The sequence below is a fragment of the Triticum dicoccoides genome, chromosome 3A, assembly GCF_002162155.2.
Source record: "Triticum dicoccoides isolate Atlit2015 ecotype Zavitan chromosome 3A, WEW_v2.0, whole genome shotgun sequence".
Taxonomy (NCBI): Eukaryota; Viridiplantae; Streptophyta; class Magnoliopsida; order Poales; family Poaceae; genus Triticum; species Triticum dicoccoides.
Genome location: NC_041384.1, coordinates 387,541,392 through 387,613,480, shown reverse-complemented (window position 1 = coordinate 387,613,480; position 72,089 = coordinate 387,541,392).

Sequence of the window (72,089 nt, the reverse complement as noted above, 5' to 3'; positions counted from 1 at the left end):
CACCCACCCAACCCAGGCTTTCAGAACAGGACTTCATCTCATGCTCAAAGATCAAGTGCTCCGTATCACCGTCCGCTCTCGGAGGTCACGTGCAACAAGTGTCAGCAGAAGGTTCACTATGCCAACAAATGCTTCAATCAGAGGCATCTTCCTCCTCCTCCTGTGAGGTCTGCTAGCACCGCAGTGGTCAAGCATAACCCCAAGTCTGCAAAGGTCAACTTGATGAACGCGGCTCAGGCAGAGGACTCGTCAGATGTGATCATGGGTAACCTTCCTGTTAACGATATTCCTGCAAGAGTTCTTTTTGACACTGATGCATCGCATTGTTTCATTTCAAGGCCATTTGCATCTAAGCATGAGTTGCCTTTCCAAGATTTACCTAGACAGTTATCAGTTGTTTCTCCGAGTAAATTCATGAACGCAAGCTCTATGGTCCCGGATGTTACTATCACGTTGGGCGACTATAAGTTTCTGTCCTCTCCAGTGGTCCTTGGTAACTCGGATATTGATCTTATTCTCGGAATGGACTGGCTTTCTAAGCACAAGGCTCAGCTTGATTGTGCTGCTAGGCAGATTCAATTGACACATTCGTCTGAGGATGTAATCGTCTTTGCCACTCGTGATGATACCATTCGACTATTTTCTCTCAACGAGAAGGGCGAGTTGGATGCCATATCTCAGATTCCAGTCATTTGCGAATATCAAGACGTCTTTCTCGAAGAGCTTCCAGGAATGCCTCCGCAACGGCCAGTTGAATTCATCATTGATCTTGAGCCTGGCACGGAACCTGTTTGCAAACGTCCTTACAAGCTTGGACCTGAAGAGTTGAAGGAGCTGAAGAAGCAACTCGATATTCAACAGCGTATGGGTCTCATCCGACCAAGTTCTTCTCCATGGGGCTGTGGTGTTCTTTTTGTCAAGAAGAAGGATGGAACGGACTGACTTTGTGTCGACTACCGTCCATTGACCAAGAAGACCATAAAGAACAAGTACCCACTTCCCAACATCAATGAGCTTTTCGAACAACTCAAAGGTGCTCAAGTATTCTCCAAGCTTGACCTTCGTATGGGCTATCATCAGATTCACATTCTGAAGAGGATATCCCCAAGACAGCATTCAGAACAAGCTATGGTTCATATGAATACACTGTCATGTCTTTCGGCCTTGTCAATGCACCTCCAACTTTCTCTCGCATGATAAGCTCTATCTTCAACGCCTACACAAATGACTTCATCTTGGTCTACCTCGATGACATTTTGGTCTTTTCCAAGAACAAGGAGGATCATGCCAAGCACTTGAGATTGGTGCTGGATAAACTCAGAGAACATCAGTTCTATGTGAAGTTTTCAAACTGTGAGTTTTGGCTCGATGTGGTTCTCTACCTTGGGCATATCATCTCCGCCAAGGGCATAGCTGTTAATCCTGAGAAAGTGTCTGCAATTGTGAATTGGGAACCGCCTCAAAATGTGAAGCAACTCCGCAGCTTCCTTGGGCTCGCAAGCTATTGTCGAAGGTTCATTGAGAACTTCTCTAAGATCGCGAAGCCTCTTTCCAACCTCCTCCAGAAGCATGTGAAGTACGTCTGGTTGCCTGAATGTGACATCGCTTTCAACACCCTGAAAGAGAAGTTAGTCACTACTCCAGTTTTGACTCCTCCTGATGAATCCAAACCATTCGAGGTCTTCTGTGATGCTTCCCTTCAAGGTCTCGGTGCAGTGTTGATGCAAGAGAAGAAAGTTGTGGCCTATACCTCTCGCCAGTTAAATCCCAATGAAAATAATTACCCCACTCATGACCTCGAGTTGGCGGCAGTTGTCCATGCTCTTTTAACATGGAGACATCTCTTATTGGGAAGAAAAGTGGACATCTTCACTGATCATAAGAGTCTCAAGTACATCTTCACTTAGCCCAACCTCAACCTTAGGCAGACTCGTTGGGTCAAAATGATTCAAGAGTATAATCCGAGTATTGAATATACTCCAGGCAAGGCCAATGTAATTGCTGATGCATTGAACATGAAGGCGTACTACAATAGTTTGATTCTCAAGCCCTACCAACCAGAGCTTTGTGAAGCTTTCCGAAAACTTAATCTTCAAGTTGTTCCTCAAGGATTCCTTGCCAACCTCCAAGTCTCTCCTACTTTGGAAGATCAGATTCGTGAGGCTCAGCTTCTTGATGCTATGGTGAAGAAGGTGAAGATTGGGATTGCCAAGAGCCAACCCAAGTACAAGTGCTATCATCTTGATGACAAGGATACTCTTTTCTTCGAGGATCGAATTGTTGTTCCTAAAGGTGACCTTCGTAAAGTCATTATGAACGAAGCTCACAATTCACTCCTCTCTATTCACCCTGTAAGTACAAAGATGTACCATGACCTCAAGCAATCGTATTGGTGGACTCGAATGAAGCGCAAGATTGCTCAGTTCGTGAATGAATGTGATGTCTGCAGAAGAGTGAAAGCAGAACACCAATGACCAGCTGGTCTCCTCCAACCTCTTGCCATTCCAGAATGGAAGTTTGACCATATTGAGATGGACTTCGTGACTGGATTTCCTAAGTCCAAGCGTGGCAATGATGCTATCTTCGTTGTCATCGACAAGCTCACCGAAGTGGCTCATTTTCTTCCTATCAAAGAATCTATCACAACAGCTCAGTTGGCAGAGCTATATACCTCCAAGATTGTCTCTCTGAACGGCATTCCGTGGTTGATATCTTCAGATTGTGGAAGTATCTTCACTTCTAAGTTCTGGGATTCTTTTCAGAAGGCCATGGGCACCAACATTCGCTTCAGCACAACTTTTCATCCTCAAACCAGTGGCCAAGTCGAGCGAGTCAATCAAATTCTTGAAGATATGCTCAGGGCATGTGTCATTTCTTTCGGTATGAAGTGGGAAGATTGTCTTCCATATGCTGAGTTCTCCTACAACAACAGCTTCCAAGCGAGTTTGGGAAAGGCCCCATTCGAGATTCTCTATGGCAGGAAGTGCCGTACTCCTCTTAACTGGTCAGAGACTGGTGAACGCCAACTTCTTGGCAATGACTTGATCATAGAGGCTGAAGAAATGTGCAAAGTCATTCGTGAAAATCTCAAAGCCGCGCAATCGCGCCAGAAGAGTTACTAAGATAGCAAGCATCGTGACTTGGCTTTCGAGATCGGAGACCATGTCTACCTCCGCGTCTCTCCAATGAAAGGTACTCGTCGCTTCAGTATCAAAGGGAAGCTTGCCCCTAGATACGTGGGTCCTTTCAAGATCATCGGCAAAAGAGGCGATCTCGCCTATCAACTTGAGCTTCCATCCAACTTTGCAAACGTGCACGACATGTTTCATGTGTCTCAGCTTCGCAAGTGTTTCAAGACTCCTAACCACACCATCAACTTTGAAGAGATTGATCTCCAAGAAGACATGTCTTATCATGAGCATCCCGTTGCTATTCTTGAAGAAACTAAGCGCAAGACTCGCAACAAGTCTAGCAAATTCCTGAAAGTGAAGTGGTCACATCATTCCGACCGTGAAGCCACCTGAGAATGCGAGGACCACCTCCATTCCGAATATCCGGAGTTTTTCCAGTCCTAGATCTCGGGATGAGATCCTTTTGTAGTGGTGGAGAGTTGTAACGCCCCATATGTAACTTGCCATATTTGTATTCCAACTCTTGCCATTTTCGGCACTAAGTTATGATATTTCCTCGTTGTCGGGTTTTTTTCTTCGTGTTGCCTTTGTCTTTGTCATGCATCTCATATCATGTCATCATGTGCATCGCATTTGCATACGTGTTCGTCTCATGCATCCGAGCATTTTCCCCGTTGTCCGTTTTGCATTCCGGCGCTCCTATGTCCTCCGGTGTCCCCTTTTACCTCTTTTCGTGTGCGGGTGTTAAACGTTCTTGGATTGGACCGAGACTTGCCAAGCGGCCTTGTTTTACTACCGGTAGACCGCCCGTCAAGTTTCGTGCCATTTGGACTTTGTTTGATACTCCAACGGTTAACCGAGGAACCGAAAAGGCCCCGTGTGTGTTGCAGCCCAACACCTCTCCAAAGTGGCCCAAAACCCACCTAAACCCTCTCCATCGTCTCGGTTGTTCGATCACGATTGCATGGCCGCAAACCATGCTCAATTTGGAGCCTCCTAGCTCCTCCTATGTATAAATAGGTCCTCCCACTCCAAATCCCGGGTCATTTCAACCCTAAACCTAGTCTCCTTCCACCTCCAGCCGCCGGACGCGTCCGACCGGGCCGGACACGTCCGCCCCGCTCCCCCCGTCCAACCACCACTTGCCACGTGTCCCGCGGGAGCCCCACATCACCGCCCGACCGTGCCAGCCCGCCAGGCCCAGCGCCGGCCCCCGCAGCCCGCTCCACGCCCGCCGCCGCCCGCTTCCCCGGCTCGCCCGCGCGCCGCCCAGCCGACTCCGCCCCGTCGCCGCACTGTTCGCCGCGCCGCCACGCTCCGCCTCGACGCCGGCGGCCACCTCCTCGCCGCACCGCCGACTACTGCGCGCCGCCCGGAGTTCCCCTCGTCGCCCCGCCGCCTCTTCTCGCCGACGCCGCCCGGATCCGGCCGGCTCCGCCCACCCCGGCCTCCTTCGGTCACTTCTCCGGCGGAGATCCGGCGAGATCTGCCGCCGCCTCGAAGTCTGTGCCTGATCTGGATCGGCTACAGTAAACCCTAGGGTTGACTTCGTCCCAGTTTTCCATTATTTTTAGCATACTTCATCATGTCATAACTATGCATCCGTGGCTCCGTTTTGGGCGTGTAGCATATCAAATTGTTCGTCTCGACGAGTACTTCATTTCATTCCATTGCACCATGTTCATTTGAGTTCATCTTGATGCCCTAAATGCTGTTGCAAGAGTGCTATGCAATGTTAGTTTCAGATCCTTATCAGTAATTGGACATTTGTCATTTTTACCATGATTAATGTGTGCCTCCTATGAACTTGAGCCCTACATGTGTTTTGAAGTATGCCATGCCATCTTTACAGGGGTGTATGCCATGTATTTTTGTGATCTTTGTGGTGACTAGCACAAGTATGCAAAGTAGCTCTCGTGATGTTGCTGATTTCAGGGACTTCGAAATCTTCTAAGTTTTTTCCCTGATTATATTTTTATGCCATGTATTCATGTTGCTACAGAGTGATCCATGCCTCATTTGAGCATGTTCAGTAAGGATCATTTTGAGATATTGTTGTGCTCTATCCATCCATGTCTTTGTTTGCAATTATGGAGCATCCTAGCATGACTCAATCGAGCTCTACTTTTTCTATAAAATGTTCCTGGCAGATTGTTTACATGTTAAGCAATTTTGCCGAGGTTGTTATAGTTGATCCGTGCATGCTATGAGGTTGTTCTTGCCATGTTTAGCTTCTATGCCATGTCTACTTGCTGGGTGTATGCTTAGTTTATCATGCAATGCCTTGTGGTGAGTGCATCGAGCTCGTAAACATGCCTACATGAATCTGTTTTGCCATGTTCCAGTTTTTTGCAACTCTGAATCTGTTAACGAAAGTTGCTATGTTCACATGGTTGCCATTGTATTTTGTGATCCCTTTTGGCTTATGGTCAATAAGGGACTTTTGTTTTATGCTTTGAGTAGCTTCATGCCATGCCTTACTTTGCCATGATATGTTCCTGTAGCATGTTGTTATCTTGCTCTAAACATTGCTTCCTGATTTAAATTCCTGACATGTTATTTTCACTAAGTTTGTAACCTGATATCTTTTGCACTTTTGCCATGCTTGTTTGAACCTGCTATTGAGTGAATTAGCCGTAGCTCAGTGTTCATCTTTTGTCAAGCATCTTGAGTGGATCCCTGCCATGTGCTTTGTTGCTATGTTAGAGTGCAGTAGCTTGTTGTTCTTGATGCATTTAGATGGCCTCGTGCTGTTAATCGCAGATCGGTGCCATATTTGTTTTGCTTGCCATTTGCAAACCGTGCATCCGATTCCGGTGATCTTTATATCGATTTCGACCGAAATCAACTCCTCTTTCCAGTGGCACTCTTGGTTTTCCAAGTTGAGGCCAGGTTCAAACTTTCCTTTTTGAAGCATGCATATGCATCGCATATCACATCCCGCATATCATGACATGTTTTGCATCATGATGTTTGTGCATTGCACGTGGTTGATTGTGGTTCCCTTTGCTTGTGTTCTTGCTTGGGTAGAGCTGGGAGACGAGTATGTGATCGAGGAACCAGTTGAGTATGCTTACGAGGATCAAGCTAACGTCAACTCGGAGAACTTTGCAGGCAAGATGACCATACCCTCGAAATCACTTCTATCTTCGCTTGCTAGATGCTCGCTCTTTTGCTATGCCTATGCTATGATACCTACCACTTGCTTATCATGCCTCCCATATTGCCATGTCAAACCTCTAACCCACCTTGTCCTAACAAACCGTTGTTTGGCTATGTTACCGCTTCGCTCAGCCCCTCTTATAGCGTTGCTAGTTGCAGGTGAAGATTGGAGTTTGTTCCTTGTTGGAACATGTTTATTGTTGGGATATCATTATTATATCTTGTCTATTTTAATGCATCTATATACTTGGTAAGGGTGGAAGGCTCGGCCTTATTCCTGGTGTTTTGTTCCACTCTTGCCGCCCTAGTTTCCGTCATACCGGTGTTATGTTCCTTGATTTTGCGTTCGTTACACGGTTGGGTTATAATGGGAACTCCTTAACAGTTCGCCTTGAATAAAACTCCTCCAGCAAGGCCCAACCTTGGTTTTACCATTTGCCACCTAGCCTTTTTCCCTTGGGTTTCGCGGACTCAAGGGTCATCTTTATTTTAACCCCTCCCCCCGGGCCAGTGCTTCTCTAAGTGTTGGTCCAACCTGAGCGATGTCCGGCGCCTCCTGGGCAACAAGGGTCTATGCCAACCCGACGTCTGGCTCATCCGGTGTGCCCTAAGAACGGGATATGTGCAGCTCCTATTGGGATTTGTCGGCACATTCGGGTGGCTTTGCTAGTTTAGTTTTACCATTGTCGAGATGTCTTGTAACCGGGATTCCGAGTCTGATCGGATTGTCTTGGGAGAAGGAATATCCTTCGTTGACCGTGAGAGCTTGTGATGGGCTAAGTTGGGACACACCTGCAGGGATTTGAACTTTCAAAAGCTGTCGGGGATATACCCCGCGGTGTAACCCGGCTGGATGTATGACCCGGATGGATCTTGGCGACTCACTGGAGACCCGCCCGGAGCTTGGCGACTCACGGGTAACCCGCCCGATCTTGGCGGCTCATTAGTGACCCGGTGGGTGTTTCAGATGGATGACAAGGCCCAAAGCCCAGAAGACCAGCTCATGTTATGGTGGGCCGGCTTAAGAGGAAAGGCATAAGGAATATTCTCCTACAAAGGAAGCAAGACTAGGACTCCACTTGTAATAGAGTAATCCTAATCCTACTAGGACTAGTCATGTAACCCGCCCCTTCAACATATATAAGGAGGGGCAGGGCTCCCCAAAGAGGGACAAGCAATAAGAAACAATCTCTAGGGTTAGACACAAAGAGCCGGCTTATGCGGTGACTCTCTCATGAGTATAATGAGATCTAGCCACAAACAACATGTAGGGCTATTACCGGATGATGTTTCCCGGGGCCCGAAGCTGTCTAAATCCTTGTCTTGTGTTGCGTCTCTTGATTCCGCTCAACCCCTCTCAAGCTACTACAAAGATGCGTTGGCCTCACGATTAAGTCCTCACACTAGGACATCTGCCGTGACAATTCCACGACAGTTGGCGCCCACCGTGGGGCCTGCTTACGGTGGTGTTGAGTTCTTGGAGGGATCGCTCCCAAGGATCGAGAAGTCCGCGCTGGTTAGATGGAAGAAGAACCGTCACGAAACAATTACAGGGGATAACCTTGAACAAGGCCGGCGATTTCATTGGTTGATAATTAGAATCTTTATTGACTTTGGAAGCTGGCAGTACAAGTTTGAAGTTCCAAAGAAAATTTGGGCTTGGTGTTCTGTGCGCCATCAACGCGATGTGTGTTGCCGAGGCAGACAAAGGACCTACTGGAGCCGTTGTACACCACGTCATATCAGTCCGTGTCAACTTGCACTACCACTGGTAAACTAATCTGCTAGATAAAAAAGAAAAAAGGGGATCGAATCCATAGTCTGATTCTGACACACGGAACCTGCCGGTTCCCTTGTTATGTGTTGAGCCAGCTTTTGGTAAGCAATCAAGTAAAATCAATACTTCTGTCACGGAAAAGGAAAACGACTCAGACTCCGTCATTGCTGCTTACGAGAACTTGCCGCAAGCCGCCGTACTGACCCGCCTCAGACGCCTCCTCTGCCGACTGCGCGTCAGCCGCGTCTGTTGACCCGCCAAAGTTTGCACCAACATCTGTCTGCAACAGGAGACACGGGAGACGTGTAGCCTAAAAGTGTTTGGTTACAAAGCGCCACCCGATGGATGCGCGCGTCGCTCGCCCGCCATGTTACAAACATCCACCCTGAATATCCATTAGCAAAAGTGGTGTGGAGTTTTGAAAACATCAAGGGAAGGGTCCAACGTGAAGATGCGATAGCTTGTTCCCATGATAGTGCTAGCACTACTAAATCCATGTAACTACAGAGTACTATTGGAACATCAGATCAGACGTATATATATGGAATAAAAATAAGGAGGGCAATGAGTCATCATGGCAGTCATGAAGGCCACATGGGGTGCTACTCCTCAGTCAGTTAGACGTACATATAGGCGGGTTATTTTTCGTCAGACTACATCCAACATTTGCGGTGCCTCGTTTTGTTGTTGAGCCGTCGTGAGCGTTGTTTCTGCTGCATTGAGCCGCCTCTGCTGTAACTGAGCCGCCGGGACCGCATTGAGCCGCTCCTGTTGTGTTGAGCCGCCGGGGCCATGCTAAGCCGCCTCTGTCGCATTGAACGAATCATCCATTGTCCGAACAAATCAGGTGATATCCATCTAAGTTTATTTTATTGGTTTTCATCAAAGAACAATCACTTTGGTCTGTATATTTATATGCGCAGCAAAGGAGGTGCCATGTTGGGCCTATGAAGTGTACGCCAGCACCATCACGCACCGGCGTCTGCGCCCGCTTACTGATGGAACAGGTGTGCGCAAGTCGCTGCCCGTGCAACTTAATCTACGTCAACCTGCCGGAACCGCGTTGAAGCTGCCCTTGCCGCTTTAAGCCGCTGGGGTTATATTAAAGTCGTCGGTCTACCTGAGCCGCCGAAATTATATTAAGTCACCGGTCTGCCTGAGCCGTCGGGACTATAATGAGTCGCCGGTCTTCCTGAGCCACCTCTCTCGCGATAAACGGATCATCCGTCGTCCAAACAAATCAGGTGTTATCCATCCAAGTTTGATTTATTAGCGCATGTTTTTTGTCAAAGAACAAGTTTATCTTTGCCTTGGTCTGCAATATTGTTTATGCAGGGCAATTATTTATGACAAAAAGTGATATTATACCACGGAGGTGGAGGCACGCCAACATCTTCTGGCATAGGTGGTCGTCATTACTCAACGGACTCCCGCACCGGCTTACAACGTCGTGGCCGTCTCTCGCGGCCGCACCGGTTTGCAACGCCGCGGTCGACTCTCCCGTCCACACTGGTTTAAAACACCGCGGCTGACAGATCTGTCAGCACCCGCGGCCGACTCGGTCGTGATTGATTCCAGTTTCACCATGGTGATCATCAACTCCGCGGTCATAACTACAGACCTGCTGCATCAGGTGAAATCCATCCAGTATATTTTTATATTATATATTGCTTTTTTCTTAAAAAGAGCAATTGCTCTGGCTTGCAAGTTCTTCAATGCAGGACAAGTTATATCACTGAGCTGTTGAATGACTGTAGCGACCCGCCCTGAATGGATCAAGTCTCTGTGCTTAAGTGTCATCCCTGGATCGGTATGCTGACACACACAGTACTCGAGGATTTATAACAGAGGTAAATCACATGTAAAAGTAACGCAAATACTATTACCTCAATCCAAATAGCGGAAGTAACAAGGTTGTGGATTCCCATCAACACCAACGGCAAAGTTGAGTGTAGAAATCGTAACCCTAACGTATCACTTATTCGTTGTAAGATAATCCTGCAACATGAGATGTGATGAACAATGGCTATCACTACATGCATATTAGGCTAGTGGAAAAGCTCTATGGTTATATGGATTCTGCGAAAAGGCAATTTTTCCCTACTGCAAAGGAATAATTTTTATTTAACTATCCTGGTGGTTGTTGAACATTGAGAATGGTTGACAGCATTCTCAATCCCAATTAAGTAACATCATTAAACCCAACAAAATTAATTTAAAGTAACGTGATGAGATTCACATGAAAATCCAAGTACTAGATACTCAAGATGTCCATAACCGGGGACACGGCTAACCATGATTAGTTTATACACTCTGCAGAGGTTTGCGCACTTTTCCCCACAAGACTCGATCGCCTCCGTTTGGTTTCTCGCACTACATGGTGTTTGAGAAACGGATGACCGAGAGATAGTCTTTCAGAAGTGCTAGCACCTTACAATCGGGTAGACCGTTACACCTACTTTCCCCTACATCTGCTAGTCTACCACTGTAAGAGTTCGCACAACTTAATCAACTATGCTAGAACCCATAATAGCTTGTGGTTGCACACGGAAGTTTCTAGCATGAATAATCTCATGATCCCTTTGAGCCTGGGTGGCGGTCCATAAAAAACGGGCAATCCTAGAATACCCAGGTGCCCAGACAGGCAATCGCTGGAATACCCAGGTGCCTCAATCCACCCAGATGTGTGTTAAAGTTGCCACCTTAAGTAAACCATTAATTAACAATCTCACATCTATCATGAAATACTCTCAAACCCAATCCACGTCTACGAGCATAGCATGGCAATATAAGCATAATGTAATAGTAACTCCCAAGGTTTGAATGCAGGGCAATAGGTTCCTACCTCATCAACTACTTCCCAATACCCACATGTTATCAATCCTACTCATGCAATGTTTGAGGGTTGAAACTAATGCATAAAAACTAGGTATGAAAAGGGATATGATCAAAGTGTGAACTTGCCTGCAATGTTGATGAAGATGATTCGCACTCAAAACTATTGATAGTTCTACTCGTCACACTCGGGTCAATCTATCGTGGGCAAGCAGTAGTAACCACACATAAGCAATCACTCAAAAGATCAGAAAGATCAAAGAAGACGATTCAGAAAACATCAAAACCAAGCAAATAAATCTTGCAACATAAAACAATTTCTGACAGTACCAAAATTATGTGAATTTGGCCTTATCAGAAAGTTTAGGTCAAGATCTTTAATTTGCAAAAAGAATCAACTCAAACGGAGTTATGAAACTCAAGTTATGAACAAACAAAGTTTGAATTTAAATCTGGCCTAATTCAAATTTTAAAATTCCAAAAACATTTTAAAGTTGTTTTACTGGATAGAGGAGATCATAACGAAGAAGTGGGCGTTGGTTTCGTCCAATTCCGACTAGCGAGCAAAAAGTAGTGATTGTTTTGAGATCAGGGACTAAATTGTAAATAAAACATCTACGAAGAAGTCCCTGTCTAAAACTAACAGAAAAAGGAAAAGACTAAAAGGCGAACGTTCGTTTTCTAAACCTAACCAGCAAATGTTCTCTAAATAGATCTATCTAAAAGAAAACAGTTCGGTTTTAAATGAAAACTGGACCGAAAAAAAACCAGGATGAACCAGCGGGTCGGCGGTTACCGGCGGTTTTATTCGCGGTTCTCGGATGTTCGTCGGCGGTGACGGCAGATCAGGCGGCAACGACGTTCTCCGGTGGCAGTGAGCGGTGGCGCGGCAGCAGGCAGCAGCGGGCGGCGGTGGTGCGGGCAAGGCGGCGGCGCTGGTGGAGAGCTTTGGGTGGAGGCGAGGCGCGGCTGTGGCTTGCAGCAGCGGGCGACGGCGGCGCAGACCCCGGCGGCGGCGACGCGGTGGTTTGCGGCACGGGCAATGGCTTGGCGGCGGGAAGAGAGAGGCGGGGCCCGGGGCCGCGCTATTTAAGGGGAGGAGAGGAGGTGGCATGGAGGAGGGGCAAGGGGAGGCGTGCCCAACCGGGAATCGGCGGCGGCGGAGTCGGCCACGCTCGGGACTTCGTCCCAAGCTCGGAGACGGAGGCGGTTGGCGAGCTGGGCTGGGGCTGGCTGAGGAGCTGGGCCGGCCCAGTCGGCGGGGATTCTATTTTTTTATTTTTTTTAACAAAGATTTTCGAGACAACAAACATAAATAAAACAAAATAACTAATAATTTTATATAGGCATATAATATATCAAAAATTTCAGAAAAACATTTTCTACAAGTTGAACATTTTTCTAGAGTCAAATAAAATTCACACAAATTCAGATAATTCAAAGAGTGCTACTAGTCTAATAAAATCTAGTAAAAATCATTTTAAAAATCCCAAAATGAATGCAAATGTATTTCTCTCCAATTTTCTGTTGTAAGGAATCATGTTACCCTAATTTCCATATATTTTATTTTTGGAGAAAAATAATTTGAATAAAACTCAAATAACCAAATTGAAAAAATAATTTCAACTGGATTTTAAATTTGAGTTTCTTTGAAACTCCCAAATCATATTTCATATGATTTGAAGAAGTCATTTTATCTTCTCTCGTGAAATTCATTGAGTTGCATAAAGTTTCAGAATTGGAAATGTTTTCAAATAAAATTCAATTATTTTCAACTCCCAAACCACCCTTAGAAGCATTGATACGGTTCCATCCAAACTCATATACTCCATGCTTATTCTTGACAGTATCGGTCTTCTCAGATTCTCGGGAAAGTTCCTTCTCTGGGCTCTTCCGGTAGTGGCATAACCTTTACCACAATTCTTCTGTATCCTTTCTTCTTGGTAAGGTTATTCCGAGACTGGGTCTTCTGAGCTGACGGGTCTGGCGCCAATGCTAAACAACTTTCAATATCTCATGGTGGTCAACAATTTATGGTTTCTCCTGCAGGAAATGGGTCTGGGTTGATCCTCACCGTATAACCTACGATTGGCAACAGCTGCCTTGTACAAGGGAAAATGATTATACCATTCTAAGGTTTAAACAAGGCTTAATATCGTCGTCTCTCTACTATAGGTAAGTCACTTAGATTTACCATCCCATATAGCAAGGCGAATAATAAGAGTAAGTCGGTATGGTGATCAATCCATCCCGCACCCAAATCATTACCCTGTATACGGTTTAGTGAATCTCGCATTCTAACACTCGGTCATCCTCACAAGCATTGCAGAATTTCTCTTGTCAACGAACCAAGTTCGGATAAATCCATTGATTCTAAAAGCCAAACAAGCATCTATCGTTCCTTCACAACTCAGGTTTGCGTAAACTCCTATAAGATCGTCTATTGATAAAAAGCATATCTTCTTCCAGGGTTTTTCCTTCAGCAAGAATGTGATTGCTTCTTGGCAGGTCCTGGGGCTAAGGATGGCAATGGGTCGGGTTTGGAACGGGTTGAACAATATCAAATCCATATCCATATCCATGAAGGCAGTCCCAGCCCATCCATGAAATATCCATGGGCGAAAAATTGTGACCATGTCCAAATCCGATGGATATCCATACCCATTGGATATCCATCGGGTCCTCTCAAGACCTATACATAAGACATAACTCATTGCACAATGTGCACTCTGCATTGGCGTGCTCACTCCCTGCCATGCAGTCATAGCCCTTGCATTGTCCCACTGTTGCGGCCATGCATCAATGCGTGTGTGGAAAAGCGAAGACGGAGGGGTCAAGGAGATATGGAGTTGGGTTGTCGCAGGCCAGTAGTGGCTGCTGCAGCGATCCACCTTACGTGGGGGTAGCGGCTGGCAGCGGTGGCCACCTCTAGGGCTATGAGAGGAGTAACTCAAGTAGATGGCACCGATTCTCAACAACAAGTAATTTAATGAGTGTAGATAATAGGATGAGAAGGTGTGTTGGAGTATGTTATGGTGGGGATTGTGTAATTTCTTTTGGATGTTTTAGATAAAGGATAAAATTATAGTGGGACATGTGAATATGGGGTAGGGGTTGCAGAATATTGCTCGTTATGTCAGACGATTGGGTCGGGTTTGGATATATCCATGGGTACAAGATAATGTCCATGTCCTATCCACGAGTAATCGGGTCGGGTTTGGGTGCTGCCCATGGGCACAAAAGCATATCCAAACACTATCCATTCGGGTTGGATATCCATGGGTATCCATGTCCATGGATAAAATTGCCATCCTTAATGGTGACAACTTTTTGTCAATCCCATAGAGATAATTTAATTCGAGACTAGCAAATACAGTTAAGTTTAAACTGTTTCCTTTGATGAAATTCTAATGTTTTTCCAAACAAAGTATGATGAACTTAAAATCCATAATATGAAGCTATGTCTGCTGCATCAGTACATTTGATGCTTAGGGACTAATTCTTTATATTTCCTGATGTATTAGTGGAGATCGAGGAGAGAGCAAGCCGTTGCAGAGGAGAGGGGATACGAGGGTGGGCGGAGGTCAGGCATTGCTAACAGATTTGCGGCGGAGTGGGAGAGGTGACGCCGGCCGGCCGGCGCCTCACACCGGCTCCTGTTTGGCAGTGGCAAAGAGAAGGGTGCCGAGGATGTGTTGCTCTATGCATGGCTGTCGAAGTACATCATCGTTATGACGTGTATGGTTTTTCTATTTTCAGCCCTACTGCTCCAGAGCCCAAATCCCATGACCATGCCGCCACCTCTCCTTCGTTGAATGAAGGGAGTCTGGTTGCTAAAAAGTGAGTTTTCTTAATCAATATGTATGGCCCCTCTGCACATGCCGTTTCTTCGTATTTAAGAGGCCCTCAAGCTTTGTCAGTTTTCTGATAGATATGGAATTTTAATTTTATAGTCCCAACAACGGTGGGTACTGATGGAGCTATCTATTATTTATTGTCAATCTGTAATACTTTTGTTAGCTTCTAGCATGTCGTTGCTCTACCAGAGTGCAATTTTCTCTGCGCGGCATACACTAGTTACCATTAATTGATATGTTTGTTGAAGTTCTATTGCAAGTTAAATAAATGTGTAGTGTGGCATACTGATTATTATAGTTTCATAATGTCAGGCGCCGATGGCTTTACAGATATGTAAATAAAATACCTTTAAGTAAAACTAAGCATTTAATTATTATTCTGTTATGTTATTGATTTCACCGGCTTTATGTCGGCTGATTAGTTCTGAAGGATTCCACATCGGCTAATTTAGATCATGTTACTAGAGTATTAGAAGAAGTTCCTGATATATGTATTAGAGCATTTGCTGAGATTTGATGCAAACTATTGATGACCAGGCATTATACTGTGCATAAGCACAATTTTTAAGTTTTTCTTTTTATTGTTGCAGCAGATTTTCTATAGCAATAGCCAAATAGTGTGACATAACACTATCCATTTTCACAGGCCATAACACATCTTTACATGTAAGTTTGTTCTCTAGATGGTTCTCTTTCCAAGATTTTCATATCATATTTGTCGTCGGATCTGACTGCTTTATCATATTTTCCTGGTGTGGACGATGTTATAGTGAGCTACCATCACTTCTCATTACTGACTGTAATCAATATATATGTGTTTATGCCATAAAAGATGGATATTTGTCGAAGCCATTGTCGTGTCATGTAATTACTTGCAGATCAACTATATACTTTTGTTTGGATTGTAAAGTGGAAACTATAAAACCCTACAACTCATGTGTGATTGTCATTTGATTATTTACTTCCTCAAGTAGTATGGATATGGTGCTGCCAGGATATTAAGTATATTCATGAAGTTGTATAAACCACGTTCTGTTATGCATATTTACTTTCCAGTTTTAGGACTGAAATCCATCCATTGTAATTAATTTGGTTGTATGGGCATATTTACTTTCCAGTTTTAGGACTGAAATCCATCCATTGTAATGAATTTGGTTGTATGGGCATTACCTATTTGACTTAGGCTTGCTTCATCACATATAGACTGCTTTTCTTTTCCCCATTGCTTGTATGGCCTAAAACTATCATGTATATGAGGCAAGTTATTAGCGATGTTTCAGATTTTCTTACTTGCAATACTGTGCTTGCCTATTCAGGTGTTCCAAGACCCAAATCATCGGAAAAACAACACATATAACACTTTTTCCTTTTGAACTTTGGTTACCCTTATACAAGCCCCCGTTCATTTTGTTTATATAGTGGTTAGAATAGTAACCATATGTGCTTGCTCAACATTGATAAATGGAATATTTTCAAAGCACGTATGGTGTGTTCGCAATTTGGCGCAACGGGAGATTACTGAAAAATACTCATTTTTTCAACATGACATGGTCTTGAAATGGGACTCTACTACCAAATTAAAATTGTAGGTATATCTCATTGTAGATGACAAGTCTCTATTTTTATTAAAGGGGGTTAAATTTGTTATCATATATGCTTGCCCGCTACTAAAACAACTAAAACATGGAATTTCTTTTTGTTCGAAGTAAAATCTGAGAGCGATCAAAAGAGAAGCAAATGAATCGAATTGTGTTCTTTATTCCATTGACAATCAACTATTTATACAAGGTGAAACGTCGCCTCTACAAACCGACATAGGAGGCAGCGTTTCGGGAGCAACCGTCGGGGACGGTTATACAATCGTGGGAGCGTTGTGACGGTTGCCAAATCAACCGCACACAACATTACATAGGGAGGATTACATAATTAATTAAGGAAACTAATTAAATCCTAACACTCCCCCTAATCCTTCCTTGTAGTTGCGATTGAACATCCTTGGAATAGTCTTCTCCAAAAACCCTGTGGAAAAAAAATTGAGGAGTAGTGTAGGATATGTTGGTAAAACTCCTTCAAACCCTGTGGGAAAATAAGGAGAAAATGATCCAACATATAATGATTATTGCCTCTGTTAACTCGATATGAAGTATATCCATAGAATTTAGAGGGCAATAAATATGTCGTGTATACTTCCCTAAAAGCCCCAGTGGGGAAAACAGAAAGTATGACATATGATCTTATGTTGATATTACCTCATTAAAAACCTTTATGAGAACCTATAAAGTAAACTCATGAAGGGAAAAAGAGTATAATATGATGCATTGAACAGAACAATTCAGGAAGATACTCCCCCTGATTCTTGCAAAATTTGAAGTCGTCACCTACCAATTCCATGAACAAATTTCTGGAACATAGAAGTTGGTAGAGACCCGATGAACAAATCACTCGCATGATTTGACTTGCAAGATATGCAATATAGTAATATTGCTTATTATGTAACCTGTTTGCATCCAGGAAACACAAGAAACATTATCATTGAGATAATGGTTGGTGGATGTAGCCATGACGTATGTTTCAAAGACTCTTCATGAGAGGGCTACCACACCTAGTAGGAACACTAAGCTTGTCTACGATCTGACATTGTAGGGATCTGATCGATGTATCCAATGATATCGGTGTTCACATTTCTGTGAAACTGAAAAACCAGGACAAGATGTTTCATGCCTTGGAGATATCGAAAGATATTCTTGAGTACCAACCAATTGTGTTTGGTGGATCCAATGGCATTATGGAACATTGAGTCCGAATATCTCATTTCCATCATCTCTTGGTCTAAATAAATCTTTCTCTACGTCTAGAGAATGAACTACCATGAGAGTTATGATGGATAAGATTTGTCCACAATGAATTTCTCCAATATATTATGGATATAGACAACATAGTATACCATAATGTATTAATGAAGGTGCTCAGTTTGTAGTAACGAGCGGTATTTTGGTTTACCAAATCCTTCATTTTAAACTCCGTCATTTAGATTTACATGTATCATCATTGCAGACTCATAAATATGGATAATCATCATTGTAGGAGTAATCCTTGTGTATAAGGATCTCACTACGTAAGTTGTACTGACAACAATAAGTTGTATGGTGACTTACTGTTTTTACACAATGTATGTTGCATTTTGTATTTCGATTCAGATTTGAGATTCCATCGGGAATCAATCCTATATGTCTGAATCTAGTGATCCACATGGATATGTAATCACTACATCTATCAACTGCATAGATAGATGATTTTGTACTGCCAATGATATAAGTTATCGGAAAGAGATTCCACCTCTGGAGAATAGTTGGGTATCTGCGTGAAACCTTATGCTACAATACTTGCTCTTTGTTTCACCACCTCGTTGTTCTCAATTCTATTTCCAGAAGAAAACTGGTGTAGGTATTGCTTATGAATACCTCCCATTATTGAGCAAGATCATTTCTACCTAGATTATACCCTTTGCTTGAGTTCAGTCCGAGTGTTGTTCACACTTTGCCATGGCCATGGTCTTTGGATCTGAATCATTTGAAAGTTTTTGCAATCTAGTTGAGAAATGTATGTCGACTATTGTAGACTTTTGGTTATATGTTTCTCCAAAATCTATATGTCAATATAGAGTTGATGGAAATATCGTTACCCATGGTGACTGCTCGCGATTTCCCAATGCGGCTGAGTCGGGTATTCCGATGACCCGGTCATTGTGTGCACTATGACCTGGGTTGGTGGAGGTTTCCCATCCACTGGGTGTATACTGCCCATTAGGTGTATGCCAACGTGAAGTTGACTTGCATTTACTGATTCACAGGCCTTGATATCCTTGCTTGCGAGAAGCTGAATCCTGATGTACTTCTGTCATACATCTCCTCATGTTGCTTTGAATGGGGAGTGGAGTGGATTTTGTTGGTACCTCCACTCTTTCAGGCGTACTTTTGCAGGATTGTAGGATTGTGTGAGACCTTTATAGTCAGTAAATGAATCTGGCAGGTTATTTGCAATGTATTGCAAATCTTCTGAACGCATGGTTCAGATCTTTGAGTACGTGGATCTGAGGCAGAAATGTGTTGAACATTCCACTAATTTCCTGGCATTCTTTATGGTACTTGAATTCTCCCCCTAATGCCTGGAAATGTTCCTCATTGAATCAACATAATGGCCTTGAATAACTCCCCATGTGAGGGGCTTGAGGTATTGACGGTAATACAGTTATTCCTCACATAGGTCCCAACTATATGTTGAGGGGCCAATGATGTATGCTGGGTGGTGATATCGGTATGCAACCGAATTACCGCAGATAGGAAATACTTGATAGATTTCCACGTATCAAAGACAGAGGGGAATAATATTATGCAGTTTGGTCATGAGCGTGTAAAACTACATGACTCCAACGTAAAGTTGGTAAGTTGCAATTTCAAAGTAAAGATCATGTAATGAGCTCAATTCTTTGGATGGGATTCTACCAAACCATTTTGAGTCTAGACATTAGGACAAATTGCTAAACTTCAATCTAGGGCCATAGAGAAGGCACTCAAGGAGAATTCTGCAATGTTATCCATTTGATTTGCTTGATATCGATGTCAGGATAATGAGCCGATGGTTTTGTGTGAATAAAGCACACACTTAAGACCATCATATAGATATGTCTTTGAGAACCATGGAATACCTGAATAGTCTACTCAATGGTTTGTGAAGAGTCACTTACCTCGACTTGATGCATTCAAGGAGTCTAAGTGGTTCAGCATAGACTTTAAGGTGTGCGAGCCTTAAAATTAGCTTCCCTGTGTCACTTGTAGTGCACATAAAATCCAAATGGTGTTAGAATTTAGCATCATAGTAATCATAAACTATTGGAATTGCTGATAGTTTCGGTTTCAACCCAATGTCTCGATGACCAAGGTGAGTATGCCAAGTTTTTCATGTACAAGACATTTTGGAAAACTATCTTGGGTGCAACATGTGCTACGGGTTTTGTAGTATGTGTAGTACAATCCAGATGATACATAGAGAATGCGCTTGCCATATCTGTTGCATATGTAAAGAGAATGTATTTCTCTTTCTTGTCAACATAAGTTTCGCTATGGAAACCATTTTGACGAATATCTCTATAGCTTAGGGTACGAGTTAAACTTGGGAAGCAATGAAGCATCCCAACGTTACTCGAGTACCCACCAAGATAGTAAATATGACTCGAGTTGAGCCAACAAATACCTCATCGCATCTAGCGATTTTAAAATATCTCCTTTCTCTCAATGAGAGTGGAAACACTGGACTTCCCTGAGTATAGAGTTTGTGGTGCATATGTCCACAAGGCACATATCATTTTTCATCGGATTGACTCCCGTAGAAATCTATATATAGACATGAAGATTCTCAATATGAAAATCACTGTAAAATATATAGAATATATACAAATGTATTTGTATCAAAGTGCTGATACAATATATTGTGATATACAATATATGATGAGAACAATACTTATGTTGTTGTCACAACATCGTAAATGGACATTAATTATATTGACTACTCAGGAGATTGAAAGACTATTCATAGTCTCCAAACATGTCGGTTGAGGCATATCAACCATCACATTCTCCGTGCCCATAGGGTCTCATCACAGCTGGTGATGTCGGATTGAAGGTTGAAGTAAGATTCAAACCTTTGCCCTTGAGGTTCATTGTATCCCAGGAATTGCTGATATAGAATAACCAGATGCTGAGATCTGAATCTAATGCCTTATCATATATAAGACACAATTTTTCTGTTAGTGCTGTTATCCTGACCAGAGGTGAATCCAGGACTGCACACATTATACCACGAGACACAAGAGCAATCAAGATGTCCATGGCCCAGATAGGGCGGTGGTTGCCATTGAGGGCGAATGCCTCAAACTCTACAGCCATATGTTACCTCTATGGGTAAACCAGAGATAATTAATTTACAGTCAGTAAATTAAAGACCATCATGGTTAGTGTTGTAATGAACTTAGCAAAATCAAAGGAAATTTCAAGAAGTTGGCTTGAAACCTTAGTGTGAATCTCAAATTGTTAAGTATGGCATGTTGTAGATAATCTCCAAAAGAAATTTTAGAGTAGATCTAGCCGTATTAGCGGAGTATAAGATACTCACACTTCGAATGCCTTATGTCATAACTTAATTAAAATGCATGGGAGAGCACATTGGCAATCATAATGTCAAAATGACAAAATGTAGGCATAAACAGTAGGTGTAGATAAATCTACACTCTACCTCATGATCCCAAAACATCAATTTGAGGAAATCACTTTGAATTTTGCATTGTAAATTTGCAAGAGATTTAAAATCTCAATTGCAAACGGTGAATGTAATAAATCTCTAACATGTGCACACACGGAAATATATTACGTCACACATTTTCAGTGATACACATAGTACTTGAACTGAAAAATAGTACTGAAAGACTTGTACTGTAATCAATAGTGTCTACAACAGAAAGTAAATTACTGCTAGAACTACTGTTAACAGACTAATTTGCTAATAAGCTGAACTAGTACTGACGAAGCAATAAAGTAAGTTGCTAGTTAAATAGACATGAAAGTATGCTTGTGTGCCGCATGCACATGGCACGTATGCAGTCTGTCCGGTGAGTCAATGAGATAAGGAGAGAGAGGAAACAAGTAGTCTCTCGATCCCCAAATCCTCCACCGAAGCAGCGGAGACCACCATGCGACTTCCTCCAGTACCACTACAGCAGAGCTCACCAACGGCGAGCAGTGTTCCGGCCGCCCTCTTCCTCGTCAGGGATCCACCAGGGAGCAGGGTCTCCTGGGCGACGCCGTTGGAGGCGCCGTTCGCGAGCCCGACGACCAGGCTCCAGGTGCCAGCGCGGTGGCCGCGGCTGCTCGTTGGCGATTCTGCCGGCGGGCTGGTTAGCGGGAGGCTGATGGCCAAAAGGCGGCGGCGAGCGCCTGCGTGTGGTGAAGGAGGTGGCGTGTCCGGAGTTGGGGACGGCAGGCGGAGCACATCGGCATCGGCGCGCGGCGAAGACGGAGGCGCGGCCAGGGCACTCGTCATGCTCCTCACGCCGGAGCCGAAGGTGAACATGGAGGCCCCGGTCGGCGTGGATACATGGGCGAGGGCATCGCCTTCAATCTCAACAACCGCAGGGGTCTAAGGCAGAAGGCGCGGCGCCATGGCGTTAGCGTCGGCGACCGCGGCGCTGGTCAAGCCAAAACCGAAAACGGATGTGGGCGACTGCCCAACAGCGTCCACGCCGGCGGCGGAGCCGTACTCGTGCAAGGGGCAGATAACCCACCCATGCGCAGAGCACCAAAACGCCGGTGGTGGCGCGGCCTGTGCCGGGCCGGCATACCGTGGCTGCGCGCACGGTAGCCTCCGGTGCCATGGCAGCGGCCAATGAAGTGGCCTAGCCCGTACCGCCGACCGTCAAAACACCGGCGTTCACCAAAACCGTGATGGTGGTGGTGTGCTATGAAGTGGCGGCGACGGCCGTCGTTCCGCAGCAGGCGGTGAAGGAACATCGGTACGCGAGGCATCTCACCTTTTCCTTGTTCATGTCCTCCTTCTCAGTTCCTCTCCTCCGTCGCTCTCGGCAGAGGCAGTGCTGATAACGTGTTCTAAGTAAAATCTGAGAGCGATCGAAAGATAAGCAAATAAATTGAACTATGTTCTTTATTCCATTGACAATCAACTATTTATACAAGGTGAAACGTCGCCTCTACAAACCGACATAGGAGGCAGCGTTTCGGGAGCAACCATCGGGGATGGTTATACAATCGTGGGAGCGTCATGACGGTTGCCAAATCAACCGCACACAACATTACATAGGGAGGATTACATAATTAATTAAGGAAACTAATTAAATCCTAACACTTTTCATGCTGAACATGGATTAAGTGGGTCTTTGCGCCATTTGTTACCCAGCTGACGAACCGAGAAAGAAAGGCCGCTTCTTATTCAGCTCCTCACAGGCCACATGCATCGCTCTACGTGGGTTGGGCTAAATAATATATGGGCTATCCTAATACCTCTTGATCCCTATATCACCGTATATGCACAACAAAGACATGTTTTTTTTCTTAGGTTTCTTATCTTTTCTCCTCTTTTTTTAGGAAAAATATGCATGGCTAGGTTTCTCATCATGATAACCATGTTTCCAAACTTTACTCTCTCATCATAGTGCCCATATTTTCAAACTGAGATATTGATATTATGTAAAGTTTCCCTTTTCCCAGACTATTATTTAACAAAGTAATAAACATGTTTAAAAAATAGCATGGTTTAGTTGAAGGTTCTTGCAGCATGAAACTATTTTCATCGACAACATGTCTGCAACAGGTCTCTGCGCCATTTGGCGCAACGGGTCAACTAGTGATAATAAAAGCTTAGATATCGCCCTTGAACAAGCAAGTAGGGGATGTGTTGAAAATAACATACCTCGTTAGGGAGGTGATTTATGTCGTGACAACGGTCCGAATCTGTGGCCGGCGGTATCTCGTTGCCCTTGAAGAGCAACTTCCAGGCATCTTCGTGAGCTGTTTCGAAGAGCCTTTCCAAGGTGTGGTGCTTTTTCGGGTTGAAATCCCATAGAGGGCGGCTTCGGCTCTGGCAGGGGAGGATCCGACGCACCAGCATTACTTGAATTATGCCGACGAGCTTGATGTCCCTATTGATCATGCTTTGAATGCGCGTTTGTAGCGCAATCAGCTCGTCTGACGAACACCGGTTCGGGCTCTTCTTGACCCAGGAGGTAAGTCACACAGGAGCGCCGAAGTTGAATCGGCAGCCGCGACCCAGATGGCGCCTCGGGGTTCGGTGATGTAGAATCATTGTTTCTGCCATTCCTTGACAGACTCCACAAATGTGCCTTTTGGCCAATAAACATTGGTGAGCTTGCTCACCATGGCACCCCGGCACTCTGCGTGTTGTCCGTCCACCACCTTGGGCTGCAAGTTAAAGGTTTTGAGCCATAGCCCAAAGTGGGGGTGGATGCGGAGGAAGGCCTCGCACACAATGATAAACACCGAGATATTGAGGAAGGAGTTTGGGGATAGATCGTGCAAGTCTATCCCGTAATAGAACATTATCCCGCAGACGGAGGGGTGGAGTGGAAACCCTAGACTGTGGAGGAAATGGGGGAGGAACACTATCCTCTCGTCAGGCTTCGGTGTGGGAATAATTTGTCCTTGGGATGGAAGAAAGTGGGCTATTTCCTTCGCTAGGTACCCAGCCGCCCGAAGTGCAGCGATGTCCTCCTCCTTGACGGAGGAGGCCATCCACTTGCCTTGACCTCCAGATCCGTACATGGTGGAGTGCTTTCTCGAGTGGGAAATAGATGGTAACTTGGGTGCTGGAGCTCAAGGGTGGAAAGGCAGAAGAAGAGAGAAGGCGCGGGGGAAGAAAGGGGAATCTTATCTTCTTATAAGGGCAGTGAATATTGAACGCCACCCCACTCACCTCAAAATTCGCCTGCTCCCGAGATCTGTGTAAATGGCACGGTTGGTTTACCCACGCCCGTATTGATGAGAATCCCATAATAAGGGGACACGATCTCTGCTTCGACAAGACATGCCAATGGCAAGCTGCATCTCGAAACGTGGATCGGCAGGCAAAAAACGGTTCGAAATTATGACCGGGTGGACGTGATGTCATGTTGTAAAAATTGTCAGTGGATTGGACTCGTGTATTATTATATTCTCTCTACGGTTGTGTGTGGTGTGTGTTATAGGTCCAGACACGATCAATTCGTCCGAAGACTATTCTAGAGTTCGGAAGGAGGAACCCGTCTTGCAATGCCAAAGACAGCACTACGCGCCGGATACCTTGTCATTGAAGCCAGGTTCAGGGGCTACTGAGGGAGTCCTAGACTAAGGGGTCCTCGGCCATCCGACCTTTTAACCATGGGCCGGACTAATGGGCTGTGAAGATACAAAGACCGAAGACTGCACCCAAGTCCGGAGGGGACTCTCCTTGGCGTGGAAGGCAAGCTTGATGACCGGATATGTAGATTCCCTTCTTTGTAACCGACCTTGTGTAACCCTAGATCCTCCCGGTGTCTATATAAACTGGAGGACTTAGTCCGGATAGGAGAATCATCATCATAGCCATACAAGCTAGACCTCTAGGGTTTAGTCATTATGATCTCGAGGTAGATCAACTCTTGTAACACTCATATTCATCAATATCAATCAAAGAGGACGTAGGGTATTACCTCCATAAGAGAGGGCCCGAACCTGGGTAAACATCGTGTCCCTTGTCTCCTGTTAGTCTGTTACCATCGACCTTAGACACACAGTTCGGGACCCACTACCTGAGATCCGCCAGTTTTGACACCGACAACGACAGAAAGAAACTCTATAGGAATTGATCTTCTCGAAGATCGAGCTACTCACGATCAACTCACATAATGAGATGCTGGAACATCTCTTGAGCTGAGACACAAAACACACATCAAGGGGGGTGGAAAGAAATAGATGACGAAGGTTCAATTTGGCAAGCAACAATTCCACGCTTAAGTAAGATGGTGAATGAGTGTCAAAGTAGCAAGGTGTTAAATTGCCATGATTCCATAACGGGCACCTTGGGGAAGGTGACTCACAGAATTATTACCTTAAGTGCCAAAAGAATTACTTTTGATACAAAGATCATTGAAACTCTTCATACCAGGCTAAGGCAATTCACAAATGATCGTTTGAAGGAGTTCGAAGAAATTGCATACTCAGTTGGTAAGGAAACTAGAGTTATAAGACAACTCGGAAAACGAAAGGCACATTCCGATTGATACTGAGGATATAACCTAGTGTATGAGCATGCTCTCAAGAACTTGAGCATTTCCATATTCATCAGGGATTTACCAACATCTGTGCCAACGATTTTGGTGTCACCTCATACTATCATGATGGATAAAGATGGAGTATGCGGATGCAAAGGAAGAAATCATTGTCTTAGATTTTACCTTAGCAATGCAAAGGGTACATAATCTGGATGATCGACCGAGAGACATTTAGCACTCCGCTTCTAATATTCTCCTTGATGTACTAGCGTAACCAATTATAGGTACTGTTTGGTATCTAGAACATCAAGTAAAGGTCGGACATCGGGAACACAAAGGATCCATAGGAACAACTTCTAGAATAAGTCACATGGAATCCTCATGGAGAAGATGGTCAAATTGCTCAATCAAGATACTATGATAATAGATCTTCCGGCTAGGTGTGTAGGCTAAAACGTCAACCTTGCCGGAACCTACATCGTTGATCTTGGGAAAACTCCAACCATCATACCTACCTGATATTCAGATCTGGTTGGTAACAGGATATTCCAGGCTCATCGTGTCTAAAAAAAGAATATTTGCAACACAAATCAACGAGATGACGTTGCGAGATTCTTGGGAAATGAACTATGATAGCAAGCTCCAAAACATGAGCTGGATTGTAAGATACACGTGAAAACACTATCCAAGACAAGTGTGACCACATAGAAGTCTTACAGCAAAACACCACCGAGTTCTGATTGGAAACCATCATCGAGGATATCGAAGTCCTTACATAAGTCCCAATTGGCTCTTAAGAAGGAACTTCTTCTCCTTGAATAAATCAATCAGTGGCTTGGTGTGATAGGGAATACATATGGAATGAAGAGGATCACTCTATCAGACCATAGAATACTTCGCACATGCATGACTGACTTGGGATGATTCCAAAGGAAGCAAAAACAATCTTTCTCGAATCCATGGCGGCAACTTGCACCAAATGCACGTGAACTATAGGAAGTAACTACTCTCATTAAAACATGTGCTTCATGAATGGAACACGGTGAAAATGCTTATACAAGTTTCCAACACTAGCTTAATGTTCATAACAAATCATGGGGATGATAGGATGTTACCGATGGGCTCAACAACAATTCATCAAAATTTCCATGAAGGTAAATTCCATGATTATGTGAACAAGGTGATAGCATTGGTCAGACCAAAAGATATAATGGTGCATGCTCGAGGAACAACCACGAGTAAGACAACATTACAAAAACGTTGGTTCTGATTTTGATTTGATGATAGCCCGACCTCAAACCAAAGATTCGATAAGACAATAGATCCAACAACTGTACGCGATCGGTGAAGACATCATCTTTCTTCAACACACATACACAAAACATATCCCTTTGGAATGAACTAAGTTAGGCAAAGCTTTTATCTTTCAACTCTCCAAGTTGTTGCTTAGCTTAACCAACCAGTTCAGGGGTGCCCAACACAAATTTTTGGAGAATCACTACTGCAGGATGCTGCTAACGCGACACTACTGTTGGGGAACGTAGCAATTCAAATTTTTTCCTACGATCACGCAAGATCTATCTAGGAGATGCATATCAACGAGACGGGGAGAGTGTGTCCATGTACCCTCGTAGACCGAAAGCGGAAGCATTATGTTAACGCGGTTGATGTAGTCGAATGTCTTCATGATCCAACCGATCCAAGTACGGAACGCACGACACCTCCGTGTTCAGCACATGTTCAGCTCGATGATGTCCCTCGAACTCTTGATCCAGTAGAGGGTCGTGGGAGAGTTCTGTCAGCACGATGGCGTGATGACGGTGATGGTGATGTGATCTGCGCAGGGCTTCGCCCAAGCACTACGACGCTATGACCGGAGGAGTAAACTGTGGAGGAGGGCACCTCACATGGCTAAGAAAACAACTATTGTGCCTTTGGGGTGCCCCCTGCCCACGTATATAAAGGAAGTGAGGAGGAGGTGGCCGGCCCAAGAGGGCGCGCGCCAAGGGGGGAGTCCTACTTGGACTCCCAGTCCAAGTAGGATGCGCCCCTTCCTTCCAACGGAGAGGGGAAAGGGGGAGAGGGATAAGGAAAGGGGGGTTGCGCCCCCACCCCTTGTCCAATTCAGATTGGGCTTGGGGAGCACCTCCTGTGGCAGCCTCCCTCTCTCCACTATGGCCCAATAGGCCCATTAGCTTTCCCGAGGGATTCCGGTAGCCTCCTGGTACTCCAAAAAATCCCCGAACCTTATCGAAACCATTCCGGTGTCAGTATATAACCTTCCAATATATCAATCTTCACCTCTCAACCATTTCGAGACTCCTCGTCATGACCGTGTTCTCATCTGGGACTTCGAACAAACTTCGGTCACCAAAACACATAACTCATAATACAAATCGTCATTGAACGTTAAGCGTGCGGACCCTACGGGTTCGAGAACTATGTAGACATGACCGAGACACATCTCCGGTCGATAACCAATAGCGGAACCTGGATGCTCATATTGGCTCCTACATATTCTACGAAGATCTTTATCGGTCAAACCGCATAACAACACACGTTTTTCCCTTTGTCATCGGTATGGTACTTGCCCGAGATTCGATCATCGGTATCATCATACCTAGTTCAATCTTGTTACCAGCAAGTCTCTTTACTCGTTCTGTAATGCATCATCCTGCAACTAACTCATTAGTCACATTGCTTGCAAGGCTTATAGTGATGTGCATTACCGAGAAGGCCCAGAGATACCTCTCCGATTCACGGAGTGACAAATCCTAATCTAGATCTATGCCAACCCAACAAACACCTTTGGAGACACCTATAGAGCATCTTTATAATCACCAGTTATGTTGTGAAGTTTGATATCACACAAGGTGTTCTTCCGGTATTTGGGAGTTGCATAATCTCATAGTCAGAGGAATATGTATAAGTCATGAAGAAAGCAATAGCAATAAAACTAAACGATCATAATGCTAAGCTAATGGATGGGTCTTGTCCATCACATCATTCTCTAATGATGTGATCCCGTTCATCAAATGACAACACATGTCTATGGTCAGTAAACTTAACCATCTTTGATTAATGAGCTAGTCAAGTAGAGGCATACTAGGGACACTCTGTTTTGTCTATGTATTCACGCATGTACTGAGTTTCCAGTTAATACAATTCTAGCATGAATAAAAAACATTTATCATGATATAAGGAAATATAAATAACAACTTTATTATTGCCTCCAGGGCATATTTCCTTCAGTCTCCCACTTGCACTATAGTCAATAATCTAGATTACATAGTAATGATTCTAACACCCATGGAGTCTTGGTGTTGATCATGTTTTGCTCGTGGAAGAGGCTTAGTCAATGGGTCTGCAACATTCTGATCCCTATGTATTTTGCAAATCTCTATGTCTCCCTCCTTGACTTGATCGCGGATGGAATTGAAGCATCTCTTGATGTGTTTGGTTCTCTTGTGAAATCTGGATTCGTTTGCCAAGGATATTGCTCTAGTATTGTCACAAAAGATTTTCATTGGACCCGATGCACTAGGTATTACACCTAGATCAGATATGAACTCCTTCATCCAGACTCCTTCATTTGCTGCTTCTGAAGCAGCTATGTACTCTGCTTCACACATAGATCCTGCCACGACGCTCTGCTTGGAACTGCACCAACTGACAGCTCACCATTCAATATAAATATGTATCCGGTTTGTGACTTAGAGTCATCCGGATCAGTGTCAAAGCTTGCATCGACGTAACCATTTACGACGAGCTCTTTGTCACCTCCATAAATGAGAAACATATCCTTAGTCCTTTTGAGGTATTTCAGGATGTTCTTGACCACTGTCTAGTGATCCACTCCTGGATTACTTTGGTACCTCCCTGCTAAACCTATAGCAAGGCATAAATCAGGTCTGGTACACAACATTGCATACATGATAGAACCTATGGCTGAGGAATAGAGAATGACTTTCATTTTCTCTCTATCTTCTGCAGTGGTCGGGCATCGAGTCTGACTCAATTTCACACCTTGTAACACAGGCAAGAACCCTTTCTTTGACTGATCCATTTTGAACTTCTTCAATACTTTATCAAGGTATGTGCTTTGTAAAAGTCCAATTAAGCATCTTGATCTATCTCTATAGATCTTGATGCCCAATATATAAGCAGCTTCACTGAGGTCTTTCATTGAAAAATTCTTATTCAAGTATCCTTTTATGCTATACAGAAATTTTGTATTATTTCCAATCAACAATATGTCATCCACATATAATATTAGAAATGCTACAGAGCTCCCGCTCACTTTCTTGTAAATACAGGCTTCTCCAAAAGTCTGTATAAAACCGTATGCTATGATCACACTATCAAAGCGTATATTCCAACTCTGAGATGCTTGCACCAGTCCATAAATGGATCGCTGAAGCTTGCACACTTTGTTAGCACCTTTAGGATCGACAAAACCTTCTGGTTGCATCATATACAACTCTTCTTTAAGAAATCCATTAAGGAATGCAGTTTTGACATCCATTTGCCAAATTTCATAATCATAAAATGCGGCAATTGCTAACATGATTCGGACAGACTTAATCATTGCTATGGTGAGACGGTCTCATTGTATTGAACTCCTTGAACTTGTCGAAAACCTTTCACAACTAGTCGAGCTTTATAGACAGTAACATTATCGTCAGAGTCAGTCTTCTTCTTGAAGATCCATTTATTCTCTATGGCTTCCGATCATCGGGCAAGTCAACCAAAGTCCACACTTTGTTCTCATACATGGATCCCATCTCAGATTTCATGGCCTCAAGCCATTTCGCGGAATCCAGGCTCATCATCGCTTCCTCATAGTTTGTAGGTTCGTCATGGTCTAGTAACATGACTTCCAGAGCAGGATTACCATACCACTCTGGTGCAGAACGTACTCTGGTTGACCTCCGAGTTTTGGTAGTAACTTGATCTGAAGTTTCATGATCATCATCATTAGCTTCCTCACTAATTTGTGTAGGAATCATTGGAACTGATTTCTATGATGAACTACTTTGCAACTCTGGAGAAGTACAATCACCTCATCAAGTTCTACTTTCCTCCCACTCACTTCTTTCGAGAGAAACCCCTTCTCTAGAAAGGATCCATTCTTAGCAACGAATATCTTGCCTTTGGATCTGTGATAGAAGGTATACCCAACAGTCTCCTTTCGCTATCCTATGAAGATGCATTTCTCCGGTTTGGGTTCGAGCTTATCAGGTTGAAGCTTTTTCACATAAGCATCGCAGCCCCAAAATTTAAGAAATGACAACTTAGGTTTCATGCTAAACCACAGTTCATATGGTGTCATCTCAACAGATTTATATGGTGCCCTATTTAATGTGAATGTAGCTGTCTCTAAAGCATAACCCCAAAACGATAGTGGTAAATCGGTAAGAGACGTCATAGATCGCACCATATCTAATAAAGTACGGTTACGATGTTCGGACACACCATTACGCTGTGGTGTTCCAGGTGGCGTGAGTTGCGAAACTATTCCACATTGTTTCAAATGAAGACCAAACTCATAACTCAAATATTCACCTCCACGATCAGATCGTAGAAATTTTATTTTCTTGTTACGATGATTTTCCACTTCACTCTGAAATTCTTTGAACTTTTCAAATGTTTTAGACTTATGTTTTATTAAGTAGATATACCCATATCTGCTCAAATATTCTGTGAAGGTCAGAGAATAACGATACCCGCTGCAAGCCTCAACACTCATCGGACCGCATACATCAGTATGTATTATTTCCAATAAGTCAGTTGCTCGCTCCATTGTTCCAGAGAACAGAGTCTTAGTCATCTTGCCCATGAGGCATGGTTCGCAAGCATCAAGTGATTCCAAAAGCCCATCAGCATGGAGTTTCTTCATGTGGTTTACACCAATATGACCTAAATGACAGTGCCACAAATAAGTTGCACTATCATTATTAACTCTACATCTTTTGGCTTCAATATTATGAATATGTGTATCATTACAGTCGAGATTCAACAAAAATAGACCGCTCATCAAGGGTGCATGACCATAAAAGATATTACTCATATAAATAGAACAACCATTATTCTTCGATTTAAATGAATAACCGTCTCGCATCAAACAAGATCCAGATATAATGTTCATGCTCAACGCTGGTACCAAATAACAATTATTTAGGTCTAAAACAAATCCCGATGGTAGATGTAGAGGTAGCGTGCCGACGGCGATCACATCGACTTTGGAACCATTTACCACGCACATCATCACCTTGTCCTTAGCCAATCTTCTTTTAATTTGTAGCCCCTGTTTCAGGTTGCAAATATGAGCAACAGAACCAGTATCAAATACCCAGGCGCTACTACGAGCATTAGTAAGGTACACATCAATAACATGTATATCAAATATACCTTTCACTTTGCCATCCTTCTTATCTGCCAAATATTTGGGGCAGTTCCGCTTCCATTGACTAGTCCCTTTGCAGTAGAAGCACTTAGTTTCAGGCTTAGGTCCAGACTTGGGCTTCTCCCCTTCAGCAGCAATTTGCCTGCTGTTCCTCTTGAAGTCCCCCTTCTTCCCTTTGCCCTTTTTCTTGAAACTAGTGGTCTTTTTAACCATCAACACTTGATGCTCCGTCTTGATTTCTACCTCCACAACCTTTAGCATCGCGAAGAGCTCGGGAATCGTCTTGTTCATCCCTTGCATATTATAGTTCATCACGAAGCCTTTATAGCTTGGTGGGAGTGATTGAAGAACTCTGTCAATGACACTATCATCCGGAAGATTAACTCCCAGCCGAGTCAAGTGGTTATGGTACCCAGACATTCTGAGTATGTGTTCACTGACAGAACTATTCTCCTCCATTTTGCAGCTGTAGAACTTGTTGGAGACTTCATATCTCTCAACTCGGGCATTTGCTTGAAATATTAACTTCAACTCCTGGAACATCTCATATGCTCCATGATGTTCAAAACGTCTTTGAAGTCCGATTCTAAGTCGTAAAGTATGGCACACCGAACTATTGAGTAGTCATCAGCTTTGCTCTGCCAGACGTTCATAACATCCGGAGTTGCTCCTGCAGCGGGTCTTGCACCTAGTGGTGCTTCCAGGAAGTAATTCTTCTATGCAGCAATGAGGATAATCCTCAAGTTACGGACCTAGTTCATGTAGTTGCTACCATCATATTTCAACTTAGCTTTCTCTAGGAATGCATTAAAATTCAAGGGAACGGTAGCACAGGCCATTGATCTACAACAACATAGATATGCAAAAAAAACTACCAGGTACTAAGTTCATGATAAATTAAAGTTCAGTTAATCATATTACTAAAGAACTCCCACTTAGATAGACATCCCTCTAGTCATCTAAATGATCACGTGATCCATATCAACTAAACCATGTCCGATCATCACGTGAGATAGAGTAGTTTTCAATGGTGAGCATCACTATGTTGATCATATCTACTATATGATTCACGTTTGACCTTCTGGTCTCAGTGTTCCGAGGCCATATCTGCATATGCTAGGCTGGTCAAGTTTAACCCGAGTATACTGCACGTGCAAAACTGGCTTGCACCCATTGTATGTGAACGTAGAGCTTATCACACCCGATCATCACGTGGTGTCTCGGCACGACAAACTGTAGCAACGGTGCATACTCAGGGAGAACACTTATACCTTGAAATTTAGTGAGGGGTCATCTTATAATGCTACCGCCATACTAAGCAAAATAAGATGCATAAAAGATAAACATCACATGCAATCAAAATATGTGACATGATATGGCCATCATCATCTTGTGCCTTTGATCTCCATCTCCAAAGCACCGTCAAGATCTCCATCATCACCGGCTTGACATCTTGATCTCCATCGTAGCATCGTTGTCGTCTCGCCAACTATTGGTTCTACGACTATCGGTACCGCTTAGTGATAAATTAAAGTAATTACATGGCGATTGCATTTAATACAATAAAGCGACAACCATAAGGCTCCTGCCAGTTGGCGGTAACTTTTTACAAAACATGATCATCTCATACAACAATTTATATCTCATCACGTCTTGACCATATCACATCACAACATGCCGTGCAAAAACAAGTTAGACGTCTTCTACTTTGTTGTTGCAAGTTTTACGTGGCTGCTACGGGCTTCTAGCAAGAACCGTTCTAGATTGATAGATTGAACGCCAAATAAAATAAATAAGAATAAATTGCGGGAAGATATTTTTGTATTTTTGGTTTAATAGATCTAAAAATAAAAGCAAAGGAAAACTAGATCGCAAAGGCAAATAATATGATAAAGAGACCCGTGGGCCGTAGGTTTCACTAGTGGCTTCTCTCGAGAAAAAATAGCAAACGGTGGGGTAAACAAATTACTGTTGGGCAATTGATAGAACTTCAAATAATCATGACGATATCTAGGCAAGGATCATTACATAGGCATCACGTCCAAGATTAGTAGACCGACTCCTGCCTGCATCTACTACTATTACTCCACACATCGACAACTATCCAGCATGCATCTAGTGTATTAAGTTCATGGGGAAACGAAGTAATGCAATAAGAATGATGACATGATGTAGACAAGATCTATCTATGTAGAGATAGACCCCATCGTTTTATCCTTAGTAGCAATGATACATACGTGTCGGTTCCCCTTCTGTCACTGGGATCAAGCAATGTAAGATCGAACCCACTACAAAGCACCTCTTCCCATTGCAAGATAAATAGGTCAAGTTGGCCAAACAAAACACAAATATCGGAGAAGAAATATGAGGCTATAAGCAATCATGCATATAAGAGATCAAAGAAACTCAAATAACTTTCATGGATATAAAAAGATAGATCTGATCATAAAGTCAAAGTTCATCTGATCCCAACAAACACACTGCAAAACGAGTTACATCATATGGATCTCCAAGAGACCATTGTATTGAGAATCAAACGAGAGAGAGGAAGCCATCCAGCTACTAACTACGGACCCGAAGGTCTGCAAAGAACTACTCACGCATCATCGGAGAGGCACCAACGGAAGTGGTGAACCCCTCTGTGATGGTGTCTAGATTGGATCTGGCGGTTCTGGACTCTGTGGCGGCAGGAATTGATTTTCATCGACTCCCCTAGGGTTTCTGGAATATTGGGGTATTTATAGAGCAAAGAGGCAGTCCAGGGGGGCACCCGAGGTGGGCACAACCCACCAGGGCGCGCCTGGGCCTCCTGGCGCGCCCTGGTGGGTTGTGCTCCCCTTGGAGCACCCCCAGGCGCTGCCTTGGCCCATTAGGTGTCTTCTGATCCATCAAAAATCTTCGTAAAGTTTCATTGCATTTGGACTCCATTTGGTATTGATTTCCTGCGATGTAAAAAACATGCAGAAAACAACAACTGGCACTTGGCACTATGTCAATAGGTTAGTACCAAAAAATGATATAAAATGGCTTTAAAATGATTATAAAGCATCCAAGATTGATAATATAACAGCATGGAACAATCAAAAATTATAGATACATTGGAGGCATCAGCATCCCCAAGCTTAACTCCTGCTCGTCCACGAGTAGGTAAGTGATAAAAACAATTTTTTGATGTGGAATGCTGCCTAACATGTCATCTCATATTCTTTTCTTTATAGCATGGACATTTGGACTTTTATATTTTTCAAAGCAATAGTCTAGTTTTGACATGATAACTTAAATACTCAAGCATACCAAGAAGCAACCATCTCTTTCAAAATATCAATGCTAAAATAAGATATCCCTAGCCCATTATGCTCAATCATCGATCCATTCATGAAACACACTCGAATATTAACTACACCCAATGCTCAAGTACGATCACAGTGCCTCCTAGTTGGTGCTTTTATAAGAGAAGATGGAGACTCAAATTCAAAAACTAGAAATTGCATAAAGTAAAAGAAAGGCCCTTCATGGAGGGAAGTAGGGATTTGTAGAGGTGCCATGATGCCCCCAAATTTGACCGTACACTAATCATACACGCAAATGTGTACGATCAAGATCAAGGACTCACGGGAAGATATCACAACACAACTCTAGACACAATTTAAAATAATAAAAGCTTTGTATTACAAGCCAGGGGCCTCGAGGGCTCTAATACAAGTGCTCAAACATAAACAAGTCAGCAGAACCAACAATGTCTGAGTAGAGACATAAGTTAAACAAGGTGCCATAAGATGGCTAGCACAAACTGGGATACAGATCGAAAGAGTCACATGCCTCTTACCTGGGATCCTCCTAACTACTCCTCAAAGCCAAACTTCACGTAGAAACATCATTGGGGTCCTTTGGCTCCTGGACTCCATCATCTGGTTGCGACATCGGAGAAAAATGGAAAAGAGGGAGCAAAGCAACCGTGAGTACTCATCCAAAGTACTCGCAAGCAAGGATCTACACTACATATGCATAGGTATCAATGAAATGGGTAGTATATGTGGACTGAACTGCATAATGCTAGAATAAGAGGGGGAGAGCTGGTCCTATCGAAAACTACGCTTTTGGCTGCCTCCATCTTGAAGCATGTAGGAGAGAGAGTAGAAAGTGTAGCATCAAGTAGCAATGCATAGCATAATCCTACCCGGCGATCCTCCCCTCATCGCCCTGTGGGAAAGCGATCACCGGGTTGTCTCTAGAGCTTGTAAGAGGTCTGTTTTATTAAGTATCCAGTTCTAGTTGTCATATGGTTAGAATACAACTCCAGGTCGTCCTTTTACCGAGGGACACGACCATTCGAATAGATAAACTTCCCTGCTGGGGTGCACCACATTACTCAACACGCTCGACCCCTTTGGCCGGGCACACTTTCCTGGGTCATGCCCAGCCTCGGAAGATCAGCACGATGCAGCCCTATCAAGGCACAATAGAGAGGTCTGCACGTTGGTCTAAATCCTAAGCGCGCAGGGGTCTGGGCCTATCACACGTTGAGTACGCGGCCGGTGAGCAGACCTAGCAATCTCCATTACAAAGGAAGTTGCGTTATGCGGTCCAACCCGGCGCGCCACTCAGTCGCTGACGTCAAGAAGGCTTCAGCTGATACCACGACGTCGAGTGCCCATAATTGTTCCCGCATAGTTGGTTAGTGCGTATAGGCCAGTGGCCAGACTCAGATCAAATATCCAGATCTCGTTAAGCTTGTTATTTGAAGTATCTGCGGACGCCGACCAGGGACCAGGCCCACCTGTCTCCTAGGTGGTCGCAACCTGTCCTATCGCTCTGCCACAAAGTAACCATCAGGGGGCTGTCGGGAACCTAGGCCCATCACTACCTGGATAGAACCACCTGCCCCTTCAGCCCCCATCTCCGAATTACCAACATAATCATGTAATAGTATAGTATATACCTGTGATCACCTCCAGAGTGATCACGACACGATAGTATAGCATGGTAGACGGAGAAGAGTGTAAGGCCACTAATGATAAACTAGCAACATATACTAAGCATTTGGGATTGCAGGTAAAGGTATCAACAGTAGTAACCAGGATAGGCTATGCATCAGTATAGGATCAAACCGATGAAACAATAACACTACTCTAATGCAAGTAGTAGAGGGTGTAAGTGCATCTAGTGCCCCTTAGTGATTTGGTGCATTGAAGACTTATAGGTTAAGGGACTAATGTGTTTGTGAGTGTACACGGGACTATAAGTCTATGAGGAGTTTGATATTTATAAATAAAGTCGACCCGTAAAAATGAATGTCTTCAACTGAAGACTTTGGATTTCTAAAGACTTTCTGAAGACTTTGAAAGTGAAGAAATTGGTGTGACCATGAAGACTTGATATTCATATGAGGAACATGAAGCATGAAGACTTTTGTTTTAGTAGTTTCATTTTCTCTTTCTTGAGTCATAGGAAACACCGTACTGTTAAAGGGGGTCGAGGTAAAACTAAGGAAAGGTTTCCAGGTGATGCTCAACTCAAAATCCTACACCTACCAATCCCTTCGAGTGAAGCCATTGGAAGTCTCATACAGTTCGATCAATTTCTTCAGTGACAGAGACGAAGTTCTTCTGGTCTCTGAGGAATTTGTTCTGACTGAGGAGTTAGGAGTTTGCCAGTGCAGATTGCCTACAAGTGAGGAACATGATAGCCCTGAGGAATTTGAACCTCAAATTTCTGACCGTTGCTGTGCTATGCGCCGGCTGTCCCAAAATATCTACTCACCTAACGGTCATATCATTGAAGGGCATTCATGTCTTATCATGTTGGCCTACTCCCGAGGCTACAACTAGCTACCCCCTACAACCACTATCTGGTTGGCTACTCCGCGAGAAACTGACACTTGTCATTGAGAGCATCCCATCCTCTGAGGACTTTGAGCGAAAATCATCAAGTGAGGAAAAACCCAAAACCCCAAACCAAACACCTACAAACCCAAAGTGATTGAGCATCACTGAAGAGATTGTTCCTGCGTGGAACCGACGCTTGTTACCTTTGAGGACTATGCATCCTCCAGACGGTTAGGCGTCATGGTCTAGAGCATCCAAGAGGAAATTATGGATCGCCGAGTGACCGAGTCTGTGAAGGTTTGGAAGTCACCTGAAGACTTACCACGAGTGATTGGACGAGGTCTATGCGACCTTAGTTCAAGGTGAATATGGTGAGGACTATGTGTCCGGGACTGTGTGTCCTCAGGTTTAAATACCTAGCCGCTCTAACCAGACGTACAACTGCCACAACAGTTGGAACGGGTCTACCAAATCTTTGTCTTCATCGAGCTAACTGGTTCTATTTCCTCAACCCTTTCATTTCTTCATTACTGTGTGGTGTACCTGTTCATATCTGTTTGAAGACTTTGACTGAAGACATTCTCAATTTCGTCAGCTCAATTTCTTCAGTCTGTTTGTCTTCATTCTGTTATATCATGTGCTTACGCTTTCTGTACTCTGTGTTTGTTTCCTATTCATCATGATGTCCAAGCTTATGTTATGTCATGTCTGCATCTGAGTACTTATTCCGCTGAAAGTAGTTCTTCACTTAGGAATTTCCTCACCCTGAAATTCCTCATTGAATAATTCATAAAAATCGCCTATTCACCCCCCTCTAGACGACTTAATGCACTTTCAATTGGTATGAGAGCAAGGTACTCCCTTGTTCTGTCTGATTTTGGTTTAATCGCCTAGAGTTTTAGTTATGTTGACCGCATGTATGATCAAGGTCTCTGCTGGGTGTCCTACCTTCGATGGGACGAACTACCCCTACTGGAACAATAAGATGTGAATGCATCTTAAGGCAATTGACAACGATCTCTGGTACGTTGTGGAAAATGGCGTTCCGTCTGTCACTCCTACAATCAACGCTGCTGATGTGAAGAGTTCAAGCAACTCGACTCTCAAGCGAAGAACATCATATGTGGCCATCTGGGCAAAGGGCAGTATGGCAGAGTGAGTGCTTTGGAGACAGCAAAACTTATCTGGGACAGGCAGTCCAAGGTCAATGAAGGAGTCTCAACCCAGCGTGACTCTCAAGTTGACATTCTTCGCAATCTCTTCAACCGCTTCAGAAGACTTGACAACGAAAATGTTCAGCAAACCTTCGATCGCCTCACTAACATTTCAAATGAGCTTCAAGCACTTGGTTCCTCTGACATCACCAACCACGAGGTGGTGAAGAAATTGCTTCGGTCGCTTGATTCCTCATTTGACACCCTTGCACTGATGAGACAAGAACGTGGAGACTACAAGTCACTTGATCCTGCTGATATCCTTGAGAGGCTAAACACTCATGAGTTCCATCTTGCTAAGAAGAGAGATCTCTATGGACCGAGCTACGGCAGATCACGAGCTCTGAAGGCCAAGGCAGTGTCTGAATCTGAAGGTGAGGATTCTGGTAACAGCCTTGGTGATCCTGAAGAACTGAGCCAGGAGCTAGCAATGCTCGTGAGGAAATTCCAGAAGTTCACAAGACGTGGTCGTTTTGGAAATCCTCAAGAAGTGATGACTTAAGATCAGATTCCTCATCCTATGATTACAAGAAGATACTTTGCAACAAATGCAAGAAACCCGGTCACTACATTCAAGATTGTCCTCAGTGGGAAAAGGAATCAAAGAAGAAGAAGTACAAGGACTACAGTTCTGATGATTCAAAGAAGAAGAAGAAATCTTCAAAGTCCTCTTCATCAAAACCTTCAAGGTCTTCATCTCACAAGAAGAGCAGCTCCAAGAAGGCTCGGGCATTCATTGGCAAGGAAATGGACTCTGAGGCTGAATCTGAGGAAAATGAGGAAGAGGAGGAATATGAGGAGTCGGACTCTGGTGTGGTGAGCCTAGCCCTCGCTACCGTGTTTGTCAGCAAGTCCATCTTCAACTCTGAGCAAAAGGACCTCCCCAACACCACTGATGATGGCGATGATGACTACGCTCCCACATATTGCTTCATGGCAAAAGGTGCAAAGGTACTCAAATATCCCTCCTCTGAATCAAGTGAGGATGAATCTGATGAAAACCTCAAGCCTGGTTATTCTAAACTTGCTAAGATTGCTGTGAAACAACAAAAGGCTCTTGAAAAGGTTCAAAATATGCTAGACAAAAGTGATGATATGTTGGGTGAAGAAATGGATCACACTAAAACTTTGACTGAAAATCTTTAGAGACTTCAAACTAAGTTTGATAATCTTCATAGTCATCATAACACTCTCTTATCTGATCATGAGAAGCTTTCTTATGAATTTCTTCAAAGAAAGAAAGATCTTGAGAAGTTAAAGAGTGAGTTATGAAGATCTTCAGAAGTAGCGTGATTCATTACTTGCTCAACAAATTAGCGCCACTCAGGAAGAATTTATTCCTCCATGTTTGAAGTGCATTGAACGTGAATCTGCTAATTCTTCACATGAAAGTTCAAATGCTTCTATTCCTGCAAATTCTTCACTTGTCTCTGCTATCACTAACTCCTCATCTAAGGATGCTGCTAGTATCACCGACCATGTAGGGCTGAAGGAATTGTATGTGACAGGCATGTACAAAATCCTCAAAGGGCATTAGGCTCTTTGTGATGTGCTTAAGAAGCAGATCCTCAATAGGAACCCTAGAAAATAGGGTATTGCCTTTGAGAGGAAACTCAATGATGATGGGGCCTACTGGAAACCTGAGCAGTATCCCAAAACATCATGGGTTGCTGTGAAAGGACCTTCAGTGGATCCATCTACTTTATCTAGCTTTACATGTGAATCTTCATATTCTTCTGATGAGTCATTTGACTCCAACTATAAACTGTTCAAAAATCAGAATGGTGAAGTATTTGCTAGATATGTTGGCACTAACTGCAGGAACAGCCCTCCTATGAAGAAAATCTAGGTTCCCAAAAGGTGCCTTGAAAGTCTTTAGGTGAATGTCATCATGACACCACCTATGAAGAATAGGAACCCTAGATCAAATTCTTCATATGGACCAAAGTCTTCATATGGATCCAAGTCCTCATATGGACCACATTCCTCACATGGATCAAAGTCCTCATATGAACATCCTCGTGCTAACACCTCTGTTATGCAGGGAAAGGCTAAGGATTATGGATATGTGCATTATTCTTCAAATCATTATGTTCATAAATCCTCGAAGAATTTCTCTACTTACTCATATGCTTACCCTAGCCCCTCTTATGTGAAACGAAGTGGATTGGCATCTATGCCCTTATGGAGCTTGTAGAATGATGAACTCTTTGCCACCCCTTCAGATGTGGGTGGTGAAGAAAAAGAACTAACTTCTTATGCAGGGTCAGGTCTCCAGACGAACCTAAACGTCTAAAGAACCTGTTGGAGACCTGAATATGCTTGAAAGGACGCAAGCTAATCATGAAGAAATGAATTTTTATTTCTCACATCCTCATACTACTTTACCTGCTCTATCGCTTGATGAAATTGATTTGATGAATTTGATGTCATATTCTTCACTGATGAAGTATATGAGTTCGTAAGCTTCACTAATTCATCTGAAGGATGATCAACCCAAAGCCATTGAGTAGGTCCTCGATAGTGGATGTAAAAATCACATGACCGGTGACAGGAGCTTAGTGATGGATACTGCTTTATCTCCATCGCATCTGAAGCATATCAGCTACGTTGACAAAGGCAAAAGCAAGGTATTGGGTCTAGGTAAGGTTGCAATCTCAAAGGATCGACACATGGACAAAGTCATGCTTGTCGAGTCCTTAGGGTTCAACCTCATGTCTGTCTCAATGCTTTGTGATCTTGATATGGTTGTTGTCTTTGGCAAGTATCATTGTGTTGTGATCATGGAAGCTGACAATTCCAAAGTCTCCGAAGGCTTTAGGAGAGGAGATTTGTATATTGTTGATTTCTCTACAGGACCACAACCTGCTACATGTCTACTTGCAAAAGCTTCAAAAGGCTGGCTATGGCATCGATGACTTGGTCGTACTGGCATGAGGAACTTGCACACACTCTTGAAGAAGAAGCATGTAATTGGCATCGAGGGTGTCAAATTCCTCAAGGACCATTTGTGTGCAGCTTGTGAGGCCGGAAAGATGACCAAGGCCAAGCATCCCTCAAAGACCATCACGACTACCACTCATCCATTTGAATTGCTTCACATGGATCTCTTTGGCCCTACTCATTATGCCACATTTACAAATTTTGCATCTCTATATGGCTTTGTCATTGTTGATGACTATTCTCGTTATACATGGGTACATATCATCACTTACAAAACTGATGTGCAGGAAGTCTTCAAACGATTTTCTTCGAGGGCTTCAACCTGTAAAGATCAAGCACATCAGAAGTGACAATGGAACTGAGTTCAAGAACACTGATCTTGATGACTATCTTGATGAACTTGGTATTACTCATGAGTTATCTTCTCCTTATACTCCTCCGCAGAATGGCATCGTGGAGAGCAAGAACAGGACTCTTGTTGAGATGGCCCGCACTATGCTTGATGAGTACAAGACGCCTCCTCGCTTGTGGCCTGAGGCAATTGATACTGCGTGCCACATCATCAACAGGGTATATCTTCACAAATTCTTCAGAAAGACCTCATATGAACTCCTCACTGACAAGAAACCCAATGTGAGTTATTTCAAAGTCTTCGATGCTAAATGTTGGATTAGAGATCCTCATCACAATTCTAAATTTGTACCAAAAGCACATGAAGGTTTTATGCTTGGTTATGGTAAGGACTCGCACACCTACAGAGTCTTCAACACCTATCACCACAAGGTTGTTGAAACTGTAGATGTGCGGTTCGGTGAAACTAATCGCTCGCAAAGAGAGCACCTACCTCCTCTGCTAGATGAAATACCACCTGAGGAATCCATTAAGTTCAAGGCTACTGAGTATGTCGTTCCTACCGAAGAATCTACTGAAGAAGTCATTCCAGAACATGAAGAACATCATGCTGGTGCACCTGAAGAAAATGGCTCTGAAGAAAATGCTGAGCAAATTCCTCATCGTCAACCAGCTCATCATCGCGTTGCTAATGAAGTGCAGATTGAGAGAATCATCAAGGACATGAAAGCACCAGGTCCTCTCACATTCTCAAAAGCTTCATATTTGTCTAACTTTTGTGGGCACTTTGCTTTCGTCTCTATCACAAAGCCCACTAAGGTAGATGAAGCATTTCTGGAGCCTGAGTGGATTCAAGCGATGCAAGAGGAATTACATCAGTTCGAGCTCAACAATTTGTGGGAACTTGTCAAGCGACCAGACCCTCGCAAGCACAATATCATCGACACAAAATGGATCTACCGGAACAAGTAAGATGAAAATGGGCTTGTGGTAAGGAATAAGGCACGACTTGTAGCTCAAGGCTACACACAGGTTGAAGGAATTGATTTCGATGAAACTTTTGCACCTGTTGCTAGACTTGAGGCTATTCACATATTACTTGCTTATGCTAACCATCATAATATCATCTTATATCAAATGGATGTGAAAAGTGCATTCCTCAATAGTAAGCTTGAGGAAGAAGTATATGTTGCTCAACCCCTAGGTTTTGAGGACCCAAAGCATCCTGACAAAGTCTTCAGACTCAATAAGGCCCTCTATGGCCTCAAGCAGGCCCCTCGGGCATGGTATGACACTTTGAAGGAATTCCTCATGAAGAAAGGCTTCAAACCCGGTTCACTTGACCCAACTCTTTTCACCAAAACTTATGATGATGAATTATTCGTGTGTCAAATATATGTTGATGATATCATTTTTGGCTGTACTAACCAACGTTATAGTGATGAATTTGCCTATATGATGAGTGAAGAATATCAAATGTCTATGATGGGAGAATTCAAATTCTTCTTAGGTCTTCAGATTCGTCAACAACAAAATGGCATCTTCATATCTCAGGAGAAATACCTCAAGGATGTGTTGAGGAAATTCGGCATGCAAGATTGCAAAGGCGTCAAAATCCCTATGCCAACAAATGGCCATCTATGCACTGATGAAAATGGTATTGACTTTGATCAGAAGGTATACCGCTCCATGATTGGCTCTTTATTGTATTTATGTGCATCTAGGCCAGATATTATGCTTAGTGTTTACATGTGCGCCCATTTTCAAGCTACACCAAAGGAATCCCACCATAAGGTTGTGAAGCATATTCTTCGATATCTAGCTCACACTCCAACACTTGGATTATGGTATCCCAAGGGCTCGGCTTTTGATCTTATTGGATATTCAGATTCTGACTACGCTGGTGATCGTGTGGACCGCTAGTCAACATCAGGCACATGCCATTTCCTCGGACGATCCTTGGTTTGTTGGTCTTCAAAGAAACATAACTTCGTATCCATTTGTACTGCTGAACCTAAGTACATTGCTGCTGATTCGTGTTGTCCTCAATTGCTATGGATGAAGCAAACTCTCAAGGACTACGACATCAATGTGAAGAATGTGCCACTCTATTGTCACAATGAGAGTGCCATCAAGATTGCTCACAACCCAGTTCATAACTCGAAGACAAAGCACATTTAGATTCGTCATCATTTTCTTCGTCATCATGTGTTAAAGGGCGACATCTCCATCGAGCACGTGAAGACTCAAGAACAACTAGCCGATATCTTCACAAAGCCCTTGGATGAGAAGAGATTTAGCAAGTTGCGGTGTGAGCTAAATATCTTAGAATCTTCGAATGTCCTTTGAAAAGGACACACATCCTAACACTTATGCAAATTGATGACTTAGATGTGCAACACACGAAGTAACGTTTTTCTTCAATCAATGAAGGCTAACCCTCTAAGTGTGAAGAAGTTAATGAAGAATTTAATTCTCAGAGCCCTACGACAATTGTACATGGTGTTTGAAATCGACATTCTTATACGATGGGTCACACCACCAATAAAAGTTGAAAATCTTCAATTTGAGTTTTTCTTGAAGTTCCTCAGTTGATTTCTTCAACTTTGCAATGTCTTCACTCTCTCCATCGTTCTTATTCATTGGCTATATATTTATATGAGTTTATGTCCTCTACAACATTCACTTATAGCTATTTCTTCAAGTTGATCTTTCTGATAAGTGAATGTGATCGGACCCTTCCCCCTCTATGCTATACTCAACCCAGTCTGTTCACAAATTCTTCATGTGCGTTCTATTTGAAACTCGTTCAAAATCTTCACTGTGTCCTTGTCAGCTGAAGATTCGGCGAACGAAACCTTAAAATATTCTAATCTGAATTTTTGGTTGTTGCCGCCTAAACCGTTCCACATCCCATGATAATACTTATCTATTCACCCACAATCACTCATGATCTCCACCTCTCTGTACGTGGGTGACACATGTCACAAGGATGAGAAAGGTCAGGGGCACGTTCGTCCATTTTCTTCGGACGAGCAGTTTTTCACCGTGGCTATAAATAACCCCTTCCCTTCCTTAGTATGTTTTTACTCCGCTTAACCTCACTCCCTCGCTCGAGCTCTCAAAACCTAGCGCCGCCACTACTTCCATCGTCGCCAGTGAGGAAGAGCTTCGCTGCCTCGACCTCGTCGTTGTCGTACTTGCGTCGGCCGCGGATTTCTTCACTCCGCCGCCGCCTTAGCTATCTTCCTCAGCCAAGTTAGGGCGTGGAAGATCTGGACTGACAAACTTCCAATCTGCATTCCCAGTTCGTCGTGTTCTTTGTCAAGGGTAATTAAAAGTTACTTTTACTGCCCCTATTGAGTCCAGTGATTTCTTCAAAATCTTCAAAAGGTGTTTATTCTTCAATCTTCACACTCTGAACACCTCATACAAAAATTTGTTCTTGATTTGTTTCTTTAAGCCACATTTTTCTTCATGATTCCTCAATTGTGTGCATTTTCAATCTATACAACTTTGGAACACATCTGGTCAATTTCCTCAAACTTGTTCTTATTTGCAAAAACTTCTGAGAACGCATATGACCTCTCCAAATTCTTCGCACCTATACTCTGTTCACAGGTACTCATGTCTGCTACTGAATCACAATGTTCTCATCAACTTAACTCATTTGCAGCGTTCCTCAAAGAAAGACTGCATACCTCTTCAGAGAACTCAATAGTTCAAAATCCTCAGCTGAAGAAAATGGCAGATGTCAAGAAACCTCAGAAGGGAGGGAAGAAATTCGAAGTCAACACTGCTTTTGAGATTCCTGATGACATCTATGCAGGATACTGCACTCCTCCTCATGAAACAAAGAATGAGCACAAAGTGCGCATTCAGAAGATTGAGAGGAGATGGGCCAGAGAATGGAGGGAATATCGCTATGTCACTCCCAAGTACATGAAGAAATTCGTTGTACACCCTCCATGCCCAATACCTCCATTGGCACAAGGCCAAGTTACTGATCCCTCTAGCATCAGAAGAGGTGAGGAATTTCCTGCTGAATGGGCCAAGCGTCAAGCTAAACTGGCCAAAATGGAAAAAGAGGCAGTGAAGAAACTCAATGAAGACTCTGCTACTGCTGCTGCCACTGCTGAGGCCTCTGCTAGCAAGCCCAAGAAGGCCATGCCAAAGAAGCCTGCACATAAGCCCAGTGCTTCTTCTTCAATGCCCTCATGGCCTAGTTCTGCTAAGCCCTCACAGCCAATTTCTCAAGCCGTCCTAGTTCCTCAAGCTCCAAAACCCTCAGCTCCTCCAGCAAAGTCCTCAGCACCTGTGCATATCGCCTCGTGTCAAAGGACCACAGGCAAATCAATTGCCTCAGGAGTCTCTGCAAGTTCTTCAGCTCCTTTGCATTCCTGAACAGGCCCCATATTGCTGAAGACCAAGGCCACTACTGGACGAGGCACTAGACCAAGTCCTCAAAAGAAGCAGGTCGCCTTCCAAGTACTATCCTCTGATGACGAAGCTGATGATGATGAACTCGCCGAAATCATCAGAGACAGGCAACAAAGGGCCGCTAGAGCCAAAGGCACAAATGTGCCTCTGCTTTTGGATCCAAACTTGATCCTCGATTTCATTGACCTCTAGCACAAGGATCCCAACACTCCTATGCCTGACCTCAACCTCACTCCTGGCCAAAGTCACATGTTGACCGCCTTCATAGGCGAAGAAAAATGGAAATTTGGAAAGGCCAGGAAATTGAAGAAAGCACAGTACGAGAAAGAGCGCTATTTGAAGAAGAAATTGTCAAGATGACAACTGATGAACTTGTGGCTGTTCAAGCTGAAATCAAAAACCTCAGTGATGAATTTGATGCCTACCATGCAGATTGGAAGGGAGGCAAAGTAAGATTTGTGAAATTGGCAAAGACATTCACCTCCAATGTTGCTACTCAAATGCACATTGAATTTCCTCAGGCTGACGCTTCTGCTCAGCTAACTGAAGAACATGCCAGCATCGCAGATGAAAATCAGGCTGCTGATGAAACTGCTAGTACAAGGGCTGATGACTCCATTCTAGCCTCTGATGAAACTGCCAGGGCAACCACTAGTGTTGCGACTGAAGAACAAGCCAGGCAAGATCAAGCTTCAACCGTTATGCCTGAAGAAACTGAAAATGCCGGGGCAACTGCATCGGTTGCGCCTAAGGTTATTGAACCAATTTCCTCTGCTCCTCCTGCACCAACAGCAGGTCCAGTTCTTCCTTCTGCATCATAAGTGAAGAAAACCAAGGCTACGGAGCGAGTCACGGTGAAGAAAAGGAAAGCATCTGCTCCATCAAATTCTTCAGCACCGAAGAAGACGAAGAAATTGACAAGCTCTTTTGAGAATCCAATTGATGCTATTCCAGTTTCGAGCATGCCATCAAAGGAACCCGTTCCCTTTGGTTAGGATTATGTGATCCCAAGCGGATCTGATGAAGATGTTCCTTCTGCTACTTCTTTAGAGCAGTTGGATGAAGAAATTGAAGCGGATGATATCCCTTCAACCCCAATTATATCATCGCCTATGCCTCAGTTCACAGCTGAAGAAGCAGGCGTTGAAGAATTGAATGAAGAAGATGAAGACGTGGACATTGGGTGCTGCACTCAAGTATTGAACTGGTAGTAATGGGCTTCAAGCAGGACTTTGACTGGTCTCAGCCACCTTCGAAGAAATTCAAGAAGGTCAAGGTTCCTCACTTGGTGGCCAGCTCTTATTCTTCATCGCGTGAGATGGATGAGCATGAAGATTTGGACGACACTGCGGTAGGCCCTACTTCAACAACCGACCCCGAGAATGCTGGCGCTCCTCCATCGACTCAGTGATGATATTCTTCAGGGGCGTTAGTCCTCACTTTTCGTCCCTTTTGGTCATTCGATGACAAAGGAGGAGAAATTTGAGTTAGTCTTCAAGCAGGTCTATTTATATGCGCATTTTTTGCTAAGTTACAACTCTTGTTCTTCTGAAGATTTACTGGATCGAGTTGTAAACTTAAGTACGATGGTGATGTGATACTTTTGCTATGATTCCTCTACATGCTATTTCCTCATGTATGATAATGCACGCATGCCGAATTACATCAGCCACCATATTTCATCATGCATTTTAAATTCTTCATATCATATGTTAAATGTGTGTATGAATTACAAGATATAGGGGGAGATCTCCATGATTCTACTCTTAAAATGTGCAGTGCTTAAAAAGCAAATTCCTCACTATGCACATCTTTAGGGGGAGTTCTTCTATATCTTGCAATCAAATTCCTCAATATCAATATTTACACTTCATATGATTATCCCCGTTGAAAACTTAACCTATATTGTCATCAGTCACCAAAAGGGGGAGATTGTAAGTGCATCTAGTGCCCCTTAGTGATTTTGGTGTATTGAAGACTTATAGGTTAAGGGACTAATGCGTTTGTGAGTGTACACGGGACTATAAGTCTATGAGGACTTTGATATTTACAGAGAAATTTGACCCCTAAAAATGAATGTCTTCAACTGAAGACTTTGGATTTCTGAAGACTTTGAAAGTGAAGAAATTGGTGTGACCATGAAGACTTGATATTCACACGAGCAACATGAAGCATGATGACTTTTGTTTTCGTAGTTTCATTTTCTCTTTCTTGAGTCATAGGAAACACCGTACTGTTAAAGGGGGTCGAGGTAAAACTAAGGAAAGGTTTCTAGGTGATGCTCAACTCAAAATCCTACACCTACCAATCCATTTGACTGAACCATTGGAAATCTCATACAGTTCAGTCAATTTCTTCAGTGACAGAGATGAAGTTCTTCTAGTATCTAAGGAATTTGTCCTGACTGACGAGTTAGGAGTTCGCCAGTGCGGATTGCCTACAAGTGAGGAACATGATAGCCCTAAGGAATTTGAACCTCAAATTTCCGACCGTTGTTGTGCTATGCACCAGCTGTCCCAAAATATCTACTCACCTAACGGTCATATCATTGAAGGGCATTCATGTCTTATCATGTCGGGCTGCTCCCTAGGCTATAAATAGTCGTCCCCCTACAACCACTAGCTGGTTGGTTGCTTTGTGAGAAACTGACACTTGTCATTGAGAGCATCCCATCCTCCGAGGACTTTGAGCGAAAATCATCAAGTGAGGGAAAACCCAAAACCCCAAACCAAACACCTACAAACCCAAAGTGATTGAGCATCATTGAAGAGATTGTTCCTGTGTGGAACAGACACTTGTTACCTTTGAGGACTTTGCATCCTCCAGATGGTTAGGCATCATGGTCTAGAGCATCCAAGAGGAAATTGTGGATCGCCGAGTGACCGAGTCTGTGAAGGTTTGGAAGTCACCTGAAGACTTACCACGAGTGACTGGACGAGGTCTGTGTGATCTTAGTTCAAGGAGAATACAGTGAGGACTGTGTGTCCTCAGGTTTAAATACCTAGCCACTCTAACCAAACGTACAACTATCACAATAGTTGGAACTGGTCTACCAAATCTTTGTCTTCATTGAGCTAACTGGTTCTATTTCCTCAACCCTTTCATTTCTTCATTATTGTGTTGTGTACCTGTTCATATCTATTTGAAGACTTTGACTGAAGACATTCTCAATTTCCTCAGTTCAATTTCTTCAGTCTGTTTGTGTTCGTTTTGTTTTATCCTATGCTTACACTTTCTGTACTCTGTGTTTGTTTCCTATTCATCATGATGTCCATGCTTATGTTATGTCATGTCTGCATGTGAGTACTTATTCCTCTACAAGTAGTTCTTCGCTTAGGAATTTCCTCACCCTGAAATTCCTCATTGAAGAATTCATAAAAATTGCCTATTAACCCCTTTAGTCAACTTAACGCACTTTCAGAGGGAAAGAGTAGGCAATATCGGGATGAACAAGGGGGGTTGGCTTGCTTGGAAGCTCTACAGACTGATTCGGATCCTCGATGGTGAAGTAGTCGATCACCAGTTCAACTGCGGCCTCGGGGTCTACCGAAAAGAAGTAACGGAGGGGGAACACAATAAATAACAGAGCAATCAAAGCATCACAAAGCATAACATGGCAACACGCGGTGGTAGGGGTGACCTAACGCAGTACTAGGTGCTACTGGCGAAGGGGGAAAACATCCGGGAAAGTATTCCCGGCGTTTGACGTTTTCGAGCAAATGAAACGAAGGTGGGTTATTGCATGTTCCCTATGCTAGGGATGTGCGGCAGACGAAGGGACTGCGTATTCGGATTCTTCTCATTGTTCTAAGCTACTTTCATGTACAAAGTTTTTTTATCCGAGTTACGGACATTTTTCTATGATTTTTCAAGGATTAAACAATATTCTGTAACTACTGGAAATTAAATTAAATTCGAAAATACACATAAAAAGCTAGATGCACCCGGTCTAGTGCACCCAGTAGTGCACTAGAGGCTGATAGTGGGCCAAGATGGGTCCAATCAGCCGAGTTGACCCAATCAACATTTGACTGGTCAAAAGGTGAACAGTAAAGGTGGGTCCCGACTATCATAGACTTAGGCACTAATAATTTAATTTATCATTTTATTTTACAGTGAGGTCCACATGTCATATGTACATAAACTACTAATTAACAACTATCCTAACCTAACACTAAGAGGGCCGACCCTATCACACACGTACGAACACACAACAGACACACACACACACACACACACACACACACACACACTCTCGGCCATGGCCTTAGCCGTGGCCATTAGCAGCAGCAGTACCTAGGGGCAGCAGGCAGCACTAGCAAAGCAGCAGCGGTGCAGCAAGCAAGAGCAGCAGCAGTGCAAGAGCAGTGGCAATGGCAAGAGCATCAGGTGCGTGGGGCGCCTGGGCACGACCAAAGGCGGCGCGTGTCGGTGTACAAAAGTAGGGGCCCTTCTGTACCCCATTACTTGTGCACGGGCAGTCGTAGCCACACATATGGCCAGGCTCGACAGGGCAGAGGAAGCGAAGATACAAGGCTGCTGAGGCAGCACCCAAGCCAGAAGCATAAAGAGCAAAGGGACAAGATGGGCTTCCCCCGACAAGAGCCTTGCCGGGATGGCCTGCATGGCCCCGGCAAGAGCCTTGCCGGGGCAACTTGCCCAACACTAGCAGGACCGCCACCCTTGAGTCTGAGAGTTATGACACCATCGACAACGTCAAGACCAAGGCTCGGGAGTGCCTTGCGTGGTGGCATGCAGATCTTTGTGGAAACCAAAGGCCTTCAAGCTTAGATGACAACCAGAAGATGAAGACCCCCGGCAAGATCTTGCCGGGGATGACCGAAGACCCCTGGCAAGACCCTTGCCAGGGACGCTCTTGCCTGGGACGCTCGCAAGCCCCCAGGCAAGACCCTTGCCGGGGACGGCCACGAGACCCCGGCAAGACCCTTGCCGGGGGCGTCTGCGGGGCCGAGGCCAGGCCCGCACTTACCAAAGCTTCGCTGCCCCGCGCCCGTTCCGACATGGCAACCAGCCTACCAACTAGGAACGCACCTGCGTGGCAGCACGCAGCTTCAGGGCCAACTAGCTAAGCACCTGCGTGGTGGCATGCAGATCTTCGTGAAGCCCCTGCCACCGCACTAGCTCAGTAGCCAGCCAGACAGCGTGGCGCTGCATGCCTCATCAGCTTGGACGCGCATCAGAGCGAGGCCAGGCGGCGACGGACGGACGAGCTTCTTTGCCGTCCCCAGTAAAGCAAGAGGACACATAGGCGGCGCACTAAATACATTTGTCCTAGGATGTTAGGAGATAAACTTGTACACTGTACATACTTTCCACCTCCTGTGTACCACTGTGGCAGCCCCTTTGACATATAAAAGGAGGCCCGAGGCGTACCGAGGAAGGATTCAGACTTTTTGGATTAGGCACGCACCGCAGCTAGTTCAAGATCTCAAGAACACCAAATACACAAAAAGGAGGACTAGGGTTTTACGCATCGTTTGCGGCCCGAACCTGGGTAAAAATCCCACCGCGTTGATCTTCTAGACCTGCTCTTTTCGCAGCCCCACGCCCCGCCAATCGTAGAAGGGACTCCATCGAGGGATCCATATGTGTCGTTCCTGAACGCTGACGTCTTTGGCGCACCAGGCAGGGGCGCTGAGGCTGTGAAAATCCGGTTTTGAATCCAACTCATCGACTCCTTCATCGCGATAGCTCAACAGAAGAAGGCGACGTCGATCAGCCACGCTCTGGTGCCATCAGCTAGGCGAGGCGGTGCTGTCTGCAGCCACAAGAACCATCCGCGTGGCGACGGAAAGCTAAGTTACACAAACCTTGAGCAATTTTCCTTTTTATAAGGTTATCTTCCTTGAATGATCTTGCTCCTTGTATGGAGAACTTGCACGCAAGGGAACCCTTCCGCTATTGGCAACGCCTTTGTTCCATTTCGAGTCTGCTCAACAGATCAGGTGGCTGCGCCGAGAACGGCAAGGTGCTTTGCCCGGAAGCAAGCGCCCCCCGGCAGGCTACTAAGGATCCGTTCCTCAAAGCGCCACAACATGGATTTACGCGCCAGCCAACCTATCAAACTAGGCGTAGGGTGTGTATATACAAGCACAGATCAAACAGGAAGATATCATGCTTCATTTTAAAGTACTGCAGAGTTATATTACATCAGTGATTGCCACGGTTCTAACTTAAGATAAATTGTCTTGGGCATGAACTCGCGGCGGCAGGGAGAAATGGGGTGGCTAGTCCCGGCGCTGGCCCCCCACCCTCTTGACCCCGTTGACACAGCTGATGATGGGCTCGATACGCTCTTCGAGCACCGCAAGGTCCATTCCCTCTGGCAATATCTCAAGCGTGTCGGCGAAGTCGACACTGGGGTTCCAGAACGCCACCTTGGTTAGGGAACCCCGGTAAAGCCTTTGGGACTCATTGGCCAGATAGGTCGCTCGATTGGAGCAGGGCTACTCCAGGGCGTTAAGGACACGCTCGAAGAACAAGGTCAGCCTGGCATTGGGGTTTATGCTCGCCTCCTGGGAGAACCTGACGTCCGACATGCCCATGACGGCCAGCTGTGCGGTGAGCTTCTCTGCAAGGCCGATGAGACGACTGATCTAGATATTCACGCCACTCACATGGTCGTTAAGGGCGGCGGCATCATCACTCCGCAGCCACTTTTCGGTCTCGAGGGCCTTGTCCAGGCTCTCCTCCCAGGCCATGGCCTCTAAAAGCCTCCCCTCCAAAGCGCCCAGTTGTAGCTTCAGACCATCAATGGAGATTTTGGCCTCGGAGAGCAGCTTGATCTGGTTAGAGACGGTGACCTGTGAATCCGCCAGAGCGCGGTTGGCCGTGTCCCTCTCCTCCCTTAGCTCCAAGACCTTCTTCTTCAGCTCCTCCCGCTCCAGCTCCAACTTCTCCACCTTGCCAGCGTGGTCCAGGGCTAGAGCATTGAGTGCCTCCTTGTGCCTCTGCTCCAGCTCCTGGGTCCACTGCACAACGATCTTCTCGATCTCCTCGTCCTTGCTGCGGAGCGTGGCAGCAAGCGCCTGCTCGTGGGCAACGAGGTCTTCCTCCTAGGTGTCCAGTAGAGCTTGCTGCTGCACCCGGGCTGCTTCGTCCTTGACGTCATGTTCCTTCGCCGCCTCTTGGGCCCTCTAGATCTCGGCTTGCTTCAGGATGAGCTCTCGCTTGGGCTCATCCATCTCACCCTGGGCAGTCCTCAGTTCTTCCCGGGCCTAGCCAAACCAGACCTGCGTCTGAGCGACATGCTCCTCAAAATCCGCCTCCGCCTTGTCCACCGCCGCCATCTTGGATTTCACTTTGTCTTGGCGGGCACGGTGGAGCGCCTGGAGCTTCTGGAAGTTGGCGGTCATGGCTCGGAGAGGCTGTTCCTCTTCGGAACCGCCGGCCCTCCGTTCGTCAACAACCTAGAGCCCGACGGTGGCGAGCGCCTCATCATCAAACACCTCCCCTTCGGCTGGGGCTCTAGCGCTCGCCGTCCCTGGGAGGCGGATGAACAGGTCGTCGCCCACCTTCAAGTACCTACCCGAGGTGGGGGCTGCGGGGGAGGAAGGTTGGTCATCGGCCATCCCCTCCCCGGCATACTCCTTGGCGGCCTCCTCGGTAGTGGCCTTGTCGGCCTCCCCGGCAGCAGCCTCGCCGTCCTCCCCAACAAGCCCCTTCCCGGCCTCCTCGGCAGCAGACCTGGTGGCTTCGTCAGCCGTGATCTTGGCGGCCTCGGCTTTGGCGTCCCTGGTGACCTCCTCGATGACGGTGTCGATATCTTCCTGGTCCATCGAGGGAGGGTCTGGAACCCAGAAAGGAGAATAAGGGGAGGCCAAAATCAAAGTTCGGAATAAAGAAAAGAGAGGACATTGCATGGAAGAGATAGCAAGGGATGGGAGGCAGGCCGCTTACCTATGCCGGGCTGGGCAGAAGTGGTTCCCTCCCCGCCGACGTTCGTTGCCGGGACGGAGCCACCGATACCCATGCTTGCCTCCTCCTCCTCCATGCACATGGGCTCGGCGGAAGGTGCCCTAGCCGGTGACGCCCCTCTGGGTGGTGTGGTTGACGGGGGCGGCGTGTCAGGGGTGGCCCTTAGTGGCTCCTCCTGTTGCCGCTCTCCACCTACAAACCTGGCAAGGTCAGCACCAAGGGTTCATGCCCCAACGCCCGCCAGTGGGGAGAGAATGATGAACTCATGCTGGGGGCTGAAGTGGGGGCTGCGTCGAGGGCTGTTATCTGGGCTAATCACCACCAACCCCGGCATGCGCGGAGTGCTCGCCGGGGGCTTGACACCCGTTGAATCTTTGGCTCTCTCCACCGCCCTCTGAGCCAGCGTCTTCGTGTCGCTGCAAATATAAGGTCAAGTCAGGGAAGATGGCACAGGACGAGGGTCAGAAATGTAGAAGGGCGAAATGCCTACTTGTCCTCCTCTGCTGGCCTCCTCTTCCTCTTCGGGCTGAAGGACCCAAGGTCAAAGTCGGCCTCCGGGGCAGCGTCCGCAGGGGAAGGGGAAGGCGAAGGCGTCCTGCGCCGCTTGGATGAGGAAGAAGCGGCTGCCATGACCTTCTTTGCTGCCGCAACCCTCGTCTCACGCGCGAGATGCGCCTGGGCCTATTGCCGCTGCGTGGTCTTGCCGGGCTGGTCCGGCTCACCGGAGCTAGCCCGCCGCAGGACATGCTTTCTCTCTGGGGCCCGGGGGTCATCCGCCTTGGTCTCCTCTTCGGCCGGCTCCTCGACCACGTCTTCAATAACGGGGGGCCCAGCACCGGTGCTGCTGGACCCTCCGACAGCTGTCGTCCACTCGGTGAACTTTCTCTCCTCTACGGCCACGTCGGCCTCATTTTCCATTGTGCCAAGGCTGCCGGCCTCCTCGGCAAGCGCTGCCTCCTCCACCCGGGCGGTGATGTATGCCAGCTCCTCCGCAGTGGTGTCGCGGATGAGCTGCGGCTCGTCACGAACGTACCTCTCCGACAAGTTGTAGAAGAACTCCTGTGCTAGCTCTGCTTCTGGCTCGGCCCAAGTTGGGTCGAGGCCGTGCGCATTGAAGACCGACATCATGGCGATGATGGTGGTCTGGCAAGAGTTATTGCTCAGCGGGACCACCTCCGCCGGTAACCCGAACATAGACCTGCCGGACTTGCCAGCCTTGCCGGTCTTCTCAGCCTTGCCGGTCCTCTCGGCCCTGCCGTCCTCGTCGACCATGAGCTGAAAAAGCCTTTGGCAGAGGTGGGCGTGCTACAGCCCCGTGAAGTCGTGATTCAGACCTGGGCGAAGCCTCATGATGTCGGCCGCATTCCTGAAGTCCCAGGTCGGCCTCCCCATATTCTGCAGCGGGGCAATCTGGCGATGAATGAAGTCGGCCCCGATCATCTCGAGAGTGAGCCTGGGCGAGGTGAGGCGATGGATCCTGGTGGTGGGGACCGTGAGCTTCTTGTCATTGGCATCGACATCGCTCCAGTCGTTCCTGCGGACCGGTGGCTTTCGACGGACCCGGCAGAACTCCTGCGGATCCTCCTCCACAATCTAGCACCACCGGCCCCGCCACTCTTCCCGCCTCTCCTTCTGAGCGCCCTCTAGGTATGTGCCCTTGCTTTGGGTCCTCGGGATCCAGGCGATGCAGCCAGAGATGGTGCCCCCTTGCTGGATGCGAGGGGTGAAGTAGTGGAAGAAGAGCGCCGTGCTGGGATGCACTCCGGCAAAGCCCTCACAAAGGTGGGCGAAGAAGGCCATGCACGCCACGACCTTCGGCGTAAAATCCAAAAGATGGAAGCCGAAGGTGTGCATGATGTCATTGAAGAAATTGAAGAAAGGGGGGCAGAGCCCGCAGGAGAAGTAATCTACAAAGAGGGGTACCGATTTGGGCCGGCCTTGGCAAAGGGGGCGGGGATGATACGCGTGGCGGGGTGCCCCGACGTCTCCGTCCCCCACAGGGGCATGAACTTCTCCTTGAGGGTGAGCGCATCGACCGTCAAGGAGAAGAGGGTGCATTCTGTCTACATCCCCACCAACTCGCTCTCTGACGCCTCTTTCTCCCCGGCGTCCTTGACCGCTCCCTTGCCCTTGCCTGTCTTGGTCGCCATGGCGGCTGAGAAGAGGTAAGGGATCGAGAGCAACGGGGGTGTGGCGGTGGCGGTGACGAGCAGAGGTGAAAGCTTCAGTTCGGGCTTGGAGAAGAAGAGAGGAAAGGCAATTCCAAGATTGGAAAGGGCGCAGAGGGTAAATGAGCAGCGCCCCTGCGGTTTCCTCTTTTTTATGGGGAAGACGCGGGCTGCCTCTTTAGTATTCACCATGAGGTGACGCAAGCATGCTGCAACCGCCCCACATACGACCCCCACGTCACGCACTCAATGCGGGTCGTGGGGAAGTGCAACTTGCAAAGGGATTACTACAGTTAAAACTCTACCACGCGTGCCCGCGCACCGTTTTCGGCCTGGCCCAACAACGCTCACCGCTCATGTGTCGCCCAGGCCCGGGAGCTCCTGTCGGTGTACAAAAGTAGGGGCCCTTCTGTACTCCTTTACTTGTGTATGGGCAGTCGTAGCCACACCTGCGGCCGGGCTCGGCAAGGCAGAGGAAGCGAAGATACAAGGCTGCCGAGGCAGCACCCAAGCCAGAAGCATAAAGAGCAAAGGGACAAGATGGGCTTCCCCCGACAAGAGCCTTGCAGAGACGTACTGCATGGCCCTGGCAAGAGCCTTGCCGGGGCAACTTGCCCAACACTACCAAGACCGCCACCCTTGAGCCTGAGAGTTATGACGCCATCGACAACGTCAAGACCAAGGCTCGGGAGTGCCTTGCGTGGTGGCATGCCGATCTTTGTGGAAACTAAAGGCTTGCAAGCTTAGATGAGAACCAGAAGACGAAGATCCCCGGCAAGATCTTGCCGGGGACGACCGAAGACTCCCGGCAAGACCCTTGCCGGGGACACTCGCAAGCCCCCCGGCAAGACCCTTGTCGGGGACGGCCACGAGACCCCGGCAAGACCCTTGTCGGGGGCGTCTACGGGGCCGAGGCCAGGCCCGCACTTACCAAAGCTTTGCTGCCCCGCGCCCGTTCCGACGTGGCAACCAGCCTACCAACTAGGCACGCACCTGCGTGGAAGCATGCAGCTTCAGGGCCAACTAGCTAAGCACCTGTGTGGTGGCATGCAGATCTTCGTGAAGCCCCTGCCACCGCACTAGCTCAGCAGCCAGCCAGCCAATGTGGCGCTGCATGCCTCATTAGCTTGGACGCGCATCAGAGCAAGGCGAGGCTGCGACGGATGGGACGAGCTTCTTTGCCGTCCCGGATAAAGCAAGAGGACACATAGGCGGTGCATTAAATGCGTTTGTTCTAGGATGTCAGGACATAAACTTGTACACTGTACATACTTTCCACCTCCTATGTGCCACTATGGCAACCCCTTTGACATATAAAAGGAGGCCCGAGGCATACGAGGAAGGATTCAGACTTTTTGGACTAGGAACACACCGCAGCTAGTTCAAGAGCTCAAGAACACCAAATACACAAAAAGCAGGACTAGGGTTTTATACATCTTTTGCGGCCCGAACATGGGAAAAAATCCCACCGCGTTGATCTTCTAGACCTGCTCTTTGCGCAGCCCCACGCCCCACCAATCGTAGAAGGGACTCTGTCGAGGGATCCCATAGGTGTCGTTCCTGAACGCCGACAGCACGGGCGGCAGTGCTCCCAAGGCAGCAAGCAACGCAACCCAGGGGGACGCGGGACGCGGCCACGACACAGTGAGCACAGCACTAGCAGACAGCAGGGCGCGTACAGTACGGATGCAGCCATCGACGAGCACAAGGTGGCGGCTACGGCGATGCATCGAAGGGGGGAAGTAAGGGAATCGGAGGAGGGGCTCACCACGGACCTCGTGGACGTGGTCAGGAGGTCGGGGGTGCTCGGGAGGCGGTGCATCTGACGATGATTGTCGGCGGTCGTGGCGAAGAAGATGGGCGATGGCGAGCTTCCGGTGCGCCCCTACGCGAATCGAAGCAAGCAGAAGAAGAGTCGTCCATGCTAAAGGTCCTGGACATCCTCCCGGGCGCCTGGGAGGCCAGTGGCCGCGAGGATGATGATGGTGCGGAAGCAATGGCTCAGCGCGATCTAAACAGAGAAGAGGAGGGCGAGCGAGGGGGATATAGAGTGCTAGGTTTTGTCTACAACAACGGGGGGCTCTTATCCTACTCAGGGGTGTCGGCGGATGATCGACACGGCGACATCCGCGGCCATGGAGGCGTGGATGTGCGGCACGGCGCGCCCCTGTCTCCTCCTCTATACTGTACAAGAAGGGGAAGGCCTCAAGGCGGGTTGGCCCATGTACTGTAGCACTCTCAGCCCACGCACCCAGTAGGATTTAGTATTTTCACTTTTCTTTTCTATTTTCTTTTCTGGCCTCTGTTTTGCATTTAGTTGGAGTACTAAATGAATTTTTCTAGGGGTGGAACTTTCCACATAATTCCATTGCAGTATTTTGGTGTTGTACAAAAAGTCGCCGAGCATTTGGAGTTGTTTAAGCATTTTTAGAAATCGAAATGGTCGGTCAAAATGGCTACTGGTCCACTGTTTAATTTCTAGGGCCATTTTAACAACTTAAATAATGTTGGTTTCTTCATATCAAACAGTTAGTGAATATTTGCAATAACATGAACACTTCTGTTTATTTATTTGAAGAAGTTTTATTTTGACTTTATTTTAAATTTCGAATTTGAACTTGGTTTGGACCAAAGTGAGGTTTAGTAAATTAATAGCGATGACATGGCACCATTAGTGTGTGATTACTGTAGATGCGCTACCGTGGTGTTATAGGTGTCAGAGCTCAAAGAAAAAATTGAGAGATAAAAACATTTTGGGAGGTGTGCCTTTCCCACCAATGAAAACGACTTAGAGTTCCCAACAATTTCCATGCTAGATATATCATAGGCGATTCTCAAACAGAAAATAAAGTTTATTCCTTTTTCCATCATACTTTACTTTCCATGGCTAACCGTATCCACGGATGCCTTCCATACCAACACTTTCCAAGGAATTTATTATTTGATAACATAAAGTAAATTTATTTTTTATTTCGGGACTGGGCATCCCTAATACATTTGTCTTACTCTTGTACAATGACAAGTGCATAAACACTCATCGTGAGAATAACACATCTAGCATGGAAAATATTAGCCACCCCTCACCGCTCTGCGAGTGGTACGAACACACAAAAGAGAAGTTTATTTTGAAAACTAGAGATGGCACATACAAATTTGCTTAGAATGACAAGAGAATACTGCATATAGGTAGATATAGTGGACTCATGTGGCAAAACCGGATTAAAGGGTTTTGGATGCACAAGTAGTGATCATACTTTGTGCAAAATGAAGGCTAGCAAAAGATTGAGAAGTGACCAACCAAGAAATGAATGATCTCATAAGTGAGCATTAAGCATAATTAACATCGAATAATGCACCACAAGTAGGATATAATTTCATTGCATAATTATTGACTTTCGTGCTTGCATAGGGAATCACAAACCTTAACACCAATATTCTTACTAAAGCATAATTACTCATCAACATGACTCACATATCACATCATCATATCTCAAAACTATTACTAAGAATCAAGTTTATTTTGTCCAATGATCTTCATGAAAGTTTTTATTATATCCTTCTTGGATATCTATCACTTTGGGACTAATTTTCATGTGTTGCTTTTGATAAGCTCAAACAAATATAAGTGAAGATCATGAGCATAATATTTCTTTCTCTCAAATTAATTTAAGTGAAGCAAGAGAGAATTTCTTGAAAATTTTACTAACTCTCAAATAAATCTAAGTGAAGCAAGAGAGAATTTCTTCAAAAATACTAAAGCACACTGTGCTCAAAAAGATATAAGTGAAGCACTAGAGAAAATCCATAGCTCATAAAAATTGAAGTGAAGCATAGAGAGAAATTCTAACAAGTCATGGCATAATTTTGGCTCTCTCAAATAGGTGTGTCCAGCAAGGGATCAAGACTTAAAACACAAAATAAAACAAGCAAAGACTCATATCATACAAGATGCTCCACGCAAAACACATAGTATATGATGAATAAAAATATCGCTTCGAGTAAAATACCGATGGTCATTAGAAGAAAGAGGGGATGCCACTCGGGGGCATCCCCAAGCTTAGTTGCTTTCTCTCTTTGTATAATAGCTTGGGATGCCGGGGCATTTCCAAGCTTAGGCTCTTCTTACTCCTTATTCCTTCATCCATTGTAAGATAACCCAAAACTTGAAAACTTCAATCACACCAAACTCAACAAAACCTTCGTGGGATCCGTTAGTATAAGAAAACAAATCACTACTACAAGTACTATAGCAAACCAATTCATATTTTGTTCTTGCATTATATGTACTGTATTCCAACTTTTCTATGGCAAAAACTCATCAAAGAAAACCATAGAGCCATCAAAACAAGCACACAACGCAAAGAAAATAGAATCTGTCAAAAACAGAACAGTCTGTATCAATCTGGATAATTCGAATACTTCTGTAACTCCAAAAACTATGAAAAATTAGGACAGCCTGTTCAATTTGCATATTAATCTACTTCAAAAGGTATTGGTATTTTATCGCTCTCTGGTTAAAAATGAAAATTATTTTTGCGAGCGCAAAAGTTTCTGTTTTTTTCAGCAAGATCAAACAACTATCACCAAGAAGATCCTAAAGGATTTACTCGGAACAAACACTAATTAAACCACACAAAAAACAATCATAATAGTAGTATAATTGTTCAAACACTCAAGGATAGAAACCAATCAAAAATAAATTTTATTCATTGGGTTGCCTCCCAACAAGTGCTATAGATTTACGCCCTTAGCTAGGCATAAAGCAAGGATATAAGTTTTGTCATCCTTCTTCTTAATTCCCTTAGAGGTGTTTTCATCATAGGGTTTTGTAAAAAAACATAAAACATATTATCCATAGAAACCTTAGCATTATTAAGTTGCCCATTATCATAACCACGTTGATTTCGGGCAACAATCCAAGAGTAGTGTTGATTAACATTATTGAAAACTTGTTGAATTATATCTAGAATGGGGACTTTCTTTTTAAGATTCTTGTCAAAGATTTTATTATCCCCAAGCAAATGTCTTAACGCATAATCGCTATTGTAAAGAATTTCATCTATAACGGGCTTTTCATGATTCGTACCATAAAAATCGAAGATTTTCCTAGCTCCCCGTATGATATAGTCAAACTCATTCATAAGAATGAGAGTGGCCAACTTTTTAGCCTTAGGATTCTTTATAACGGGAAGATCAAAAAACAATATTTGCAAAGTAGGATGAGTGCGGATAAATTTACTTTCAAGTTTCAGAAGTAGTGTTGAAATAGCATCCGCATAGGATCTAGTAGTTCTAAGTATAGGAGCATCATCAAGACTTAGATTTCCCACACAATTGAAAAATTCTTGGATACGTTCCTTTCCCATGACATTCCCTTGCCCCAAGATAAAAGTTTTAGCATCCAGATTGCTCGTGTGTCCAATCTTAGGAGTTAGGCCATCATCTGTTGGTGCCATACCGAAATCACTCATGATTGCAAGCAAAGGATGGATCTGACGAGAAAATGACAAACGAAAAAGAGGGTGAATAAAACGGCAAATTTTTGTGAAGTGGTGGAGAGAAAAAGGAGAGCAAATGGCAAATAATGTAAATTGCGAGGAGATGAAATTTTTCATTAGGAACCTGGTATATGTTGAAGATCCTCCCCAGCAATGACGCCATAAATTCCTTTTGATGCGGCTTGAAGCTACGCCGGTATTTCCCCAAAGAGGAAGGGATGATGCAGCACAACAGTGGTAGGTATTTCCCTTAGATATGAAACCAAGGTTATTGAACAAGTAGGGGAACCAAGCAACACAACGTAAACAACTCGTGCACACAAATAACAAATACTCGCAACCCGACGTGTAAAAGGGGTTGTCAATACCTTTCGGGTAGCGGCGCCTCAAGATAGGCAAACATACGTGAATAAAATTGTAGTACATTGATAGATTGAACGCCAAATAAAATAAATAAGAATAAATTGCAGCAAGGTATTTTTGTATTTTTGGTTTAATAGATCTGAAAATAAAAGCAAAGAAAAAGTAGATCGCAAAGGCAAATAATATGAGAAAGAGACCCGTGGGCCATAGGTTTCACTAGTGGCTTCTCTCGAGATGTAAACAAATTACTGTTGGGAAATTGATAGAACTTCAAATAATCATGACGATATCCAGGCAATAATCATTACATAGGCATCACGTGCAACATTAGTAGACCGACTCCTGCCTGCATCTACTACTATTACTCCACACATCGACCGCTATCCAGCATGCATCTAGTGTATTAAGTTCATGGGGAAACGGAGTAATGCAATAAGAATGATGACATGATTTAGACAAGATCTATCTATGTAGAGACAGACCCCATCGTTTTATCCTTGGTAGCAATGATACATATGTGTTGGTTCCCCTTCTATCACTGGGATCAAGCACCGTAAGATCGAACCAACTACAAAGCACCTCTTCCCATTGCAAGATAAATAGATCAAGTTGGCCAAACAAAAACCAAATATCGGAGAAGAAATACGAGGCTATAAGCAATCATGCATATAAGAGATCAAAGAAACTTAAATAACTTTCATGGATATAAAAAGATAGATCTGATCATAAACTCAAAGTTCATCTGATCCGAACAAACACACCGCAAAAATAGTTACACCATATGGATCTAGAAGAGACCATTGTATTGAGAATCAAATGAGAGAGAGGAAGCCATCTAGCTACTAACTACGGACCCGAAGGTCTACAAAGAACTACTCACGCATCATCGGAGAGGCACCAATGGAAGTGGTGAACCCCTCCGTGATGGTGTCTAGATTGGATCTGGTGGTTCTGGACTCTGCGGCGGTTGGAATTGATTTTCATCGACTCCCCTAGGGTTTCTAGAATATTGGGGTATTTATAGAGCAAAGAGGTAGTCCGGGGGGCACCCGAGGTGGGCACAACCCACCAGGCGCCTGGGCCTCCTGGCGCACCCTGGTGGGTTGTGCTCCCCTTGGAGCACCCCCAGGCGCTGCCTTGGCCCATTGGGTGTCTTCTGGTCCATAAAAAAATCTTCGTAAAGTTTCGTTGCATTTGGACTCCGTTTGGTATTGATTTCCTATGATGTAAAAAACATGCAAAAAACAACAATTGACACTTGGCACTATGTCAATAGGTTAGTACCAAAAAATGATATGAAATGGCTTTAAATGATTATAAGACATCCAAGATTGATAATATAACAACATGGAACAATAAAAAATTATAGATACGTTGGAGGTATCAGGGGCTTGATGAAGAATGAAGCCCCCATCTTCTTCATCATCATCATGAGATTCTTGTTCCTTTTGAAGAGGAGCACCAACACCCATGATCAAGATATCTTGAGAAGGATCTTCTTCACCTGCATCACTCAGATCAACTTGCCCCCCATGGGAGCCATTAAATTCATCAAACACCACGTCACAAGTTTCTACAACACATCCACTGGATTTGTTGTAGACTCTATAGGTGTGAGACTTTGGCCCATAACCAACAAATATGCCCTCAATTGTTTTGGACTGAAATTTTCCTAACCGTTCTCTCTTGTTGAGAATGAAGCACTTGCATCCAAATACATGGAAGTACTTCACATTCGGCTTGTTCCCGGTTAGGAGCTCATAATGATATTTTTTTTCAATATTGTGCGGAGGAAAAGCTGGTTTGATGCATGGCATGCAGTGTTGACGACCTTAGCCCCAAAACTACGCGGTGACTTGTACTCATCAAACATGGAACTTGCTATCTCCACAAGAGTATGGTTCTTCCTCTTGTCTACACCATTTTGTTGGGGAGTGTAGGGTGTAGAGTATTGATGTTCAATCCCCTCGTCACTAAGAAATTCTTCCAAGGTGTAGTTCTTGAAATTGGAGCCGTTGTCACTTCTTATTGCCAAAATTTCTTTGTCAAACGTGCGTTGGGCTTGCTTGGAAAAGTCAATGAAGGTGATCTTTGTATCCTCCTTGGACTTGAGGAAGAACACCCATGTGTATCTTGAATAGTCATCAACAATGACAAGACCATACTTTTCTCCACCAAGACTATCCCATGAAGGAGGCCCAAAGAGATCTACATGAAGAAGCTCCAATGGCCTTGAAGTAGATACACCATTATTGGGTGGGTGCTTTGATTGATGTTGCTTCCCGACTATGCATGCACTACACACATGATTTTCTAAAAAGGAACATTGGTTAGTCCAAGGTTGTGATTACCCTTTAAGAGATCTTGAAGATTTCTCATGCCGACATGGGCTAGCCGGCGATGCCATAACCACCCCTTGTTGGCGTTGGCCATTAGACAAGTTGCATGGAATGCAGTCTCTTTCAAGAAATGAACCATGTAAAGGTTGCCATCCAACTCTCCAACGAAGGCCACTTAGAGAGTATCTCTCTTAAAGACTTTCACATCTGTTAGTCCAAATAGTGTATCATAACTAATGGAAGCCAATTGATGAACGGAAATCAAATGGCATTTAAGGGATTGAACAAGCATGCCATTTGCAAGAGACATGTCATTTGTGATAGCCACCTTGCCCAACCCAAGTACCTATCCTTTTGATCCTCCACCAAACACAATGCTCATAAATGGTTGAATAACTTCCATGAAATCAAAGAGCAATTTTCAATCTCCGGTCATATGGTTGGTGCATCCACTATCGATCACCCATTTGACTCCATTGGAGAAGGCAACCTACACACAATTCACGACTTGGTTAGAGGCACCCATTTTGCAATGTGACCTCTCAAGTTAATCACAAGAGTCTTAGGAACCCAAATAGCATAGAAACGGAACGCATTACGAGGACCAGCAAATTGAGCATAAACTTATCCATCCTTCGTCTTACGAAGCACATAGGATGGAGGCATGAACTCCTTTGGTTTTTTTAGAGTGGGCATGCCCCTAGTGGCCTTCCCATTCACAACCTTACCTTTCTCCTTGTGCCCTTCATGCACAAAAATGTTTCCTTGAGAGGTGTGGTGCACTTTTGAGAGGACTTTTTCTTCTTGCTTATGCTTGGGTCAAATCCAACCCCTTCCTTGGCAACCACCTCATTGTGTCGCCTCAATACCTTATTAAGGTTCTTTTGTCCTTGAGCACATGTCACGAGTCCTCTCTCAAGTTGTGCTTTCAGAAGGCGATTCTCCTCAAGAATAGATACTAGGTCACTGATGACCCACAAGTATAGGGGATCTATCATAGTCCTTTAGATAAGTAAGAGTGTTGAACCCATCGAGGAGCAGAAGCAAATGAAAAGCGGTTTTCAGCAAGGTATTCTCTGCAAGCACTGAAATTATCAGTAACAGATAGTTGTGTGATAAGATAATTCGTAATGGGTAACAAGTAACAAATGTAACTAATGTGCAGCAGGTGCCCCAATCCTTTTTGTAGCAAAGGACAAGCCTGGACAAACTCTTATATAAAGCAAAGCGCTCCCGTGGACATGAGAATTATTGTCAAGCAAGTTTTCATCATACTCATATGATTCGCGTTCATTACTTTGATAATTTGATATGTGGGCGGACCGGTGCTTGGGTGATGTCCTTACTTGGACAAGCCCCCACTTATGATTAACCCCTCTCGCAAGCATCCACAACTATGACAGAACAATTAAGATAAATCTAACCATAGCATGAAACATGTGGATCCAAATCAACCCCTTACGAAGCAACACATAAAGTAGGGTTTAAGATTCTGTCACTCTAGCAACCCATCATCTAATTATTACTTCCCAGTGCCTTCCCCTAGGCCCAAATCATGGTGAAGTTTCATGTAGTCGACGTTCACATAACACCACTAGAGGAAAGACAACATACATCTCATCAAAATATCGAACGAATACCAAATTCACATGATTACTTATAACAAGACTTCTCCCATGTCGTCAGAAACAAACATAACTACTCACAAAGCATATTCATGTTCATAATCATATGGGTATTAAATATCATTAAGGATTTGAACATATGATCTTCCACCGAATAAACCAAATAGCATCAACTACGAGGAGTAATCAACACTACTATCAACCCATAGGTACCAATCTGAGGTTTTGAGACAAAGATCGGATACAAGAGATGAACTAAGATTTCAGAGGAGATGGTGCTGGTGAAGATGTTGGTGGAGATTGACCCCCTCTCGATGAGAGGATCGTCGGTGATGACGATGACAATGATTTCCCCCTCCGGGAGGGAAGTTTCCCCGACAGAACAGCTCCGCCAGAGCCCTAGATTGCTTCTGCCTAGGTTCCGCCTCGAGATGGCGGCGCTTCGTCCCGAAAGCTTCCTTCTGATTTTTTCAGGTCAAAAGACATCATATAGCAGAAGATGGGCATCAGAGGCCTGCCAGGGGGCCCACAAGCCACAGGGGCGCGCCCAGGGGCGTAGGGCACGCCCCCCAGGCTTGTGGCCTCCTTGTGGGTCCCCTCTGATATTTTCTTTGCCCAATATTTTTTATATTCCAAAATAATTCTTCGTAAATTTTCAGGACTTTTGGAGTTGTGCAGAATAGGTCTCTCAGATTTGCTCCTTTTCTAGCCCAGAATTCTAGCTGCCCGCATTCTCCCTCTTCATGTAAACCTTGTAAAATAAGAGAGAAAAGGCATAAGTATTGTACCAAAATAGGTAATAACAGCCCATATGCAATAAATATCAATGTAAAAGCATGATGACGTGTCAACTCCCCCAATCTTAGACCTCGCTTGTCGTCAAGCGAAAGCCGAAATTGATAATCATGTCCACATGTTTAGAGATAGAGGTGTCGCTAAAATAGAATACGGACATGAGGGCATCATGATCATCTTTAAAACAACAACTTATGTTGTCATATAATTTCTTATTCCAAAGTAACAATTCGTTCACAAGGTAAAGTATGAATCAGAAACTTTATTGAAAACCAAAAAACTATGATCTTAGTCATTGAAGCAATTGCAATTTATTATAATATCGGAAAGAGTCAATGTAAGAGCTTTTGTATAGCAAGTCCACATACTCAACCATCTTTTAGCCTTTTATAATTGCTAACACTCACGCGATACTTATGGGTTCAAAGCCTCAATCGGACACAGAGAAAGATAGGGGCTTATAGTTTCGCCTCCCAACCTTTTTACCTCAAGGGTACTGTCAACAATAATACTTTATGATAACCTACATCCGAGTGGATATATATATCTGGATCTTTCCCCAACATATAGTGCTTGCCAAAAAGAAAAAGTGTAAAGGATAGATGAGGATCACCTTCACTCTTGTATAGAGGTAGAAAGTAACAGTAAACGATAGGCCCTTCGTAGAGGGAAGCAAAGGTTGCCATGCGCTTTTATGGTTGGATGCACAAAATCTTAACGTAAAATAACGTCACTTTATATTGCCGCTTGTGATATGCAGTCCATCGGTTTTATTTCTTCCATATCAAAAGTTCATATAAAGCTTATTTTCTTCACACTAAAATATCATACATATTTAGAGAGCAACTTTTATTGCTTGCACCGATGACAACTTACTTGAAGGATCTTACTCAATCCATAGGTAGGTATGGTGGACTCTCATGGCAAAACTGGTTTAAGGGATGTTTGGATGCACCAAAAGGATTGAACTAAGAGAAACGATAAAGTCAAAGATGAGAAGGTGATACGATACATGGACACCTCCCCCAAGCTTGGCACAAGCCAAGGGGAGTGCCATACCCATATATTTAGATCTCTTTCTTCGGAGGTGGTGATGATGGAGTTGATGATGTTGTAGGCTTGTCCTCCATCTTCCAAGGCATAGGTTCACCATCGTAAAAAGATGAACGGGTCTTCAGGATCCTTAAATCTGCAGCCAAACACATCCTCTTAAATATGTATTCATACTTATAGTTTTGGTTTTGCAGGTCATAGATCTAGGCTTGGAGATGCTTAATTTTCTCATGAATCTTGAAGATAGCCTCCCCAATGTTCTTGGCGTCCAGCTTGTGGCCACGGGTAAATTCCGTGATCATGGTGTGGTTGGTGTTAAGTCCACGTTCCACCATCCCTTGACACTTGAAGACTTGCTGCTCGATTGCTTCGAGCCTTGTTTCCACGCTTCTGATCTTCCTTGGCCCTTGAACGTCGCGGATGTGGAGCACCCCCTCCTGCATCTCAATGGTTTTAGGGTGTTGCAGCACCTCCGCAAGGTAGGGGTTAATGACCTTCTCGAAGAACTTGTCCTTCGAAGCGCTTGGGGACGTCATAGTGACCTAGATCTGTCAGAAAAACAGCTCTAAACAAGAACAAAGGATTTTGCCGTGATACGGTAGTCCAAACTGTCGGGAGATTATATAATGAATTTTTATCGACCAAAAATGAGTATACTACAAGAAAACAGAGTCCGGAGGGCACACAAGGTGGCCACAAGCCAGGGAGGCACGCCTAGGGGGGTAGGGCGCGCCCCCAAGGCTTCTCGCCTCCTCTTGCACTTTTCGGACTACTTTTTATTTTCCTAATTTTTAAATATTCCAAAACGGAGTAAATTTGCCATTGGAAACATTTTGGAGTCAGTTTACTTACCGTTACTACAATTCCTTTTTGGAGTCTGAAATGTTCCGGTAGTTCTCCCTTATGTACTCCTCCGGTGTTATGGTATTAATTATATTGGTTTCAACATTTATGGGAGTACCTGCGATATAATGTTTGATTCTTTTCCCTTTTACCACCTTCGGGTTGGTGCCTTCGGTGTTGTTGATCTTGATGGCACCGAATGGTAAACCTCCTCGATAATGTAAGGTCCTTCCCATTTAGAGAGAAGTTTTCCTGCAAAAAATCATAACCGTTAGTTGTATAGCAAGACATGGTCACCTACATTAAATTCACGCTTTTGTATCCTTTTGTCATGCCATCTTTTAGCTTTCTATTTAAACAACTTGGCATTTTCATAGGCTTGAGTTCTCCATTTGTCAAGTGAGCTAATGTCAAATAACCTCTTTTCACTGGCAAGTTTGAAATCATAGTTGAGCTCTTTAATTGCTCAATAAGCTTTATGTTCTATCTCAAGAGGTAAGTGACATGCTTTTCCATAAACCATTTTATACGGAGACATACCCATAGGGTTTTTATAAGAAGTTCTATAAGCCCATAATGCATCATCAAGTTTCTTAGACTAATTCTTTCTAGATCTATTGACAGTCTTTTGCAAAATCAACTTTATTTCTCTATTACTCAATTCTACTTGACAACTAGACTGAGGATGATAAGGAGACGCAATTCTATGATTGACATCATATTTAGCAAGCAATTTACGAAAAGTATCATGAATAAAGTGTGAACCACCATCAATCATTAAATATCTAGGGACTCCAAACCTCGGGAAAATAACTTCTTTAAGCATTTTAATAGAAGTGTTATTGTAAGTGCATCTAGTGCCCCTTAGTGATTTTGGTGTATTGAAGACTTATAGGTTAAGGGACTAATGTGTTTGTGAGTGTACACAGGTGTATAAGTCTATGAGGAGTTTGATATTTACAGAGAAAGTCGACCCCTAAAAATGAATGTCTTCAACTGAAGACTTTGAAAATGAAGAATTTGGTGCGATCCAGGAGACTTGATATTCATGCAAGGAATATGAAACGTGAAGACTTTTGTTTTCTTAGTTTCATTTTCTCTTTCTAGAGTCAGAGGAAACACCGTACTGTTAAAGGGGGTCGAGGTAAAACTAAGGAAAAGTTTCCAAGTGATTCTCATCTCAAAATCCTACACCTACCCAATTTCTTTGAGTGAAGCCATTGGAAATCTCATACAGTTCAATCAATTTCTTCATTGACAGGGACGAAGATCTTCTGTTCTCTGTGGAATTTGTTCTGATTGAGGAGTTAGGAATTCACCAGTGCGGATTGCCTACAAGTGAGGAACATGATAGCCCTGAGGAATTTGATAGATCAAATATCCGACCATTGCTGTGCTACGCGCCAGCTGTCCCAAAATATCTACCCACCTAACGGTCATATCATTGAGTGGCATTTATGTCTTATCATGTCAGGATATTCCCTAGGCTATAAATAGCCGCCCCCTACAACCAGTAGCTGGTTGGCTGCTCTGAGAGAAACTGACACTTGTCATTGAGAGCATCCCATCCTCCGAGGACTTTGAGCGAAAATCATCAAGTGAGGAAAACCCAAACCCATCACCTACAAACCCAAAGTGATTGAGCATCGCTGAAGAGATTGTTCCTTTGTGGAACTGACGCTTGTTACCTTTGAGGACTTGGCATCCTCCAAACGGTTATGCATCACGGTCTAGAGAATCCAAGAGGAAATTGTGGATCACCTAGTGACCGAGTCTGTGAAGGTTTGGAAGTCACCTGAAGACTTACCACGGGTGATTGGGCGAGGCCTATGTGGCCTTAGATCAAGGAGAATATGGTGAGGACTGTGTGTCCGGGACTGTGTGTCCTCAGGTTTAAATACCTAGCCGCTCCAACCAGACGTACAACTGTCACAGTAGTTGGAACTGGTCTACCAAATCACTGTCCTTACCGAGCTACTAGTTCTATTTCCTTAACCCTTTCATTTCCTCATTCATATGATGAAGTAATTGATCGTTACTGTTTGAAGACTTTGACTGAAGACTTTCTCAATTTCCTCAATCTTAATTATTCAGTTACTTTGTTTTCAGCCTACTTATCCCGTGTTTATGCTACTTGTACTTTGTGCTTATTTTCATTTCATCATGATGACGGTGCTACTACTCTGTTATGCTTGCATCTGAGTACTTATTCCGCTGCTAAGTAGTTCGTTGCTTAGGAATTTCCTCACCCTGAAATTCCTTAGTGATGAATTTGTAAAAATCGCCTATTCACCCCCCCTCTAGTCGATATAACGCACTTTCAATTGGTATAAGAGCAAGGTACTCCCTTGTTCTGTGTGCTTTTGGTTTAAACGCCTTGAGTTTTAGTTATGTCGACTGCATATATGATCAAAGTCTCTGCTGGGTGTCCTACCTTCGATGGGACGGACTACCCCTACTGGAAGAATAAGGTGCGAATGCATCTTGAGGCAATTGACAACGATCTATGGTATGCTGTGGAAAATGGCATTCCCTCTGTCACTCCTACAACTAACGCTGCTGATGTGAAGAGATTCAAGCAACTCAACTCTCAAGCGAAGAACATCATATGTGGCCATTTGAGCAAAGCGCAGTATGGCAGAGTGAGTGCTTTGGAGACATCAATGCTTATCTGGGATAGGCTGTCCAAGGTCAACGAAGTAGTCTCAACACAGCA